This window comes from Cnephaeus nilssonii (genome assembly GCF_951640355.1).
Source record: "Cnephaeus nilssonii genome assembly, chromosome: 3".
NCBI lineage: Eukaryota > Metazoa > Chordata > Mammalia > Chiroptera > Vespertilionidae > Cnephaeus > Cnephaeus nilssonii.
In genome coordinates, this window is record NC_137074.1 from 37,764,224 (window position 1) to 37,836,312 (window position 72,089).

The 72,089-nt window shown below is 41.1% G+C and overlaps 1 protein-coding gene across 2 annotated transcripts; it reads right to left on the reverse strand.

The window, feature by feature from the left end:
* Window positions 1–19,208: 19,208 nt before the first annotated feature.
* Window positions 19,209–57,856, reverse strand: ZMAT3 (zinc finger matrin-type 3). Of its 2 annotated transcripts, none has more exons than XM_079761964.1 (6): window positions 57,627–57,856; window positions 52,418–52,744; window positions 32,079–32,198; window positions 28,918–29,084; window positions 28,696–28,796; window positions 19,209–26,534 (listed from the first exon to the last, which is right to left on the reverse strand). In XM_079761964.1, the coding sequence occupies exons 2-6, from the start codon at window positions 52,685–52,687 to the stop codon at window positions 26,323–26,325; spliced, it is 870 nt and encodes a 289-aa protein (XP_079618090.1). In that variant the 5' UTR covers window positions 52,688–52,744; window positions 57,627–57,856; the 3' UTR covers window positions 19,209–26,322. The 2 variants fall into 2 exon arrangements, with proteins under 2 accessions (XP_079618090.1, XP_079618091.1); XM_079761965.1 differs by having other exon boundaries at window positions 19,209–26,531; window positions 57,627–57,855.
* Window positions 57,857–72,089: the final 14,233 nt, after the last annotated feature.

The following is a 72,089-nucleotide window of genomic DNA, read 5'->3' on the forward strand; positions in this document are numbered from 1 at the left end:
TGGGGTCAAGTTTCAGATGTTAATAAAACAATGAACACCAGGCTTTTTTTTTTTTTTTTAACACCAGGCTTTTACTGTACAATCTATATATATAAAAGCCCAGCAACCAAATGGTGGAATGACCAGAACAACTAAATGACTGGTTGCTATGACGCACATTGCGATGGCCAACTGGCCTGATCCAGGCCCCAATTGCCACCCCCCCCCAACCTCCCACAGCCCCTCCCTCTGGCCAGCCCTGCCCCCTATCTGGGAGGGGGGGATTGGGGATGGGGCCAACTGCCTGTGGCCCCTCCCCCCCTCCAGCCAACCTTCCAGTGTCCCTCTCTCTGAGGTGACTCCCCCGATAGGCCTCAATCGCTGGCCAGGCCAAGGTACCCCACCCATCCACAAATTCATGCACCAGATCTCTAGTAACCATTATAAAAAGTCCAGAGGTCAACTCAGGGGCTAACTTTTCCCACCCCATCCATCCAACAGCCCCCCAATGCCAGCCTCCCCAATCCCCATGCTTCCAAACTCAATTTGCTCTCACTAAACTCATTCTTTCATAAAATTAAATTAAGCACTACTAGGTTAAAGAATTTAGGAGACTGAAAAAGAAATAAAATACAGCTTACTGTTTTTAAAGTGTTCATACTTATAGAGTAAAACTACCCACACACAAAGCTATAAAACATAAAAAACAACCCTGACCGGTTTGGCCCAGTGGATAGAGCTTCGACCTATGGACTGAAGGGGTCTTGGGTTCGATTCCGTTCAAGGGCATGTACCTTGGTTGCGGGCACATCCCCAGTGGGGGGTGTGCAGGAGGCAGCTGATCGATGTTTCTCTCTCATCGATGTTTCTGGCTCTCTATCCCTCTCCCTTCCTCTCTGTAGAAAATCAATAAAATATATATTTTTTTAAAAACACATATTCAGGAGCAGAGCAATATAAGGGTCCCATGTATTTTTGGACCAATGCAAGCTTTAGACCAAGCAAGACTGAGAGAAATGAACAGTGAGCTAAAAGTTCAGACACTGGACTATGATCCTGAACACTGACACTCACCACCTGTGTAACCCTGGACAGGACCCTGCTTCACAGTGAGCGAAGTGGCTTGATTAGATCAAACGTTCCCTTGAGTCTGCAACTAAAACTTAATGCAAAGAATGCCCAAGACTTTCCAAAGGCTTGTTGCTGTACTCCTTAATGTTTGTGGTTTAAATTATTAGGTGAATCCTGAGATGTCCGGTTCAGTGGTGTTGATGGCAATAAGCTTTGTCTAAGTTATTACAAACTGAGTCTTTAACCAGGAACAGAATATAGAATGCAAATTAGTATCAGGTAGAATTAAACATGGAACTTCCTAGGGTTTTAATCTAAGAAAAAGGAGAGGTGATATGTTTAAAACTATAAACCTCTCTAGAAAACTACACAAATACTTGTGTTCATAAATTTTTAGAAGATTCACAGATGCTTAGAAAGATTGAATTTTAAGAAAAACTGTGATCTGAACATGAGAAATAAGGGGGGTTTACCCATTGAGAACTACCTAGCCAGTTGAGGGGAAGTGCTTCCATGTTGTACTTTGCTTAAAATCTACATGCAATATTTCCGACAGTCACTTTATAATAAATAAAGCTTAATGTAGCTAGTTACTCTGAGATCTCTTGAAAAATAGAAGACAAATACAGCATTTCAGTCCTATTTAAGCTTTTGAAAACACTAAGAGAATTTTTTCATTCATGCATTCCGAAAAAGGAAACGCTGCTCATTTTCATTCAAAGACCAACTTCCTTTTCATTCTTTAAAAAAATAAAAACATAGGAAACATAAGGCATGACGAGATGCCCTCTTCTGGTTCTAAACAGTTAGTGCAGGGTTCTTTCAATCATAGCCATTTGGGGACTTCATATTAAACTGTGAATACAGCAGGATTTTAAAATCCTAAAGCACTTCTATTGACCTCCAGCGACGGGAATATCTCCTTACCCAGCAGAAGTTGCTCTTTGCCAATTAAAAAGTCCTCATTCCTCTCTCTGTATAATAGCACACCCTGTCCCTGGCTGAGAAGAAAATAAATTAACCTTGGGCTGGCGGCTGCTTTTCGCCTGATTTCCCTGGGCGAGTGAATGAGCTCACCAAATGTACGATGTGTCCAAATTTCCTTGTTGCTCAATTTTATATTTGTTGCCCAGAAGCCTTGAGCATGATTCCAAATGGCTAATGTGTTAATACTTACACCAGGGCTTGAATCCAGTTGCTGAAAACAAACCAGTAAGATAATAGTAAACCCCAAAGGGTGGCCCAAACTTCCTGTTCTTTGTTGACAGAATTTTGGTGTGCAACTGGCAAACTTGGACAAATTATGCAAAGGGACAAAAGTAAAAGGACAGTTCTGAGATCCAAACTGAGGTGCTGGAGCAGGGTTGTTTCAGTGGAACTACCCCTGGGACGCTGCCAGTTGCATCTGGGCAGGAAGGAAATGCAAATTAAAAGGGAAAATTAGGCCATTTTGGAGCAAAGCAATTTTTCAGCAAAAGCTCAGTGCTAACACTAAAGAATAAAGGAGGTATTCTTTAGTTGTGAATTGGATTGATTGATTCTTTTCCTTGGTGATTCTAAACTCCTTCTTGTCCTCTTCCCCGCAGTGACTGAGGTGCATTGATAAGGGCCCCTTACTTCTGCAGGGCCAGTTCTCCTCTTTGTTACTTCACACCAACTCTCTTCATCTCATCCCACTACAGAAACGGATTCTGTCCTTATGGAAGACTTATAACCTTTAATGAAATTAAAGCTAACTGCTTTCTTTCTTTTCTTTTCTTTTCTTTTTCCTTTTAATCATCTCCCAAACTAAACACAGAACTGTAATCTAGAAAATTAAACTTTGGAATCAGAAATGACTTCCAGACACCTTAGCCATGAGATCCAGAAATACCTGCTTCAGTTACATCATCAAGTGGTTGTTAGGGTTAAAGATTATATATGAAAATGCACTTTATTATCTATTGGCTCATTTAATTCCTACAACTTTATAAAGATTTTATCCCTATTTTACAGATATGAAAACTGAGGCAGAGAAATTAACTCACTTGCCTATGGTCTCCCAGGTACTAAGTGAGATCATATTCTGGTTCCAGTTCTCACACTCTACATCTGTTAGCAGTGATGGGGGCTCTCAGTTCTTGACTTCGTATAGGAAAGGTTTCACAATACGAGTCCAGGTAATTTTGAGAGTATGTTTATTAAAGCTGGGAACAGTGAAACGAAGGAAGGGCTGAAGATAGAAGAGGCAAGATCATAGCAGCAGGAGTGAGCCTAGGCGGAGCTGCCTGGGCCCTTTAGAAAGAAAGTCAAGGAGGCAGAAGAAATGAGCCAGCCGGGCTGCTTGGACTCAGGAAACAAGTTACAAAGGCAGTAGAAGGCCCCTTGGAGCTTAGGAGAAAGAAAGCAAAAGATATATGCCTAAGAAAAGAAGGGGGACAGGCACAGACATGCTGGAGAGAGAAAGAGAGATAGAGACAGAGAGAGAGAGAGAGAGAGAGAGAGAGAGAGAGAGAGAGAGAGAGAGAGAGAGAAACAAGCTGTGTCCTTTGCCTTAAGTTTTTTATCTCTTTTCTAAAGGCAGAAATTTTAGGGGAGGGGGTGTGAGGGGAGGATCACATTAGAATATACATCAGCTTTCAGGGTCATGGTCTGTACTGATTGTTTGGCACTAGGGTAGGGGGTCATTAGCCATTGCATCTAGTCCTGATGTTAGCATGGTGACCTTTCATCTGGCTTTGCTGCTTTCTGCACCTGTAGCAGAAACACAACCGAGGCCTAGATGTTATCTCTAGTTTGACCAAAACTCTGTCCTTGTGGACAACAGACCCGAGGCTTTGCTCCTAAGCTTATTTGGTGCTGATCAGAACCTGGCTGTTCTGAGGGCTTAATGCTTAAGGGAGTGGTCATGCAAGTGAGGAGGCGGCAGGTGAGTCAGGTTGCACCTTGGTGGGGCCAGTTTGAATCAGCTATCTGTCTGTTTCCCCATTGCACTCGCCAAGGAGTTTTCCTGGCTTCTTACTATCCCGCCTCACATCTACACACACCACCTTGCATATGGATGTAAAGTGGTGTTAGTCACTCATTTATTCATCTGCTGTTTATTGACCATCTACCACTTGCCACAAACCCTTAGAATATGAGCAAAAAATTATCCAATCATATTGATATTTTTCTTACTTTTCATTTTTAATCTTTTCACTTCATAGGAAATAAAGAGAACAGGATATAGGGAGAAGAAAAAAGGAAGGCTCTGAATCCATCATTGAGACCCTCTTCCAAAGAGTCACATAGAACCTTAAGATGCTACAATTCAGATGAGAGAAGCCCTCTGTGGCATAGACTCAGTGATCATTGACAAAAGGAGTTGGAGTAGAGGAGGCAGTGATGCCTAGGGAAAGGCTGCAAAAACACAAACAAGCCTGGCTGGCTTGGCTCAGTGGTTGAGCATCAACCTACGAACCAAGAGTTCACAGTTTGATTCCCAGTCCGGGCCCTGGCTGCCAGCACCAATTTTCCTCCGGCACCTGGGACCCAGGCCCCTTCGCTCCGGCTGTAGCAGAGAAGCCAAGCCTCTTCAGTCTTCAGTCTTCAGTCTTCAGTCTTCAGTCTTCAGTCTTCAATCTTCACTTGGGCCAGAGCCTTCAGTCTTTGCCCCACGCCTGCATATGCAAATTAACCCACCATCTTTGTTGGATTAATTTACATACTCACTCCTGATTGGCTGGTGGGGTGTCGGGGAGGTATGGTCAATTTGCATATTTTCCTTTTATTAGTGTGGATACACACACACACACACATACACACACACACACACACACTAGAGCACTAGAGGCCCGGTGCACAAAATTCATGCACAGGGGAGTGGGGGGCAGGGGAGAGAGTCCCTCAGCCCAGCCTGCACCCTCTGCAATCTGGGACTCCTCAGGGGATGTCCAACTGCCTCTCACAATCTGGGATCACTGGCTCCTAACCACTCTCCTGCCTGACTGCTTGATTGCCCCTAACCCCTCTACCTGCCTGCCTTCCTGAAGGCCCCTAACCACCTCTGCCTGCCTGCCTGATCATCCCTAACTGCTCCCCTGCTGGCCTGATTGCCTCTGCCTCACCCAGGACCCAGGATTCCCTCCTCTGGCCGGTTGCAGGCACCCAGAACCCAGGCTTCCCTCCCTCTGGCCGGCCGCAGGCACCCAGGACCCGGGCCGACTTCGTCCGGGCCGGCCGCAGCCACAGGAGACCATGGGTAGGCAGCTTTGCCTAGGCCACAGCCGCAGGTGCTGGCGCCCGAGACCATGAGGCAGGCAGCTTGTCCATCTCCCGGGCTGCAGCCACAGGCACTGGTGCTGGGACCGTGGGGCGGGCAGCTTGTCCCTCTCCTGGGCCGCAGCCACAGGCACTGACACCTGAGACCGTGGGGCATGCAGCTTGTCCCTCTCCCAGGCCGCAGGTGCAGCTGCTGGTGCCTGGGACCATGGGGCGGGTGGCTTGTCCCTCTCCTGAGCCACTGCCTGGCTGGTCCCCATTCCTCTCTCCCCAGTGTTGAGTGTCTGAGCCATTGTGGCATGATGGTGTGACAACTATTTGCATATTAGCTCTTTATTATATAGGAGATATCCTATCTAATAAAAGAGTAATATGCAAATTGGCCATCACTCCAACACACAAGATGGCTGCCCCCATGTGGTCAAAGATGGCTGCTCCCATGTGGACACAAGATGGCTGCCACAAGATGGCCAGCAGAGGAGGGTAGTTGGGAGGGACCAGGCCTGCAAGGGAGGGCAGTTGGGGGCAATCAAGCCTGCAGGGGAGGGCAGTTAGGGGTGACCAGGCCAGCAGAGGAGAGCAGTTGGGAAGTACCAGGCCTGCAGGGAAGTGCAGTTAGGGGTGACCTGGCCTGCAGGGGAGGGCAGTTAGGGGCAAACAGGCAGGCAGGGGAGCAGTTAGGCGTTAATCAGGCTGGCAGGGGAGTGATTAGGGGGTGATCATGCTGGCAGGCAGAAGCAGTTAGGGGCAATCAGGAAGGAAGGCAGGCGAGCAGTTGGGAGCAAGCAGTCCTAGATTGTGAGATGGATGTCCCAGATTAGAGAAGGTACAGGCTGGGCAGAGGGACACCCCCAACCCGTGCCCCATGCACGAATTTCGTGCACTGGGCCTGTAGTATAGATAGATATAGATAGATAGATAGATATAGATATAGATATAGATATAGATATAGATATAGATATAGATATAGATATAGATATATTTATAGATATAGATATAGATAGATTTATAGATATAGATATAGATATAGATATAGATATAGATATAGATATAGAGATAGAGATAGAGATAGAGATAGAGATAGAGATAGAGATAGAGATAGATATATTTTTTTAAGCACAAATAAGCTACGTCAGGATTTTAGCTCAATGAACAGCAGAATCACTGAGAGCAAACCCCAGAGCCCTAGACACCTAATCCTTAGCCTTCCTCACTAGGCTGCTGTAAGATCCAAGGAGACAACCTCTGTGAACACACTTGCTGGAAGTGAAGTGCTCTGTAATGTTAGACGTCATGACAAGGTGACTTGGAGTGAGTGAGCCTTGGCTTCAACAGGGACTAAAATGGATAGCATTACACAGGAGACATAGATATAGTATTTAATTTTAACAGTAGGGACAGGGCAATTCAAGTCCTAGAATTTACTTATAATTATCTAAAAAAAATCATTATTAGAAAAAGGATAATTAATAGTTTTAACACTAATATGGCTTTGTCTTCCAAAGCAATCTTCTCCAAGAACTTCAAATAAGTTTAGTTTCATTACTTATTCACCTTCCCCTATAGTAAGCAGTCATTATTATTATTTACCCTACTTTTAAGAAAGAAAAAATTTAAATGAAACAAGAATAAGTGATACTGTGATGATCTACACTAATAAAAGAGAAAGATGCAAATTGACCATACCTTCACGATACCCACCAGCCAATCAGGAGTGAGTATGCAAATTAACCCAATAAAGATAGTGGGTTAATTTGCATACTCGGGTGTTGGGCACTGCCCCAGCCACTCAGGGCCTGTGGTCAGCATGGGAAGGTGGCTCCTGGCCAGCGTGAAGGCAGTGCCAGCAGCCAGGGGAAGGAAGGCCCATTCTTGCACAAATCTTCGTGCATCGGGCCTCTAGTGTAATATAATAAGAAATACATATTTGACCTTCATTCGTGGTTCCTGGCACAGAGCTCCTTAAACCCTTGTAATTTTCTGAGTGACAGGTTGAGAGAAATGTTTTTTTGTTATTTATAATAAGCCTCTTCTAACCATATCTGAGTTTATGTTAGTGAGCTGACTCTTTTTTTTTTTAATATATTTTTATTTACTTCAGAGAGGAAGGGAGAGGGAGAGAGAGATAGAAACATCAATGATGAGAGAGAATCGTTGATCGGCTGCCTCCTGCACAACCCACACTGGGGATCAAGCCCACAACTCAGGAATGTGCCCTGATCGGGAATCAAACTGTGATCTCCTGAATCATGGGTCAATGCTCAACCACTGAGCCATATCAGCCAAGCAATGAGCTGACTCTTCATGGGGTCCTGAAAAACTTCAGAATGGGGGCTGGTTGCCATAGGAACCAACCTAGTGATTAGAAGGTTGGAAATTTCAGCCTCCACCCCAACCTACAAGGAGGAAATAGGGGCTGGAAATTGAGTTAATGACCAATGTCCAGTGATTTCATCAGTCATGCTGGCATAATGAAACCTCCATTAAAAAAGAAAAAAAAACTGAACGGGGTTACAAGAACTTTCTGGTGGTGAATGTATCCGTGTGCTGGGTAAGTGGCATACCCCAAACTCCATGGGGGCAGAAGCTCCTGCACTCAGGACCCCTCCAGACCTCACCCATGTACCTCTTCCTCTGGCTGTTCATTTGCTTCCTTTATAATATCCTTCATAATAAAATGGTAATAATAAGTAATGTTTTCCTGAGTCCTGTGAGCTGTTAGAGCACATTATCAAATATCAGACCTAAAAAGGGGCTCAGGGAACCTGCAATTAGTAGTGAAGTCAGACCGAAGTATGGGTTACCTGCACTACTTGCAATTGCCATCTGAAGTGGGGGCAGTCTTGTGAGACTGAGCTCTTACTGCTGGGCTCTCTAACTCTGGATAGTTATTGTCAGAATTGAATTAAATTGTAGGACAGCTAGTTCGTGTTCACAGAGAATTGGAGAGACCCCCACATTAGGTGCCAGAATTGTTGGTAGTGAAAACAGATAATAGCAGAAACATTTGGGCGTTTTTACACAAAGCCACAGCATATCACCTGCCAGGAAAACGATTCCTCTATCAGGGACCACGCATACATTCTTCCCCCTGGAAGTATCAATTCCTTTTTTTTTATATTTTTATTGATTTCAGAAAGGAAGGGAGAGGGAAAGAGTTAGAAACAGCAATGATGAGAGTGAATCATTGATCAGCTGCCTCCTGCATGTCCCCTATTGGGGGATCGAGCCCACAACCTGGGCATGTACCCTTGACTGGAATCGAACCCGGGACCCTTCAGTCCTCAGGCCAACACGCTATCCACTGAGCCGAACCAGCCAGGGCAGTATCAATTCCTTTTTGAAGATGCTAGCTAAATATGTACTCTGTCCTCTCTCACAATCTGGCCTTCTGATAAATATTAACAGTATTAACCTAAAAAAGTGCAACTTCCTTCTCTTGCCATACCCTTAGCCGCATGCATCTTCTAGGACCCCTAGAAAGAGGATCGTGGGGCCTGTAGTTATCAATCAGTTCCCTAAAAGAAACACTACACACACACGCGCGCGCGCGCACACACACACACACACACACACACACAAATGTGTGAGTATATTAACCAGTACACCATCCTAAGCTTGGACTTGCTAGCTTGCTGGTAAGCTTCATAGACATAGATGGATACGAATTTCACTAAGTTCACAGTAGTCAGCCAAGCAGTCCAAGGGTAGTCCCAGGGACCTGAGTTCAGACATTTGCTCCAAACAACAAATTCAAAATCATCTCGGCAAAGTGAAAGAGTAGGCAGTAGTACCTACAGACATTTTTCAAAGGTAAAAGGGGAAGGGGGAAGGTATGTGTGAATACAAAAGAGAGAAGAAAGATGAGGCTTCCTTGTCAGGGCCGCTTTCCTGCACAGCAGGGCTGCCCTGGGTAATGGAAGGCATCGATCACCCTGTGGCACCTGGAAACCTCTCACATTCGGCTTTGGATAGACCACTGGGGTCCAGGAGGAGGCCCGACGTATGCAGAGGGATTTAGGCCTCATCTGGAAAAGCACTCCCTAACAGAAAGCAGTTAACACACTGGTTACCGTGGCTTAACAAGGAAAGATGTAAATTCTGAAGATTTTTGGAACATGTCTTCTTCTAAAGGCAGAGAACTAGGTGACGTAGCATGAGTGATGCTTAGAGTCTTAGAGATATGGACCCTTGTTCCATTCACCAAGCTCTTATACCCTTTGACTGAAAACGTCCAGTGTGTCCAGAAAGTTACAATCAGGGCAGGCTTATGTTTTTAAATACTAAATTTAAAGGAATTTTTTTTTTAATTTTCACATTGGGCTGAAATCTGCCGCCATATCACTCACATTTACTGACCATAAGAATTCTGGAGTGGTGAGAATGAGTCCCCATGACAGGTCTTGGAAAATGAAGACAGTCATCAGTTCTTCTCCATGCCTGCTCTTCTCCAAAGTGAGGCATATTTGTCAACTAATTCTTGGTCCACATTTCTCAGGGATTGCCCCACAGGGAAGGAACACCTTCTTCACACTTAGATTTGCACGTGTATCAGAAAGGTTAGTGAATTCCTTCATACATCCCACCCTACAGAGAGACTGTGGGGCAGAAAGCAAGACTTAGAGTTAACAGTAGCCCCCAGGGGTCCAATACAGAGAAATCATTGCAAGGTGGAGCTCATTCCCCATCCAAAGAGTGCAGCCCGACTCATTTCATCTAATTTATACAGAGATGCTGGCCCAAGTGGCCAGAAATCCAAAATAGTATGTCAGTCTCTCAACCCTGTTCTCTTAGTAACTGATTCTACCTTTTCAAACACACTGTGGGGCCAGACCCTGCCAGACAAATTCAGATCTAGGCTGCTAGTTTGTGGCCTCTGCTTGCAGGAGGCTTTGATTTAATTCTATGACAATAGGATTTAAATGTTTGGCCACGGGGAACTAGTAAAAGTTTTTAAGCCAAAGAATGTTATGGGCAGATTTTACTTGGAAGTATGCCCCTTCTGCTAATGCTTGGCTTTTCCTCTTCCACTCGCCCATCAGCCCATGAATTCCAAAGTGGCAACCACCTGCATGCAATCAGGTAGTTATGGGGCAGCATACAGATCTCTCTTCAAATCCAGCACAGGCCACAGTTTTTCTAACTGGTAGTGACTTTGCAAAGTCCTTGAGCCCAGAGATGAATTCCTGTTTGCCTCGCCAGCTACCAAGTGACAAAGTGGTGATCACATGCAAGGCAACATGAAGCTGCTCATTCTCTCTCCTCGGTCCACTAGCAAACCTGGCAGGAGGGCATGTTGATGAAATGGATAATGGCATTAGGCAGCAGTCATCCTGTGGGTGCCCATCTGCAGAGCACAGTGTCTATTTCCTAAGGCCCTTGCTGATAACACGAACCCACTGGCTGGGTCCTGTCCTGCCAACAACCAGAGAGAATTCCTAGGGAACAAAATTGATCCTCCTGCGTAAGTGGGGAAAGGGAACAGAGGAAGAACAGTATCACATTCAGCAAATGAAAATGCCGCTGGCTGCAGACTGTGCCAGCCGCTGGCACTAGAAGAAAAGGGAGCCCTAATGAAAAATTGAGGCACATTTCTCCTCCCCAGGAGAGATGTTGTCCTTCCAGTTTTATCTGTCCAAAACTGGACATACATAACTAAGGTGTCACTGCCTGCCTTTTAAATATAATTCTGATAGAGCAGTGAACTCTATGACTTTGGTCATTTGTTTTAATTCTCGAGTGTATTTTTAAGCTGTATCCTAGGTGAACTGATTCATAGCTCATGTAGCACAAGAAAGAATTTGGCAAATCTGGCAGAGAGATGAGGAAATACAATTAAATAAAAAACACTATAATAGATATTCAAAGTAAAGAGAATAGAGGCTCTGGCTGGGTTATTCAGTTGGTTAAAACGTCATCCTGATACACCAAGGTTGTAGGTTCAATCCTTGGTCAGGGCAAATATAAGAATCAATCAAAGATGTAAAGATGGCAGCATAGGTAAATGCCTGTACTCACTGCCTCCCACAACCACATCAAAATTACAACTAAAATACAGAACAACCATCATCCAGAACTGCCGGAAAGCTGGCTGAACGCAAGTCCTACAACTAGAGAAGTAAAGAAGAAAGCACACTGAGACTGTTAGGAGGTGCAGAGGCACAGAATGGGCTGGGCTGGCACCCACGTGGACTGCTTTTTGAATCGGGAGGGAGATTGCCTCTGTGGAGGCCGCCTGGAGGAGCAAGGGGTCCCAGCCCCACACCAGACCCCCAGCCCAGGGTCCCAGAGCTGGGAAAAGAAGTCCCTACATGGGCAGTAAGAACTACGGGCTGTAAAAACCAGTGTGGACTGGGGGTCTGTGACACAGAGGCTGCTGGAGACCTGGCTGTTCCTCTTAAGAGTGGTCAGACCATACCAGATTACAACTCTACGCATCCATAAGTGACACACTCAAGGGACAGACTCAGTGAGCACCAAAGCCCCACTGAAGCAAGTCCTACTCCATAGGGGTGTCTCCTACACAGCAGCTCTCCCACTGTAGTTGCAGCTGGTCCTCACAGCCAATTGGCCTGGAGGTCAATTCCTCCCAGTGACACCAACAGCAATCAAGTCTCAACTAAAACAAGCTCAGGTGACTGGGGAGGCTGAGCCACTGGGCCCTATAGAACATCTACTACACAAGGCCATCCTATCAACTCAAGGAGACATAGAACCCTCTAGAAACCTTCAAAAAAATTTGAAAAGGACCAGTCAGAAATTAAGCATACACTGACTGAAAGAAAGAATAATATACAGGGATTCAACAGTGGAGTAGAGGATTCTGAGAATCAGATCAATGATTTGAAATATGAGGAAGCAACAAACACCCAACCAAAAGAACAAAAAGAAAAAAGAATCCAAAAATATGAAGATAGTGTAAGGAGCCTCTGGAACAACTTCAAGCATTTACATTGTGGGGGTGCCAGAAGAAGAGAGAGAGCAATTAATTAAAAATGTATATGAAAAAATAATGACAGAAAACTTCCCTAACCTGGTGAAGGAAATAGACATACAAGTCCAGGAAGCACAGAGAGTTCCAAACAAGATGAACCCAAAGAGGCCCATACCAAGACACATCATAATTAAAATGCACAAGGTTAAAGACAAACAGATAATCTTAAAAGCAGCAAGAGAAAAACAGTTAGTTATCTACAAGGGAGCTCCCATAAGACTATCAGCTGATTTCTCAACAGAGACTTTGCAGGCCAAAAGGGATTGGCAAGAAATATTCAAAGCAATGAATAGCAAGGACCTACAACCAAGATTACTCTACCTAGCAAAGCTATCATTTAGAATTGAAGGATAGATAAAGACCTTCACAGACCAGGAAAAGCTAGGAGAGTTCATCACCACCAAACCAGTATTACATGAAATGTTAAAAGGTGGGGAGGAGGAGGAGGGAAGGAGGGGGGGAGGGGGAGGGGGAGAATATGAACAACAAAATGGCAACAAATACATACCTATCAACAATTGAATCTAAAAATCAAAATAAATAAGAAATCTAATGGACAGAATAAACTGGTGGATAGAATAGAATCAGAGGCATGGAAATAGAACACACTGACGATCCTCAGGGGGGCAGGGAGGGGCATTAAATGTGAATGTTGGTATGCTTGAAGTTGTCCCAGAGGCTCCTTACACTATCCTCATATTTTTAGATTCTTTTCTTTTTGCTGTTCTGGTTGGGTGTTTTTTGCTTCCTTATATTCCAAATTGCTGATTTGATTCTCAGCTCTACTATTGATTCCCTGTAAATTATTTTTCATTTCAGTTACTGTATCCTTCATTTCTGACTATTTCTTTTTTGTTGTTTCCATGTCCTATTTTATGCTATTGAAGTTCTAAGTTCACTGAGCATTCCTACAAGCAATGTTTTGAATTCTGCATCTAATAGATTGCTTGTCTCCATTTTGTTTAGTTCTCTTTTTTTTGGAATTTTGTTCTGTTCTTTCATTTGAGACATGTTTGTCTCATTTTGGCAACCTCCCTGTGTTTGTTTCTATGTATTGGGTAGAGCTGCTACATCTCCTAGGCTTGATAGAGTGGCCTAATGTAGTAAATATCCTGCAGGCTCCAGTGGCACAGCCTCCCTGATCACCCAGGCTGGGTACTCCAGGTGCCTCCCACCCTGTGTAGGCTGTGCATACCCTCCTGTTGTAGTTGAGCCTTTATTGTTGTTGGCATGTCAGTGGGATCAGTTGCAATGACTGGCTGCAACTATTGACCACCAAACACCAACCACCATGGAGGATCAGCTGTGCATAGACCAACCCCTCAGAGCAGGACTTACTTCAGCAGGACTCTGGTGCCCGCTGAGTCTGCCCCTTGAGTGTGTCACTTATAGAGGTGGTTTTGTGGTGATGCTTCCACGTGGTCTGAAGCTGTCCACTGGGTGCGCTGGCTCTGGGGCCTCCCCGGGAGGCGCCTGGGAAGTTAATAAAGTGCTTTAAGATTACCTAACATCGTTAATGCCTTACAAGTGTTTGTTAAGTAAATTAACCTCAATGGACTAAGAACTTAAACTAGGACAAAATATTTGCTCAAGTGTTTTGATAATTTACTGAATTAGAGGTTGCCACCATAGTATCTACCTGCCTGCTCTAGCCTCTTGTGGGAAGAACTCAGGCATAAATTCGTTGTTTGTAACTTCCCAGGCACTACTGCTAAGTTTGAGAACAACTGCTCAACCCTTAAGATGCTTATGAATCACCTGGGAATCTTGCATAAAGATAGGTTCTAACTCTGTAGGTCTGCAGTGGGGCCTGCGATGCTGCATTTCTAAAGAGCTCGAAGGTAGCAGGGATCTAGTCTGTAAAGTTTATGGAGATATGTTTTTTAAAATTCACTGTAGTATTGTTTGTAACAAGAACATGTTGAAAAACCACCTAAATGTCCATCAACAAAAGAATGAATGAACTGTGCTATATTCAGACAGTGGAACACTATACAGCATTTAAAATGAACAAATTAGGGCTACATGTATGATCATAGGTAAATCTCAAGAACAATGTTGAGAAAAAATAAAAATAGAAATATTTATATATTATCATGACATTTACTTTAATTTTGAAAACATAAACAACATTACTATCTACTGTTTATGGATACAGATAGCATTAATATAATAATATACATGGAACTAATAAATATCAAATTTTAAATTGTGGGATTATCTGTCAAGGTCTGAGATTGGAACTGGGGAGGGGTGCACAGTGGGCTTCAGCTGAATTGGTAATGTTTTATTTTTCTCTAAAATATCAGAATAATATAGAGCAAAATGTTAGGATTTGATAGTGCTGGGGAGCTCAGTGATTATATGTCTGCTTAATTATCCTCTATACTTTGTAAATATGAAATACTTCATAATTTTTAAAGTTTTTAATTTCTGTACACCCATGTTCATAGTAGAATTATTCACTATAGCCCAAGGTGGAAGCAACCCAAATGTCCATTGACAAGAATGGATAAACAAAATGTAGCATATACATACAATGGACTACAACCTAAAAAGAAAGGAAATTCTGACACATGCTGCAATATGAATAAACTTTGAGGTCATTATTCTAAGTGAAATAAGGCAGTCACAAAAGATAAACATTGTAAGATTCTACTTATATGAGGTACCTAGTGTAGTCAAATTCACAGAGGTGAAAAGTATAATGGTGGTTGCTAGGGGCTAGGGTAGGGAGGAATGGGGCATTATTATTTAATAAGTTACAGAGTTTCTATTGGGAAGATGAAACAAGTCCTGGAGATGGAGGGTGGTGATAGTTGCACACCAATTTGAATATACTTAATGCCACTAAAGTGTAGAGGTAAAAATGATACATTTTGTTATGTATATTTTATCATAATACTAGTGGCCCCGTGCATGGATTCATGCACATTGAAAGGAAATTAATTAGAAGAAATAGTTTAGTATCGTTATTTGCCCTTTATCTATAATAGAAGTGTCAACCAAATTCACGATCAACAATGACAGATCAAAACACGAGTGCAAATGGTGCCAGCAAGAGCTTTATATGTATCGCATATGCACGAGTCAACTTAGCCTTATATATATATATATATATCAGAGGCCTGGTGCATGAAATTTGTGCACGGGGGGCGGGGGGGGGGCCTCAGCCCACCCTGCACCCTCTCCAATCTGGGACCCCTCGAGGGATATCTGACTGCCCGTTTAGGCCAAGTTGGACATCCCTCTCACAATCCAGGACTACTGGCTCCAAACCGCTAGGCTGCCTGCCTGCCTGATTACCCCTAACCGCTTTTGTCTGCCAGCCTGTTCACTCCCTAACCACTCTCCTGCCAGGCTGACCGACGCCTAACTGCTCCCCTGCCAGCCCGATTGCCCCTAACTGCCCTCCCCTGCAGGCCTGGTCACCCCCAACTACCCTCCCCTGCAGGCCTGGTCACCCCCCAACTGCCCTCCCGTGCAGGCCTGGTCATCCCCAACTGCCCTCCCCTGCAGGCCTGGTCACTTCCAACTGCCCTCCCCTGCAGGCCTGGTCACCCCCAACTGCCCTCCCCTGCAGGCCTGGTCACTTCCAACTGCCCTCCCCTGCTGGCCTGGTCGCCCCTACCTGTTCTCCCTTGCTGGCCTGGTCACCCCCAACTGCCCTCCCCTGCAGGCCTGGTCCCCCCCAACTGCCCTCCCCTGCAGGCCTGGTCACCCCTAACTGCCCTACCCTGCAGGCCTGATTGCCCCCAACTGTCCTCCCTTGCAGGCCTGGTCCCTCCCAACTGCCCATAATGAGTTTGCCGACCACTGACCTAGACTCTCGATTCCAATAATTACAGGCTGTTGTTGTTTCTTGTGATTTAGCCCCTATCCCAGCGGTCGGCAAACTCATTAGTCAACAGAGCGGCAAACCGCGGCTCACGAGCCACAGTTTGCTGACCACTGGCTCAGGCACACAACTTGCTTTATAGCCAGGTGCAAACATTTTACACTTTAACCAAATGTTTGTGAAGCGTTTTCCCATGCCGACCACGGGCCTGGGCTGAAGAAACTCCAAGGAGGCTAGTGGCTAGGGAGAAGAAGCTGGGCATTGTTACGTGATGTCATTACCCAGCACCCACAGCGACCATTTCCGGGATATATATATCCATAGAGGACTAATAAAAGAAGTTTTGAAAACCATACAAGGGAATACCTCACAGTCAAAAAGAATGAGACAGATCTGCATGTGCTTGTATAGAATGTTTGCCAAGGCACACTGGTCACTGGGGGAAAGGTTTATATGGAATGCTACATTCATATTGCATAGAATATCTCTGAAAAAAAAACACACACCTAAGCAACTGGTAACTGCATACTTTGAAAGAAGAAAATGGGAGATGAGTTCAGGAGTGGATTTAGAAATTACTTATTTTAAAAAATCAACTATATATTTTTTAAAAGGTCAATTCTCTAAATTATCCACACTACTGAGAGGGATAAAAAGAAATAACTGGAATTCACACCCAATTCTAAGTAACTGGACTTCAGAGAGGTTAAGTGACATGCTCAAGAGCAGACAGGTGACAGAACTAGGGCCAGTTATGGTAGTATATGCTTTTTCTAAGTGTTTAAAATATTTAATAAAAGACTTAAAATGTCTCTTTTTATGCTGCCAACTTGTTTGTTAAAGCAGAAACCATTATGTTCTTCCCCAAAAGAAATTATGTTTGGGAGAACTTCAGTATTTTATAGTTTAGTTTTTATATTGGCAGCAGGATTTGCACATCTGGTAAAATTTGCCCCTGTATATAATTTTCAAAATGTTCAACAATCTTCTATGATGAAAGATTTTTCTAGTCCTTTCCTTCCAGTTTGGGGCTTTCATTGACCGTTGTTTTATTTTAGTTTCTATGTTTGCTGTTGTTCACATATCCGAACATGTATAGATAATGGATTTCTTTTTTAAAGCAAAAATAGATATTTTTAAAACATCACAAAAAAATCTTACACACAGACACCGGGGCGGTGGGGGCTTGCCCGGGTTGGAAATGGTTGGGGGGCGGGGGTGTCAAGCGGGTAAAAAGGAGACATATGTAAAACTTTGGACAATAAATAAATTTTAAAAAATACAGATTTAAAAAAATCTTACACACATATGCATAAAGTATACATACATATACATATATTGCATCTTGATTCCCAATTCACCACTTCTCTCTCTCGGCACACTTCAGCAGCTGAAACTGTAAAAGAATAAACTCCGTGATACCTCCTAAACACATGATGTCTGCTCTTGCTTTATTTAAAGACGAAAACTCATCTCCTCCACTATATGGTTTTTAGCCAAAGATCCTACTTCAAAGGTAGTGTACCAACCACATTCAAACTGCTAGCTGTAAGATTCAGAGCGTCCACAGGGTGGCACTAGATACCTTTGCTCAAAGTCCATAACCTAGTAAGCTGTTTCTAGAAAACAGGGACTGAGAAGAGCCTCTGGCATCAGCAAAGATTAAAACTGAAGCTAACATTAAAGACATCTTGTTCCTTTCTGGAGAGATGACTGCCAGTCAAAACACATTTAAAGTTCTAATTATATTTAAAGACATCCAATGCCAAGCAGACGTGACATAGACTGCCTGTGGTGATTGCTTCCAATGGCCAATTTACTCTGCTCCTTTGGACATGCTTCGTCACAAGTATTTGACATCTTAAAACATGTTTACATATACTCCCTCCTAATACGCACACCTCAACCTCTCTATCTCATCCTTCTCTCTCACACATGCACATGCATAAATACACAATGGAGTGCACTTTCAGGTGATTTTTTTTTTGTTAAGGACTCATAATTACATCCCTATTCAATAATATTTACATTTCACAATAGTTGCCTGCCTTCATCTTTTTGTAAATTCCCAATTTTCAACAGTTTATGAGTATCCCACAAATAAGCATAAAATAGGGTGGGCTACGCCTCAACTCAAGATGATAAAAATTTTAAAAGTCATCACAAAAGTATCTATTTCTTATCTCTCTACAATCATGTATCAATTTACAATGGATTGGGAGAGTTTACTGCTAGTCTTTTACAGACAGGCAATTTTAAAGGATAATACCCAGTGCTTGGTCTTGAATAGATTTTCAGGGAACGGATAAGCCTCAGAAAAGCCTGAGGGGGGAAAAAAAAAGCTGAAAAGCTCTACTGGTTTAAGACTTTTTTTTCTTTAATGCCCATTATTATGACTTTCTTTTAAGCTAAAAATCTCTTGGAGATGATTTAATAAAATGTGCTGATGCCTTGAGTATTTTAAAACAGACTCAATGTGATCTATTCAGTTCATTCAGAAACATTTTTTGTGTGTGCAGACAAGAATGTTTCCCACGACAGTAAGTGTATGTGTCTCGCATCCCGATTAAACAAGCCATAACAGCACCTTCTGGGCCTATAATCTACTCTTTAAATTGAGCATTTAAGGTCAAAAGTACATTGCATACAATAAAACAGAGTGCTTAATGACCATACCCCAATAATATATTGTACTTTAAAGCTAATTATAAGAGTAATTTATATGTGAACTACCCAAACTATTAATGGGTGTATGCCTGTTAATGTGCTTATTATCTAGAAGCAGCTGTTATGATCCTGCTAAGCTTAACTTTACTCCGAATTTGAAGGGAAGATAAATTTTAAAATGTATCAATAAAATTAAGAGCTCACTCCAACCTCAGGCTGACTCTAGTGAGGGGGGAAGGAGAGGTAGTATGGGCAGCTAGGTCAATTCCACTGCAAGCCCAAAAGCTGACAAGACTCCACAAGAGTTCAAGTCCATGGCAGATTAGGTGCAGACTGACTAACGGTGAACCCACAGCCATCGCACATCAGCTGGCAATGCACCTTTTTCCTTGATCTCCAACTCATAACCAAACAATCTGCAGACAAGACTCAGAAAGTGTTTTATTCAATTGAACACAAAATGCCTGTTATAATAACGTCAAGCCTTTATCAGAAATCAGTACATGGTGAGGATACACAGCCAGAACGAGCCATCAACATCAGCAGTGTAAATTTTAAGTAACTTTTTTGATTTCTATATTCAATGTGCAGAAGAACATAAAACCAAAAGAGCAATTTCAATTTCACAATTCACAGTTGATTGGTTTTAATCCCATGACACTTTTGTCATTTCTGTAGCCCCAGAACAGAAGCAGATTTCCAACACGTGGACTGGCACTTGGCACCAACAGCACACACCATGTTAATCCCCTGTAGGACACTGAGAAATAATTTTAGGGAGCAATCCCAATTTCACACAGTTTTGGCTGGCTTTTATTTTATTTTATTTTTTTAGCTATGGCCTTTACTAGAGACATTGTTCTAGTGAAATAGCAAAAACTGTTTTAAAAGCTTGCCATGCCATTAAATGAAGGGCTTTAATGTCACCCTTGCTTTTCCATGATTTTATTCTCTAATTTAGAACAATAGCTGCACTAAAATGCAACCTTAACAGTGAAAGCAAAGTCATTTTTGCTTCTGGATCTAGAGCATACAGCCAAGAGAGGCAATGTGTATTGTCCTAGCAGATACATGGAATGCGTTAGAGCAGTCTGACATACTCTAGTAAGGCATTTCAAAGCAGACACACCATACCCAAATTAAATTATTATGGGCAGCTGAGCATACCACAAGGTAAACACCAATTTACACAGCATCAACATGAAATTCTTATAAAATGACACACGAATTTACAAAACCACAGGAAGGAGCTCAAGTACCAAAAGAAGGCAAACAATGATCAGCCCCTCTAAAAGAGTTTTGTTCCTGTAAATGCCAGATTTGCAGAGTAGAAATAAACTTTCTATGTTCTTTGCCCTAGGATATTATCATTCCTTCTGACATATGGGGTTACTTTTCCTTAAAAAAATAGATCATGTAGAGAATATACATATAACCAGTGATATAGAACATTTGTTTTCACTAGTGAGGGGGTCACTTAAGCACTTACATAGAAAGAGTTATGAATGAATCATGAAAGTCATTGAAATGCAAAAATAAATCCAATAAAACCTGCATTCCTTAGTATTCAACAGTAAAGTTCTATTTTCAGCAACTTCATTGGCTTAACGGGGAACTATGACATGAAAAGATCTTTAAGTTCAAAAAGATACGAAATGCCTAAAAAGGAAAAGTCTAATTAGTAAAGATTCATAATTTCATTTGAAGGGCCCCAAAGAAAATGTTATTTTAGAAGCCATGAATCTTATCAAAATAGCACAAGTGTAAGATTCAAGAACATTGAAGTTTCTGACATAATTCTGACATATTCATTGCATCTTCAGGCCCTGGAGCAAGTCATTTAAATTCTTTGCCCACCAAATAAAGTGGCATAATAAAGGCATATGTAAAAAAAAAAAAAAAAAAAAAAAAAAAGGTTTTCCAGACAGTACTAGAGTAAAGCTAAAGATGGGTACTAAGGCTCACAATTTCAATAACTCCTTGTACAGTACAGTCATTTTCAATCCTGCTAATTATGGCTGGAGGAAGCATGGGCAAGTACCATTCTCAGGGAGCTCAAAGGCTTTAGATAAATGAGTGGTTTTAACTTTCTAAACTACTTAATCTGCTCGCCTAGAGTTATTTAAAACAACTAATCATCTATGGGTTTGGCTCTATACTTCCTGGTAGAACAGGTGAAAGTAGTGACGGAAACGTGCTAAGATGAGAAAAGCAGCAGCAGGTTGAAATGAGGTATACGCTGATTTAATAAACCCCAATCAGCAACTTACAATTTTTTAAAGAAGCTGCATAGTTCAGCAACATACATCATAACAACAGGGATAAGGGAGAAATTCTTGTCATGAAACTTTAAGACATATGACAACTAAGCATTTAAAATGACCAACTCGAGGAAACTTCAGTTTGAAAGTTGTCTTCCCTCACTCTAAACACATACAAAACAGAACCTGGAAGGCTCAAGTCCACACAAGAAAAACTGTTATGTTAACCGGCTCAGGTTATCAACTTCATGAGTTCAAGAAACATATGATCTAAACTTATGATTGAGATGCTGCTTTTTAAAAGCTATTGATATTTAAACAAATATTAAATTTTAGTTAATGACACCTATGCTGAAGTGTTTAAGGAAAAAGCATTGTCTGAAATTTACATTGAAGTGTATATTTAATATAAACTATGGAATGGTGGATGAAAAGAGGGTTGGACAGATATGTGGTAATACAAATATAGTAAAATATTGATTGCAGAATCTAGTGGTGGGTATATTGTAAAACTTTTTGATATGTGTTTGAAAATTTTCATAATAAAATGTTAAATTTCTACAATAAATTTTAGTGGTGTGTTTTAAAGACTCAAAGTACTCAGCAATTTGGAATTTTAAAAGTTATCTGACGTAGGAAAATTTTTGCTTTAAGAGTTCTCAGACCTGATTTGGGGAGATGCTTTTTTTAACGTAGAGACAAAGGAACATAATTAATACCTATTGCGCATGACAATCTCTTCCCACACTTATTTGTAATACATAATTCTCTTCTCTCTACAGAAGACACAGTTTGAAAAAGAACACTGGAATGAAGTTCTTCTCAAAGTCAATGTCAAGCTCTTCCCAACCCACCACACCACCATTCACTAAATATAAATGTAATACAGATAAAGGTGAAAAATAATCTGTGACTTTTGCCAGTCTAGGACAGCTGAATTCATTTTCAGTGTGAATGGTTCCTGATCAACACTAATAATGGTTTTATTCAATATCAAATTGAGATAGCATTAAGAGAAAACAAATATGTAGAACATAAAATTCACACAGACCTTTGCCATTCCAAGCTTCTGTGTGTAATGAACTGTGATTAATGGCAATAATTATATCATCTCTTCTCTCTGTGAAATGCTAAAACTTGCTAAAGGCACTCATATTCTGGGCTTAACAAAGACAGGGTCACATAGGACTATAAGCCAGTATTTTTTTGTTGTTATTTTTGGTAGCTACCCAGAAAGGGGGGTTACAAATGATCCTCCCATTCGTAATGGGAAGAAAAAGTCAAAAGAGCTATCAGAACAAATACATATGGGAAGCTATTTACACAGATATTTGTCCATTTTGTTAGACTGATAACTCACAATAGTAGGGATCCACTGCCAAAAATAAATATAAAAGCAAAACAAAACAAAAAACACTATTATGTATGAAACTCCTTAATAGTGATTTGACTGGTGCTAAAAAAAAAAAAAATCTTGGTAAGGTAGAATATTTTTAAACATCTCTTCAACATTAAACTTTGCCTACACTAACAAAACTTTTCTCTAATTTATAAAGTAGCTCTAATGTCCTTATATGCCTCACCAAGTTCTTTACCGAGTATTTCCAGCTCAAGTTCTGATACTGAAGAAACAAAATAGATTAGGTTCCAAACCCACCTTTCCTAGGCTGCTGTGTGGAGAATACTATGCAGGCTGATTACATGTCTCCCATGACATGAGCAAACTCCTTTTACATAGATCACTGGACAGTCCTCAAACTGTCTATTGCTCATTGTTCCAGTCAATTCAGGAGTGAAGGGATCATAAATCCCACAGCTAATCCTTAAACTCTATCTACAGAGGAAGATATATATATATACACACACACACACATATATATATATATATGTGTGTGTGTGTGTGTTCAAAGTGTAGCTGGGTAGCTACAGCAAGTGTATCACTGCCATAGAATAGCTCTGCAAAATAAGGTGGAAGATCTCGTGCTTCCTTTAGCTGCTCAAGTCAGAGGGACATAAGGATGATCTCAGCCATGATTCTTCACTCACTCTCAAGGTTTCAAAAACCGAATTGGTTTTCTAAGTGCACCAACTCATTAGAAGGGGAGATAGTGAGGAGTTGGAGGAGAAACTTTTTCAAAATGGGTGGTATACAAAAAGAGAATTCAGTGCAAGAGGAGGCAGGCAGACAAAAGTGATAAACAACATGCACATATTTACAAGTTGCAGTATGTGATATACAAAGACAAGACCAACAACGTATTTTCTGTTCAATGTGGAGTCAAAAGGATTACATGGCACACTCAGTTTTATAGCTTCACTTTTTTGGGGGGGGGGGGGAAAAACACTTCGAAGGCATATGCAATCCAATCTTTTAATTGGGACATGGAATTTTTCCTTTACAACTTCTTGCCCTCAATATGTTAGCAGTTTCTGTCATCTTCTCACATTGATTTTGAATGACAACTTACACAAAGATATTCACAGAGAAGATAGACTTGGAAGCCATAAGTTCTTGCAGGTGATTACTGAAATCTACTTAATTTAATTGACTCCAGATGTTCCGGCATTTGGGCCTCAGTCCGTCCTTGTATACAGCATAAAAAAGACACTAACATGATTCCTGGGGAACACAGGGTGCAAAGTCAAAAGCATGTTACAGAGCAAATGAAGTCAACAGAGATCACAAGTCATGGACTGCAGTAGTAACAACAAGCTTTCCGACAGGGAAAAATACTGTCTATGAGGAATGCGCGGATATGAGAAACTGCACCATGCAGAAATGTCTTTATTCAGGCATTTCCTTTCTGACAGCCTCACCCTTTGTCTCATCTATGCAACACGGACCATTGCAAAGTATCGAGCCCAGAACACAACCCACTGTCACAGAGATGTGTAGGGGCTTTTTAGGGGGATGTGTATGTAACCTCTATAAATGATCACAGAAGTTATTTATCAACTTCCTAGAGTTTAGAAATTAAGGAGCAAACCAAGTTATTGTAGGCAATATGGTATCTAAAGTGTCATATAAAACAAACACATAGCTCTTTTTTAGTGCAAAGAAATATAGCAAGTAAGAAATAACACTATAAGTCTTTTTTTCTTTCAAAGAAAATGCGTTTATGCATTCCTAACATCCATTAAGGGCACTGGGAGACTGGCAACCTGAACACGAAAGACCAGGAAAAAACATCAAGGCCTTAAATCCACTGCTTTTTGTATATATAATGAAATTATTAGGTGGGGCGAGTGAGGAAAACCCTTCCTTTAATTTTATTTGCAAAGGACAACTGAAAGTGGATGAATGTCACTTTTACAAAATGCAAATTCTCATCCACAATCTTTTACTGTTATCTGAAATAAGAATTCAATGAAATCTTCTCTATGGTATCACATAAAAGCATATACCTATAATTTTACACGTGTCTATATGTATATAAATACACATACAGAGAGAAGGGAAAATGGGATTTTTAAATAATCATAGAACCAAGTGGCCAGCACTGTAATATTAAAATCTACCAAAAAATTATACTTAGCAGCAAAAGGAATAATGTACTGACCAATAAAATAAGTTCTAAATTGCCCTAAACTAATCAACTGTATTTTATAAATTACTGCACAAAGGATTATTTTACTAAGAGTCACAGCTCTAAAGAGAATCTGAACTGAACATTATCCTTCTGTTTCTGGGAGAGAAAAATTAAATAATTTTACTTTTCAAAAACCATCACTTCAACAGAAGAGTGACTTGATACTGTACCAGAGGTTAATCACAAAACTGAATTTTAAATATGGGTCTAGAGCATTCAACATTGTTTAGAAGTATTAAAAAAAGGAATGATTATAATTTTCCTTCTCCCCATCTCTTTGCATATAGAATTCTCAAGGGAAAACGGGAGTTTGGTATTTTTTAATAAGCAATCAAGTATGAATTGACCATAGTGCAAAAATACTGCTCAACATAAACTTCTTTGTGGCCTTTCAAAAGAAGTGTGGATGAGCACCAGCCTTATCCATGTAAATATAGTAAGTAGATAAAATACAGTTAATGAAAGTTCATAGAGTACTCCATCACTTAATCTAGACATACACTAGAGCTTTAAAAAAATATAAAACTAATAATACTGATGTAATTATCAGATAAAAAGTAATCTATAATGTATTTCTATTATCTTCAAGGAAGCTGAATTAGAAAGAATGAAATCAAAGTTCATGTATTTTTCTACTTGAAATGATGATAATAAAATTTAATCAACTTTTTAAAAATTCCTCTCTATCTATGAAACAGTATTTTTCAGGACAGCCAACTAACAACACACAGATGAATGTAAGTAAAATATAAGGATCAGTTTATCTACAAAGTCTGCCAAACCAAATACCCAGAGATCTAAATTTATGACTGAGGCCATCATATAAGTAACAAGTTATTATCAATGAAGTAACTCTAAATTGAAAAATCAAACACATCTTTACATTTCCTAAAACCAGCTGAAAAATATTTTTTAAAAAAAATATCGTATCTATCTTAAATTCATTGGATATTCAAATGTGGGGCTTAGAAATCCCACAACATAGATGGGGCATGAAAATGACCTTACGAGACAAGCTAATTCAACCGGGGTGGCGAGGGATGGGGAAAGGTAGCATTCAAACATGTGAAAACCATAACTGGAAATGAAGTTACACTGTTTGGAAGTCCACAAGGACGTCGGAGGTGTCTGAATCCAAGAACCTTCATCGCAATCATGGGAAGACATGATAAGAGGAAAAGAGGAAGAATGTCCTGGGAAAGACCCTAATGCAGTTTATAATAGCATGTCCTACCGACAAGATACTGAGTTGAGGTGAGGTTCCAAAGGAGCCTTGGGAAAGTGGAATCTCTGCTTTACCGTGATCTGAAGAACTCAATAAAATCCTTTACTTAACAGTACACAAAATTGCAAAAGAAGATGAGATTTTTAAATAGTTAAAGCTCTAAGTGGTCAGGCTTCTTACTGACCAGAACTTGGTCAGATAAAAATTTATTTTTCATGGGGTAGGGAGGTCACATGCTCTAAGTGACGCAACACATCTGACCTGAAAAGGCATCATGACCTAAGAAGCACGCTCTTGTCCTTCGCCAGTGTTGACATCTCACGGTACCACTGCAGTTACGTGGATTAACATTAAGCAGAGGAATGTACTTATACCAAAAGGACCACAAAGCAGGGCATGTTGACAGAAGGCAATTAACAGGCAGGACAAGCTGCTCTATCTGAACACAACGATCCCTACACATAGCCCAGATTCTCCATCTCATTCCTGTACCGCTGTTCAGACACCTTGCTTTTATGCTGCTTGCTCTCTAAATGATGCCGGAATTCCACCTCTTCGCCAGCCCCAACATTGCACATCGAGCAGTAAAACTGGCCACTTGGGGTGACGCACATGGCCAGGTCACGCGGGATTCTCTGCCGAGAGCGGCGATTGAAGTACGGACCTGCTAAAGCAAGAGACAAAAGTAATTAGTTCACTTCAAAACAGTCACTAAGTGAATGGCAACAGCTGGATCAACCATCACTATAATTTGTATTTTTAGTTAAAATTATAAAATTCACAGATTCCCAGCTTATAATGAATGTGAAGTTAATGGATTTTTTAAATTACAATTTCATACAGGTTCATCTAAAAGATAATATGATTCTTCCAACTCTTGTCAAAAAGGTTACTGTAGAGCCAAACCCAAACTCTAAATGACGATGTCTCTTAAAAAGTAGATAATTTTAAAAGTGATTTAATTTCCCAGCATTATATGGTTTAATAATTATGCCAACTCTTTAACCCAAAAATTCTATTTCTAAGAATTATCCTAAGAAAATATTAAGAATTTTTGCATAGATTTATCAGTGAAGATATTATCAGTATTTATAAAAAGCGTCTTTGGGAGGATGTGGGAAAAGGAGAGTTCCAAAAATGCAATTTTAAAAATTACTGTAAAGACTGCCATGGTTAACCATGCTGTCACTAAAAGTAATGAAAATATTTTAATTACATGAAAATGTGATTATAGTATGCTATTAAGTGAAATAAGAGTATCACAAAATATAATCGCATTTGTATTTTAAAGAAGTATTATGTAGAAAGAGTGGAATGACATATGTAAAAATGTTGGTGGAATTATTAATCATTTTCTTTTATTCTTTTTACATAACTGACCTCTTAGATTGGACCAACAGCTTATTGATTTTATGCTTTCCTTTTCTACTATAATAAATAGTTGGGGCTTTTCTCAACATATTGCTTTCACTTCATTCTACAAATTTAACGTATTTTTATTGATATTTGGTTCTAATAATTTGTAATACTCTATATAATTTCTTCTCTGGCCTATGAGTTATTTAGAAGTGTTTTTAAATTTCCAAACAACTGAAAATTCTGGGTGATTTTTAAAAATAGTTTTGTTACTGACATCTCACTTAATTGTTCTCTGGTCAGAGAACAGTCTAAACTACCTCTGATCTAAAGTTTATTTCACCTAACATTAATATAGCTATCTCAGCTTCCTTCATTTTAGCTAATTTTTTCATCCAATTTTATAACCTCTGTCTTTTAACTGAGAATTTAGTAAATTTACATTTATCACAATTACTGATATACGTTTAGGCTTTTTACAACTATATTACATTGCTGTTTCTATATGTCTCTATTTTCTATGCTTCTCTTACCTTTCCAGTTAACTGTTTTTGTTTGTTTGTTTTACTATTCGCATGAATAACCTACGCTGGTATGTGTTTGCATTGGAGGCCGGGGCAGAGGGAGGATGAGGGACTACTCAGTCCTACTCTCCCTCCTGAAGATAATCAGAAAATGCAGAGAACATCCCTATAAACTAGTTGTTCTGAACTGAAGGTGTATACCGAGGAAGCATTTTCAAAGCACATGTATGTCTGGGTCCTACTCCCAATGTACTGACTGAAAATCTCTGAGTCCTGGCGCAGGCATGTGCATTTTATAACAACTCCCCAGGCAATTCTAATTCACTACCCTGGTTAAGCACCACTGCTATAATGCTTTTAATTTTCCCCAATATATACGGATTTAGCACAGTGCAACCTTAAACCAAATAGCTCATTTTTATAAGGGATTTTATATTCCTCAGATGGAAAACACCAGAAGAAATATAAAGAAACCATAATAAAAGATCTTAAAACATAAACTATAGTTTAAAATAAAAATAAATAATATACTTAATAGAAAGTAAATAAATAAATGAGACCTAAAATAAACACCAGCTTGAAAAGCCACTAGACCGCCGAAACTGATTTGGCTCAGAGGATAGAGCGTCGGCCTGCGGACTGAAAGGTCCCAGGTTCGATTCCGGTCAAGGGCATGTACCTTGGTTGCGGGCACATCCCCAATAGGGGGTGTGCAAGAGGCAGCTGATCGATATTTCTCTCTCATCGATGTTTCTAACTCTCTATTCCCTCTCTCTTCCTCTCTGTAAAAAAATCAATAAAATATTTAAAAAAAGAAAAGCCACTAGACCAATTCAAGCAAAGCAGCTTACCCCAAATTCTCAGGGCTATCAATTACCACTAAAAGAAATAAAAATAAAGGAGACCATTTGCAGCAGTAGCCAAGGTATGTGGAAATTCACTGGATACCTGAATTATTCTGTACTGTATACATATTTCTCCTATTAGGCATCATTTTATATTCATTCCCTTCTTTCCGGGCCCGCCGTTGACCGGCCTCTGAGGATTCCCTGGAGAAAAGAAATTTTAAAAGCGTGAGACTTCTAAACAGGGATCCATTTCAACTCTTTCTCTCTGCAGACACTCAGTCTCACACAACACTTTGGCCTCAGAGAAAACGGCAATACCTACGAGAATGAGTTACTCTGAGCTTCCGCCAGCCGCAGTCTCTTGGCATGATTCTTCCCTTGATAGTGAGCCTGAGCCACAGCTGGAGAACTAAAGGAGGCATCACAGAGCTTACAGTAATCATTCTCTGTGGCCAGGATCACTCGGCCTCCCGGCTTAAAGGAGCCCATCTGACATCAAAGACAGAAGAAACAAGGTTAAAAAGAAAAATCTGGAGCTTATTTCCTTCTCCTCCTCCAAATTCCTTCTAAGGCTAGGAGACACTTAATCATGATTTTGCAGGAAAATCACCAATGTACCAAAATCATGAATGGCTCATTGCTATCTCCAAAGAGAAATTAAAAAAAAAAAAAAACTTAAAACCCAGCATGGAAGATTGAAGGTAGTGTAGGTAAAGGCTAAAATCATATTATCAGAAAAGTCATGTAAGCCCAGAATCCATCCATAAGCATCTACTGATCACCTACAGTTTACAGGGCTTGCTACCTAATGCAGAGCCACAGGTATATACATTTTTTTTAAATGAGCCCCTGCTCACAGAGTCTACAAATTAGCTACAAATACAATATAATTAGGGGAAAATAATCAGCAGACCCAGCCAACTGTATTCAGGTTGGAAAACAATGAGTTAAGGGAAGTCTAATACAGTGCCTGAAAGATAGTATGCACTTAATAAATGTTATTGGGCTAATAAAAAACGACAAACTAGATTCTGTCTGGAGGAGAATCCTACCTAATAATAGACAAATATGCAAATTGACCGTACCTTCGCTATGCCCGCGATTGGCCAGGAGGCGCGGGGGGGCGGGACTCGGGGGGGCTGGGGGGGCTGATTGGGCCGGCGGGATGCTGAGCTCGTGTCGCCAGCGGCGGCTCGAGCTCAGCGTCTGCGCCATGGCTGTGCTGCAGCACAGAAGGGGCCTCTGGGGCAGCGAGCTCACGTCCCCGCAGACCATCAAAAGCGGGGGAGCTGGGTGCCTGTCCGCTCAGGCACCAGGCCTTTCAGAAGCCTCCGGTGGGGTGGAGGCTTCTGAAAGGCCTGGTGCACCAGCGGACAGGCACCCAGCTCCCCCGTGATCAAAAGCGAAAGTGTGTAGGGGACCCTACACGTGCATGATTCAATCATGCACTGGGCCTCTAGTAAAATATATAAGAGTCTGGAAAGCATATCACATCAGGTCCAGCTGAAAGAAATAGCACTGTTTCACCTGGACGGGAAGACTTTCTGGACACAGGAGAGCTGTCTTCAAACACCACAAAGAGCTGTGCTCTGAAAGAAAGCTATGGCCGGCTGTTTGCCCAAAAGGGCGGAGCTGGCTGAAAACAGTCCCAGCAGGGAGCAGCCCTCCAGTTCTAGAGCAGTCTTCAGGACTCAGTACTGTGATGACGACACTGCCAGAGATCATTCTGGGAACTTTCCTGTCCTCTGATTCTATGTCTAACACATCTCATTTACCCCCGCAAATTCTTGAGGATGGAGGAATAGCTGGTATTGCTATCCATACATTAAGTACTGGACAGCTGACATTCAGAAAAGCAAAATTATACCGTGATGAGTAGAGGTCTAAGACCAAAAAAATTCTTGCCCCACCACATGTAACACCTTGGACAAGTTACTTAGCTTACCTGTGCTTCTAATAAACTTCCAGGTAAGACAGAGGTTGCTGGCCCATGGGTTACTCTCAGAGTAATAAGGCCAATACTGCTAAGTTACTGCAAGCATTCCATGAAGTCAGGACCCAGGACAAGAATGAGGCAAGCAGGCACTTGCCATGGGCACAAAATTTAAGAGAGCATCAAAAAAAAAAACCAGCAATCAAAATAAATAATATTTTAATGGAATATTTTTACAAATGCAAAAAAATCAATGAGGAACAAAATATCAAAATGTTAAAAAATGACAGGATCAGTAACTGCCATGCCAAGCCATAGTGCAGCCTGAGGCAAAAGGAAAATCAGTAATACTTACCCTAAGTTTTCTAACCTTTCATTCACCATTGAATTTTTTACATTAATTTTGAATTTTGAAAATAGTTATCTAGGCCCTGGTCGGTGTTTTAAGTGGTTAGAGCGTTGGCTCATGCAATAAAGGGTCACAGGTTCGATTGCTGGTCAAAGGCATCTATCTGGGCTGCAAGTTCGATCCCCAGCCCTGATTGAGGCGTGTGTAGGAGGCAATCAATCAATGTGTCTCTCTCACATAAATGTTTCTCTCTTTCTCTCTTCTCTCTCTCTCTCTCTCTCTCTCTCTCTCTCTCTCTCTCTCTCTCTTTCTCTCCCCCCTCCCACCTCCTACCATCCTCCTTCCCTCCCTTCCACTCTTTCTAAAAATCAATGGGAAAAATATCTTTGGGTGAGGATTAACAATAGCAAAAAAATAAATAAATAGTTATCTGGACTACTAAGTTTTTAGTCTCCCTCTTAAACTTTATGCCCAAATGTAATGCATCCCTCTCCCCAGCCTAGTCCCAGCCCTGAATGAAACAAAGCATGAAAAGTGCTTAACAGAGTACCTGGCATAGTAAGTACTCAATTAGACTTATTATTTATGACCACTATTGTTCTAAGGACAAATAATACTTCAAGACAGATTAAGGAGTAGAATCCATATGTCAGAGGCTGTTAAAGAACAAGAATACCTTGCTTGAAACACCTGCTCTACCTTTCAAAGAGTAAACAGAACTCTGCTTTCAACCCGAAAGTGTTTATACAGGTTCTCTGGCCAGAAGTTTAAAAAAAAAAAAGAAGAAGAAGAAGGGGGAGGGGAGGGTACGCAATCTCAAGAAACTAATCTCAATAGAAGGCAAAATATACAGTAAATGGGATTAACTGCAATAAAGATATAAACGTTTAAACAATCTCTTGTTCTATTCAGGGTTTGTTGGTTTTATTCTAGCTTAGACTAGACACAGGGTCATTTAAGCTCGGACTTTGAGAAATGCATAGGGAAAGACTCATGAAACAATATTTGTTTCATCATTTCATGTATCACAACCAAAGCATGAGAAATCTCAAGGCTCATGGATTTTGGCATGCATTAAATCCAGCCCTGGAGTTCAAGGAGTCAAAAGCACCCAGTGGGACCTTTCAGGGGTATTTGCCTAATTGTACCATGATGGACAAATTTGTGCATAGGACAGCTTCCACCCTGCCACATGTCTTACCTGCGGAGGGACTGGAACAGCTGGAGAAGCCACAGGTTCTACCACATTGCTCATTCGGGCAGGAGGAGGACAGCTGTTTGCTGCATAGTAATTTCTGAGTTTCTTACCATGATTTTTACCCTAGAAGTAAAGTGAAATGGGTAACCACCATGGTGAAAATTTGTCAAACGGAATTAATATATTCACTTAAAAAAAAGAAAAAAGAAAAAAAAACCACAAACAGCACTAACTACATTTTATTCTTTCAGATATGCCACACTAGGGTAAACAGACCACTACTAGATTTGATTACTTGATTTTAAAGTAAATGTCTATTCTTTGGTTCTAACAGGATGATTACATTTATCTGGGAACGATAAAGGGACAAAGCCAAAAGAAATTAATTTCCTATATATTTCTAGAAAAGTATTACATTTTACAGTGATCTGTGTCCTTCCCAAACTTGTTGCCTTTCCTACACCACTGCCTGAATATAAATTTCACTAGTGACCGGGTGCACGAAATTCGTGCACATTAAAAGGGAATTAATTAGAGGAAATATTTTAATATTGCTATCTGCCCTTTCTCTATAATAGAAGTGTCAGAGATGGAAGAAAATTAGTAAAATGTGTATGAAAATCTTCCTCCTGTCAGAGTCTGGGGCACGCCATGGGAACCAGAGTCAAGTCCCCGCCCACCACGTGCGCCTCAAAATCATGCGAGACCCAGACCCGGCTGGCCCTACCCCCATTGGGCTAGATCCAGACCCAGCCGGCCCCACCCCCATCAGGCCAGGGTGGGGGGCACGCCTTGAGGTCCCCTGTCAAGCCCCGTGGGCAGGGGGCATAGCTTGAGGTCCCCCGTCAAGCCCCGCATGGTGGGGGACATGGCCTCAGGTCCCCTGTCAAGCCCCACCAGGCAGAGGGCACAGCCTCAGGTCCCTTACCCTGGCCCAACACCACGCAGCCTCAAGCCCCTGCTGATTGTTCGTTAAGGCTCATTACGGGAACTCGGCCTCCGCTGTGGGCGCAGCCATCTTGTGTTACGAGATCCCTGCCTCCGCTGTGGGCGCAGCCATCTTGTGTTACGGGATCCATGCCTCTGCTGTGGGCGCAGCCATCTTGTGTTACGGGATCCCTGCCTCCGCTGTGGGCACAGCCATCTTGTTACAGCGTGATGGTCAATTTGCATATTCCCTCTTTATTAGATTAGCTAGGATAATACTCTGATCTAATCTACTTTGTAAGTCTGTGACCAAATGGGTAATCCAATTATTTTTACAAACATAGCTCTTACAGAGTAGCTTTTTACTTTGAGCATTAGATCATTTGCTGCTCACAAAAATCCTGTGAGAGGAACTTGTTAATGTTATCCACATAGGACAGCTGAAGAGCCATGATCCAGAGAGTGTGGGGGACCTGCCACCAGCACCCAACATTCAGCAGGGCCACGCAGTGCAGCAGAGCTTGAGGCAGGCCTTCTGAGTCCAAAGCAAGGCCCTGGTTCACCACAGCATGATGGCTGCAGGATGCACTGTGAACCTCTATTAAAATGGATTTGTTTCTCTCATTGTGTTTCCTCTAAGTTATTATTCACCTGACTATACTCCTGGAACTGCTGCAAACTGGGGGGATGGGTCAGTGATCTAAAAGCATCCTAAATGAGGAGGGGAAAGTGTATTACTCTTTAAACTACTTTGTAAAAATTAAACTTGTAGGCATTTATTTACCATCTATTATGTGCTAAGCCTTAGAAGGAATTAGGGTTAGCACACACTCTAGAGGAGGTGACAGATACATATGCAGTTCATTAAAGTGATGCGCTAAGTTCTACCTTCTGACCACTCACCATGGTCACCGTGACCTCCATGGGGTCAAACCCAGTGGTCATACCTGTGCCTTCATCATATTCTAACTCTAAGCAGCATGACACAATTGACACTCTCTCCTTCTATTGTCTTCTATGACTCCCTCTCACACCCCTACCTCTCATTCTCTAAATGCTATGGTGTCCAAAGCCCTACCCTCAGTTCTCTTCTCTATCTACACTCAAACTCTCAGTTATTTTACCCAGTCTCAAAGCTTTAAAATATAATGAATAAGTTGCTGACTCCCAAAATTATCTATCCCCATCCCTGTTATAAACTCAATATCTCTGTTCCGCCAAATATCATATATTGAAATCTAATCCCAATGTGATTGTATTAGGAAGTGACTGGGTCTTCAGGGTGGAGCCTAATTAGTGCCCCTTTATGAAGAGGCCAGAAGTACCCCTCACCCTGCACCTCCCATGTGAGAATAGAAGCCGCGATCTGCAATCTGGAAGAGGGTCCTCACCAGAACCCAACTGTGCTGCACCCTGACCTCAGACTTCCAGCCTCCACAACCTCGAGAAATAAACATTCACTGTTTAAGCCACCCGGTCTCTGGTGATTTGTTATAGCAGCCCCAACAAACAAAGGCAAACCTTGACCTTCAGAGCCACCTATCCAAATGACTTCCTGCCATTTATACTTTGTGGTCTTAAGAGGCATGTCCAACTTAAAATACCTAAAAATAACTTCTGATTCCTCCCTCACAGAACTCCCTCACCACTGCCACCACCACTAGTCATCCACATGTCAGTAAATGGCACTCAAGAAAGGCCAGGGATCCTTTTCTTGATTCCCTCCCTCCTTAAAACCAACACGTCTAATCCCCCAGCCAGTCCTCTCTGCCTACCTTCAAAATATATCCTAAGTCATCCCACTTCTTCCCATGGGCACTACAAACACCACAGTAATCCAAGCTACCAACATTTTCTACCTGCAGCGAGAACTCCTTCCTGGTTTCTGCTCTCACTCTGTCCTCCTAATTCTCCTCATTCCAGCTGGATCATGCCACTCTCTCACACAGAATCTTCCGATGGTTTCCCACTACACTGAAAATCGACACATCTTACCCATAAGGCCCCACATGATCGGACCCTGCCCACTTCTCAGATTTTATTTCATACAGCACCCCTTCCCCCAGCTCATTATACTCCTGCCTCACTGGCCTTCCTTCTCTTCCTTAAACATACCAAATTCATTCTCGCTCCAGAGCCTTTGTACTTGCTGTTCCTTCTGCTTAGAATGGTCTTCTTTCAGATCACTGCAGGGCTGGCTCCTTCTCATCTCTCAGGTCTCAAGTCAAGCAGCATCTAACTCAATCTGAAGTTAATGCCCATCCCCATCTACTCTCCGCCCACCCCCCACCCCCACCCCCGCCTACATACGCACTCTCTCTCCATCACATTACCATATTATGTGTCTAAATAATATTGTTTACTTGTTTTCTCTCTTTTCTACTCTTTAGAATGTAGACTCCTTGGAAAATAAGAACACTGTCTGTCTCATTTCCTGTTCTAGCCCAATGTCTATAACAGTTTCTAGCATATAGTAGGCAGTAAGTAAATATTTGCTGGATCAATGAGTCAAGAAGTATAATAGAGATAACAAAGAAGGAAGAACAGAGAAGGAATTTCTTACTTCCTCCTGAAGATGTCAGGTATGACCTCCTTGAGAAAGCAACAGGTAAGTCATCTTTTAAAAGGAACACAAGTTTACCAGGCAGCTAAGGAGTGAGGAGGAAGGAAACTGAACAAAGAAAATGGTCTGAGCAAAGGTCCAGCCTGCTGGAGAGATGCTCTTCAAGATCCTTTAGAGAAGAGGTAGGAGCTGAGATACAAGGAATGGGGAGTGAGGGGTGAGGGGGGGGGGGTGCTAATCCTTAGTGGTTCTGGCCATGACACAGAACTTGGACTTTAGAGGCAGCAGGGGACCACTGAAGAACTTTAAGCAAAGTAGTGGCATGACTGGATTGCATTTGATAAAGATTATCCTGGGATCAGCATAGGGATAAATTAGAGTGAATTGGAGCCAGAAGCTGGGAATATAGAGAAGAGACCAAAGACAAATCCCCAGGACACTAAAACATAGAATGCAGTAGAGAATGAGGATGCGGAAAATGAGAGGAGACAGCCTGGCCTATGAAGTAAGATGAAAATCAAACAAGTGTGGTATCATGGACGCTTAAAACAAGTTGATTCAAAAGAAGAGTGTAGTTAAATACATTATAACGCAAGAACTCTACTTCCAGATATTATCAAACGGAAACCACATCAAAGGAGATTTTTATAACAATGTTCCTAGAAGGACTGTTTGTAACAACTGAACAGTGAAAACAAATTAAGTGTCTGTCTACAACATAATGGATAAATTATAGTCTATTCAGACAATGGAATACTATATACACAGTGAAAAATAAACACTCTGGGGTCATTCATGCATGGCAACATGAATGATTCTCATAACAAAATGTTGAGTAAAAAGAGTAAGTTGCAGAAAAAGATACTTAAGAATAATCTTTTGATTTTTTTTTAATATTTCTTTATTGATTTCAGAGAGGAAGGGAGAAGGAGCGAGAGATAGAAACATCAATGATGACACAGAATCACTGATCGGCTGTCTCCTGCACACCCTCCACTGGGGATTGAGCCCGCAACCCAGGCATGTGCCCTTGGCCAGAATCGAACCTGGGACCCTTCAGTCTGCAGGCTGATGCTCTATCCACTGAGCCAAGCCAGCTAGGGCAAGAATAATCTTTTTAAAATGGAGGTTAAAAACATTTAAAAAAACACTACATAAAAAAAAAAAAGAAAAGAAAATATAATAAAAAAAATAAAAATAAAACACTACATATTATATAGGAAAACACATGTAGCAAAACTACAAAACAAGTTGTGGGAACAAGAAATATCAATTCAGTATAGTGGCTACATCTGGGAGCATAGGAAGGAATTGGGGGTGGGGGGTGGGGGGGTGGGGAGGTGCTCTTCAAATGATTTGATGATTTTCATTCTTTTAACTAGAAGGCAAATACACATGAACGTTATATAAAGTTAGTGCTCTTTTATGCCTGAAGGACTTCATAATAATTTAAAACAATAATGAAAACAAGAGTGGTTCACCAGGTCGAATGCTACTGTGGGATCAAAACACAGAAGTTAATGAGTTAATGCTTGGATTTGAAAAGACAGAGACCAAGAGTAAACTTGGTAAGAACCATTTCAGTAGCGCAGTGGGGGATGAAAGGCATATGAGTGGCTTAAGGAGACAATGGGAGGTGTGAAACTGAAGACAACCAGCATAGGCAACTTTTTAGAAGAATTCTACTATGACATGGAACAGAGAAACAGAGTATAGAGTTAGAGCGAGAAACGGATCAGTGAAAGATTTTCTTAAAGATGGGTTGTCTTTTCATTTTCTTGCATGTATCTGTCCAATTTTCCCAACACCATTTACTGAAGAGACTATCTTGACTCCATTGTATGTTCTTGCCTCCTTTGGCAAATATTAATTGAGCATAGTGGTTTGGGTCAATATCTGGATTCTCTATTCTATTCCATTGGTCTATATGTCTGTTCTTGTGCCAGTACCAGGCAGTTTTGAGAACAGTGGCTTTGCAATACTGCTTGATATCTGGTATTGAGATCCCTCCTACTTTGTTCTTCTTTCTCAGGATTGCTGCAGCTATACGGGGTATTATTTTATTCCAGATGAATTTTTGGAGAGTTCGTTCTAGGTCTGTGAAATATGCCGTTGGTATTTTAATGGGAAGTGCATTGAATCTATAGATTGCTTTGGGTAGTATGGACATTTTAATGATGTTGATTCTACCAATCCATGAACATGGTTCTTCCATCTATTTATGTCTTCCTCTATCTCTTTTTTCAGTGTCCTGTAGTTTTCCGTATATAGGTCTTTTACCTCCTTAGTTAAGTTTATTCCTAGGTATCTTACTTTTTTTGGTGCAATGGTAAATGGGATCATTTTTTTAATCTCTCTTTCTGTAAGTTCACTATTGGTGTATAGATTTCTTGGCGTTAATTTTGTATCCTGCTACATTGCCGAATTCATTTATTAAGTCTAATAGTTTTTTGATGAAGTCTTTAGGGTTTTCTATGTACAGTATCATGTCATCTGCAAATAAGGGCAGTTTTACGTCTTCTTTTCCAATTTGGATGCCTTTTATTTCTTCTTCTTATCTGATCGCAATGGCTAGCACTTCCAGTACTATGTCAAACAGGAGTGGTGATAGGGGGCATCCCTGTCTCGTTCCTGTTCTTACGTGAAATGGTTTTAGTTTTTGCCCATTGAGTATGATGTTGGTTGTAGGTTTGTCATATAAGGCTTTTATTATGTTGAGGCATTATTCCTCCATTCCCATTTTGCTGAGGGTCTTTATCAAGAAAGGGTGTTGGATTTTTGTCAAATACTTTTTCTGTATCATTTGATATGACTGTGATTTTTATCTCTCAATTTGTTTATGTGATGTATCATGTTACTTGATTTGCGGATATTGTACCATCCTTGCATCCCTGGAATAAATCCTACTTGGTCATGGTGCATGATCTTTCTGATGTAATGCTGGATTCAATTTGCTAGAATTGTGGTGAGGATTTTGGCATCTAAGTTCATGAGGGATATTGGCCTGTAATTCTCTTTCATTGTGTTGTCTTTATCTGGTTTTGGTATTAAGGGAATGCTGGCTTCATAGAATGAGCTTGGAAGTGTTCCTTCCTCTTAAATTTTTTGGAATAGTCTGAGGAGGATAGGTTTTAGTTCTTCTGTGAAGCTGTCTGGCCCTGGGCTTTTGTTTGCTGGAAGCTTTTTGATGACTGCTTCAATTTCCTCCATAGTTATCAGCCTATTGAGATTTTTAGATTCTTCCTGATTGAGTTTTGGAAGGTTGTATTTTTCTAGGAATATGTCCATTTCCTCTAGGTTGTCCAGTTTGTTGAAATAGAGTTGTTCATAGTATTTTTTAACAATACTTTGTATTTCTGTGGGGTCTGTTGTTATTTCACCTCTTTCATTTCTGATTTTGTTTGAGTCCTCTCTCTGCTTCTTGGTGAGCCTGGCTAGAGAGGTTCATCAATCTTGTTTGTCCTTTCAAAGAACCAGATCTTGGTTTCATTGATCTTTTGTATTGTGTTTGTTTGTTTTTGTTTTTGTTGTCTTTTTTGTTGTTGTTGTTGTTGTTGTTGTTTTGGTCTCTATGTCATTTATTTCTGTTCTGATCTTTATTACCTCCTTCCTTCTGCTCACTCTGGGCTTTTCTTGTTGCTCTCTTTCTAATTCTTTACATTGTAGAGTTGGATAATTTATTACCATTTTTTCTTGTTTTTTGAGGTAGGCCTGTAGAGCTATGAACTTCCCTCTCAGGACTGCTTTCACTGTGTCCCATAGATTTTGGATTGTTGTGTTTTTATTGTTATTCGTTTCCAGGATGTTTTTAATTTCTTCTTTGATCTCTTTGGTAACCCAATCATTGTTTAATAGTATGCTATTCAGCTTCCAAGTGTTTGAATTTTTTTGTTTTTGTTGTAGTTTATTTCTAATATGCCATTGTGGTCTAAGAAGATGCTTGATATGATTTTAATCTTCTTGAATTTGGAGAGACTGTGCCTGTGACCATATATGTGGTCTATCTTTGAAAATGTCCCATGTGCACTTGAGAAGAATGAATAGTCTGTGGCTTTGGGGTGAAATGTTCTGAAGATGTCAATTAAGTCCATCTGATCTAGTGAATCATTTAGGATTGCTGTTTCTTTGCTGATTTTACAGATCCAGAGACAGAGAAGCATCGATCAGACCGTCAAACCTCAGAAGGAAGGTAGGGGAGGGTGGGGGTAAGAAGGAGAGATCAACCAAAGAATTTGTATGCATGCATACAAGCCTAACCAATGGACACAGACACCAGGAAGGTGAGGGCATGAGTGGGGGGGTAGAAGGGCAATAGGGGGATAAGGACACATATGTAATACCTTAATCAATAAAGAGAGAGAGAAAAAAAATGGGTTGTCTTTAGCCTACTTTGCATGACAACAAGAGGAAGTCAGAAAAAAACCCACAGATGATGCAGAAGCTAAAGCATGGCTGCAGGAGCACAATCCATGAAAAGGCAGAAGATGAGATGCACAGTACTAAGGAAGGGGTCAACTTTAGATAGTATCAGTTATTTTATTTTCAAAGTAGTATCCACAGTACCATTCTAGACAATATTGCATCCATAACATTATGATAATAATAGCAACTACAAATTGTTGAGCACTTATGTGAATTATAGTGTTCTAAACAATTCATAAATATTCTCCTAACCTTCGTGAAATCTTGATTAATTTGGTATTATTATTATTCCCATTTTACATATGAGGAAACTAAGCTCAGAGAGTTAAAAACTTGCCCAAGAGCTTCCAGATAAGTGGGCTGCCTAGATTTGCATCTCGCCACATATCCTCTATAAAGAATGACAAGAAAAACAAAACTACACAGAAATCATGTCCTCAACATAAGTGGACACCACAGAATGTTCAGACTTCAAAATAACTGTAGGTAAAAAAGAAAAAACATCAAATCCAGTGAGCAATCACTTGTGCTCCTTCCATAAGTCTCCACAGTTAAGCAAGAACAATCTGACAAAAACTGCAAGAAAGAGAGAAGAGGGCGCTAGCAGAACAAAATGGGTTTATAACTACCACCAGAAAAAGTAAAGCCCTAGAGTTTGTAGATACGAAAGCATGACCCAGACATTGACTACAGGAAAGGAGCTTTGATGTACACATGATCTGAAGTGGCCAAGTAGCTCTGGAGGAGAAAGGGGCAAAAGGAAGGGAGTGGCAGATACCCTTTGGCTACTGGGAGGTAAGGGGGAAAAGAAACAAAACAGGAAAACCTAGCATCCTGCAAAACAAAAAGAACAAAACAAAAATCAGAGGACATACAAACCCTCCCCTGAACACACACACACACACACACACACACACACACACACACATACACACACACAAATTAAGTTATTAAAGAACTGGATTTGCTGCAGTGATAAAATGAGATTTCCAATGAATTAAGGATCTTATAAGCCACCCAAAATCTACAAAATGAACACATGAAAACTAATCAAGTCTATATAAAATTACTAAAAAAAAAATCAACACATCTGAGCGAATGAACCCCCCCCCAAAAAAAACAAACAAACATGAAATAGAAGAAAACACTCCAAATTGAATTAAATATATTCTAACAAAAATTTGGGGATATTAAAAATCACTTTGAATCAGATAGTCAAAACGTACAAAGAAAAATGGGCAAAACATAGTGAAAATTAAAAGAAGAGTAATTAAACTCAGGGAGAGGGATAAGATAATCATATCAAAAAATAAGGAATAAACACAAGCACCAGAGGAGAGTAAACATAGATGAAAATGTAATAACAGTCATAGAAGAAAAACAAAAAAGAATCAGAAAAATAAAAATGATATAAAGAAAAAATTTAAAGGGTCAGAGGGGACACAATGGAAATATAAGACAAGTAAAGAAGGAATAAATTATGTAAAACTGGTGTCTCTGAAGAAGTAAAACAAAACAATCAAGCAGAACTAATATTTTAAAACATAACTGTCCAAATTTGTCTAAAATTGTACAAAAAGCTTGCCAGATATCTGGTTAGTAGGTTTGTTTTTCACAGGGATATTGATATGTATTGAGGGAGGGAGAGAGAGAGAGAGGGCAGGAGAGAGGAAGGGAGGGTGCCTGAGAATGTTTTGTGGATAAACCCAGATTTCTCACTATCAAAGAAGGTAAACGTTAAGAAAAGATGGAAAGTTAGAATAGCATCAGTCAATAAATGCTAAAATCACTGAGTAAAAATATGATGAGAAATAAGACATCCACATAGTCTCGAAGTATCTCCCCATATGATACTTATTAAGCACAAGACAAATAAATGGTAACCTTACAAAGGAGAACCCTGGCAGGCACTCTGTCACCCAGTGACCAAAGTCAACAGCACCAGTGATACAAAATATCACATATGTCCCTCCGGATATGATGCATTGGGAAGGACACAATAAATATAACTTCGGTGGTATTTTGGGGGGAAAAACACACACATAACCTAAACTTAATCTTAAGAAAACTCAGAACATAAAAAGGAAAGAAAAACCAAGCCTGTCCTGATTAAAGGAGATATAACAACTACATGCAAAATTTCATCCTGGTTTGGATCCCTGGACATCAGTAGGTAACTGGTAAAATGTAAATAGTCTGCAGATTACATAATATTGTTATCAGTGTTAATTTCCTGATTTTGATAATTGCATACTAACATTTGGGGAATTGGAACGAGGTGCCTGCAAGAATTTTTTGTAGTGCCCTGGCTGGTTTGGCTCAGTGGATAGAGCATCGGCCTGCGGACTGGAGGGTCCCGGGTTCAATTCCAGTCAAGAGCATATGCCCAGGTTGCGGGCTTCATCCCCACTGGGGGGCATGCAGGAGGCAGCCAATCAATGATTCTCATCATTGATGTTTCTGTCTCTATCTCCCTCTCCCTTCCTCTCTGAAATCAATAAAAATATATATTTTTAAAAAATGTTTTTGTACTATTTTTGGAACTAGTTTATAAAAGTTATTCAAACTAAAAAGCCAATAAAACAAAACTTGCCCAAAGCCACAAGTAGATGGCAGAGCTGGGGACAATCTGGTTCCAGAGTCCATGCCATCATGCTCCACCTGATCCCAGGACAACTCAACTGTATTAGGATTATCTCAGGTACCAGAACTGTTCTCAATGTCTTACACATACTAACTCATTATCGTCATCATCTTTTCATGAGGCATAGAGAAGTTAAGAGATATTTCCAATATTATACATGTAGTAAGTAGTAAGACTACAATCTGACCCCCAAGCCCATGATTTCATGTTCTTAACTAATATCCTATAAAACAGATGCTAGAAAATGTAATAATAAGAAATCAAGAGATTCTTTAATATTAAAGATAAGATTGTCCAAATTTTTAAAAAATCAATACAGGGTTAGAATTCTAGAATACCTCTCAGAAAATTTAAAAAAAGAAATCAAGGAAGGATAAAAGAGAGAAGAGATAATCAATATAAAGAATCCACCCTGCTATTCCAAGATAGGCCTAATAGAATTACCTGGGAAAAGAGATAAAATATAGAGAAGAATATTATTGGATAAACAGTATGAAAGAAAATTCCCCAGAGCTCAAGAGAAAGGAGGAGTACGCAAACTGACAGGATCTACTAGTTCTAAGCAGGACAAATGAAAGAAGATCCAGACCTAGTCGCATCCATCACTGTGAAATTCCAGGTAACAAGGATAAAAAGGAGAGACTAAAAGCTTCCAGGAAGAAGAAAAGAAGAGAAGAGAAGAGAAGAGAAGAGAAGAGAAGAGAAGAGAAGAGAAGAGAAGAGAAGAGAAGAGAGCCCAAAATTAAAGTAGGTCAACCACAAATCTATCAAATATGAAGGCACAATGCAAACATTTTCAGATATACAAGGGCTCAGAAAAATTTATTTCCCAGGTACTCCCTCACTTTATTTTTAAAGCAATGTGTTGTAATACATTTACATTTATTCTTTCTTCCTCTGTAATGTGAAGATGTACTCAAACAAAATCAGATTTTTTTAAAAACACACACATGTATATTTAGAAAATAGTAGCCCAAGTGAGAGAGCAAGGAAGACAAGTCAAAAATTGAGAGCCGTGCAGCAAACCCAGAGAGCAACCAACTGAAAATGGAGCAAGTAGAAAGACTGATAATAAAAGGGCATTCCACACAACAGACAGTGTGATTGAGAGTCTGAAGGGGAAAATAAGGATATGGTAATGATACATTATGTAAGAACAAAAAGGGAAAAAAAGAAAGGCAATGACAAACTCTAGGCAACACAGAAAGCTACACAATTAAGTCATATTCCAAATGTGAAACAACTAGTCCAAATAAGAACAGGAAATCGGTGGGTTTCATGACGACAAATGAAAGGGATTGTAAGCAATAAAAAGAAAGATTATAAAGCTAGTAAATGGTTTTTTAAAAAGGCATAAGATTCAACTACTCTGTCTGTGGTCTGGCCACTCTCTGTCTCACCGCTTCACTAATAAACTCTCCTTCACTTCAAACTCTAAAAAAAAGGCATAAGATTCTTCTCCCTATTTTTTAAAAAGTATCAGAAACTCAAGGAAAAAAAAAAAGACTATTTCCAAATTATAATCCACATAGGAAGTAAACTAAAATAGATTTTGAGCAACTGGTGCCATTCAAGAAAGGGTTATCCATCTGAACATCTCTTTTGAGGAGCATGAAATTGACAAGAAAAAAATTCTACGGTGGCCTAATTTAAATTACAGCAGGTCCGTGGGTGGAAAGAAGAGAGGAAAGGCTAATCAGTTAATAGCTGCAGGCCAAAACCCACACAAGATGACTTCCATTTCTGAGTGTATGTTGAAAATTAGAATTAACACCCTGGTGGCTATTTCCACAATTATTTAAAGAGGACAGCCAGGCACCACCCACCACTAGGTACCCTCCGCTTCTTGCTTACATGTGAACTTTACAGACTTGCCTACCACCAATCCAAAAAGAGCAAACACGTCTTCCTTATGGTCTATGTACTTACCCCAGAACTAGCCCACTTCACCTTCTCTCGCCCCCTTTATCTACAGCCAGCGTAAATTCAACTTACATTTTCCTTCCCCAAATTCATTGTGCGAAACAGCCCCTTCAAACCCAGGATGGTGGTCACACTGTCTTTCTTCTCCATCTAGCACTGCTACAAGTGGTGTAGACTGCTTACCCCAGCACCTGTTCCTTTTCCTGGCTAGTGTGTGGCTCAAGCTTTTGACTGTGAACATTTTCATTTAACAGAACCGTAACATTGGAAACACAGAGAAGGAAACGGCTTCATAGTGAACAGTATCTCCCTACTGATATTAATGCAAAAGTTGAATGTGGATGTTCAACAATTGGAATCAACCTGCCAACAGAGCAAGAAAAATTTGATTATCAAATGAACAAAAATGTGATCAACCTTGACAGTGTCAAACTAACACTACAGTCAACCCAAGATGGGAGGTAGAAAGGAGACTAGGGAAGAAAAGGTAGGAGATGGGTGAGAAAGGGGAAGGACATGATTACAGCTTTTCATTAGAAGTGCTTTGATCTACAGGTGTTATTTTGAGTGAAATAAGAATTGTAAAAAGGCAAATTACCAGTGGCAAATGCTACGAAGAGGTCAAGTGAAAAAGAGCTAGTTTTGGCTAGAAAGGGCCATTTCATTAGAACACTGGAATGGAAACCGGAGTGCAAGTGGGCTGGGGAATGAAAGGGAAATGAAGACCCACAGAGGACAATTACACCCAGCAGAACTCTAAGGATGGGAGGGAAGAAGAGGAAGGAAGCTAACAAGAGAGACTAAAAGGAAAGGGAAGGTTGCTGTTGCTATTTTATGTATATGGAAAAAAAGCTTAAGCCTGCTTTTAATTTGATCAAGGTGGAAAAGTGATAACAGGTGGTGAAATACAGAGTACAGGGCACATAATCACCCTTGTCTGGAAGAAAGGATAACTATTATTTAGAAATAAGAAACGAGGTAGGGGTGGACTGGGATGGCAGGCAGGAAGCTGGTGAGACCAGCTAACAGCAGGATCAGAGAGAGCTTCTGTCCCCGAATGAGGTATATTTTGACCATCTCAGTCCTCTGCAAGTTCATTTGGAAAACAATCAGATAGGAGAAATTTTAAAACATAAAAATTAGCTGAGATTAAAGTTGCAGAGCATGCCACCCAAACCTGAGTGATCAATGTTAAAATGTATGTGCCAAAATCAGTACTTTAAATTTGGGGGTAACATCTAATTACACTCTCTGAATTACGAATTATGATCACTACACTCAGCATCATAATGCTAGAATTACTTTTTTAACTGTGTTCTTTCTAATTAACCTAATATGATAGGTCATTTGGCTACCAAATATTACGAATAGAAGTTGATGTTTATGACAAATTTTAGAAATGTACTTTGAGTAACTAGTACTTTTTGAAATGAATATGCAAATTAGCAGATAAATTGGCTGACTTTCTTTCAGACTGTGGATGCCTTAGCAAAATTTACCCATGCTTTTTGCTTCCTTAAAATTTTTGTTAATGACCTTCCAGTCTAAAGTGGTTCTTTGTCGATGTATTTATGCTGCTGAAAGCGTTGTGTTACTCCATGCCAGACCTGCCTTAAGTAATCTGGAGCCTATAGATTTTAATATAATAAAGACATGTTTTTCCTCCAAAGATTTTATTTCAAATCAAGATATAACTAAAGCCATAATTTTGGGACTGCGAAAATAGGTAACCTTATTAAAAAGAAAAGGACAGCTCAGGGTATTTTGAAGCAGAATGACCGGTTTAAGAAGTTCTGGAAATAAAAATAAATCTGTGGCAATGACAGATACACATGGGTACTGCTAAGGCGGCCCCAGCTGGGGAACACCAGCATGCCAGGGAAAGTTTCCATTGTTCCTGGAACATGATACAATCCGGACTTCAGTGTAACACTGTTCAAACCAGACTGCGGAGTGTTTACAATACCCTGGGCAATTTGAAACTTTGTGATTTCAACAGTGGCATCAACTCACTAGAATGTTTTGGGTAATGTGATCACAGTGATTTAGCACATCCCAAATCGCAGTGATGTATTCCTAGCTACCACCACTGACCCCCTTTATCTCACACATAACTGAAATAATGAATTGCAGTCTTGGAACAACTCTATATTAAAAATTACAAAGAAGGTTTTTAAAGTGGAAATAAAACTTTACTTTCATCATCTCATCAACCCACCTTCTTCTATTAGTCTACAACCATTGCCATTCTGCCTATTCCAGAATAAGCCTTACTCATTGGTCTTACTCTTGCCTTTGGTAGCCTTTCTTAATCACTGCCTGTTTTGTGTGTGTTTTTTCAGTTGATTTTCTTATTTTTAAATTACAGTTGACATTTTATATTAATTTAATATAAAATATATATTAATTTCAGCCAAAACCGGTTTGGCTCAGTGGATAGAGCGTCGGCCTGCGGACTAAAAGGTCCCAGGTTCAATTCCGGTCAAGGGTATGTACCTTGGTTGCGGGCACATCCCCAGTGGGGAGTGTGCAGAAGGCAGCTGATCGATGTTTCTCTCCCATCGATGTTTCTAACTCTCTCTCCCTCTCCCTTCCTCTCTGTAAAAAATCAATAAAATATATATTTAAAAAATAAATAAAATATATATTAATTTCAGGTGTACAACATAGTGGTTAGACATTTATATACCTTAAAAAGTGATCCCCCAGATAAATCTTATACTCACCTGACACCATGTATAGTTATTACAATATTACTATGTTCTCTATGCTGTACTTAACATCCCCATGACTATTTTGTAACTTCCAATTTGTACTTCTTAATCCCTTCACCTTTATCACCCAGCTCCCCAACCCTGCCCACCCATCTGGCAACCATAAGCTTGTTCTCTGTATCTATGAGTTTGTTTTTGTCTTGTTTGTTTTTTTAGATTCCACATATAAATGAAATCATACAGTACTTGTCTTTCTCTGCCTGACTTATTTCCCTTAACCTTTATCTTCTAGGTCCATCTATGTTGTCACAAATAGTAAGACTTCATTCTTTTTCATGGCTAAGTAATATTCCATATACCACATCTTCTTTATCCATTTGTCTTTTGACTGGAACATTTAATCCATTTATATATAAAGAAATTATAAATAGGTATGTAGTTACTGCCATTTTTTGTTTTAATTGTGTGGGTTTTTTTTATTGATTTTACAGAGAGAGGAAGGGAGAGGGATAGAGAGATAGAAACATCAATGAGAGAGAAATTTGATCGGCTGCCTCATATCTGACCCCTACTAAGGATCAAGCCTGCAACCCGGGCATGTGCCCTGACCAGGAATCCAATCAGGGACCTCTTGGTTCATAGGTCGATGCTCAACACTGAGCAACACCAGCCAGGCTGTTTTAATTGTTTTTGAGGTTCTTTGATATTCCTCTCTTATTATCTTACACTCTTCTTTTGTATGTTGATGACTTTCAGTAGTATTGTATTTGGATTCCTTCCTCTTTATTCCTTGTATATCTCTTTTTTTTTTTTAATATATTTTATTGATTTTTTACAGAGAGGAAGGGAGAGGAATAGAGAGTTAGAAACATCGATCAGCTGCCTCCTGCACATCCCCTACTGGGGATATGCCCACAACCAAGGTACATGCCCTTGACCGGAATCGAACCTGGGACCCTTTAGTCTACAGGCCGACGCTCTATCCACTGAGCCAAACCGGTTAGGGCCCTTGTATATCTCTTGTAGATGTTTGCTTTGTGGTTACCATGTGATTCATATGTACCATGCTATGCTTATAGCAGTTTATTTTAAGTTGATGGTTGTTCAATTCAAATACATTCCATAATCACTACCATATTTACTTACTCCATATTTATGTTTTTGTCATTATTTTTTACTTCTTTTGTGTATATGTTTTGAGTATCCTTTAATTTACTATTTTAATTACACATTATCTTCCTACATTTTTTACCTTTTAACTTTTGCACTAGCTTTAGTGTTGGTTGATCAAGTGCTTTTTATTATGTGTGTGCCTTTGTTAGTGAGAATTCTTTTTTCTTTGTGATATTTTCTCATTCATATTTTTTTCTGATTCTTAAAAGAACTAATTAGAAGTGAAGAATAAGCCAAAACTGGTTTGGCTCAGTGGATAGAGCGTCGGCCTGCAGACTGAAAGGTCCCAGGTTCGATTCCGGTCAAGGGCATGTACATTGGTTGCGGGCACATCCCCGGTAGGGGGTGTGCAGGAGGCAGCTGGTCGATGTTTCTCTCTCATCGATGTTTCTAGCTCTCTCTCCCTCTCCCTTCCTCTCTGTAAAAAATCAATAAAATATATTTAAAAAAAAAAAAAGAAGTGAAGAATACAACTGAAATGAAGTATACATTAGATGGAATCAACAGCCAATTAGAAGGCGCAGAGGATCAAAAGAAAAAGAAGTGAAGAATACAACTGAAATGAAGTATACATTAGATGGAATCAACAGCCAATTAGAAGGCGCAGAGGATCAAAAAAAAAAGAAGTGAAGAATACAACTGAAATGAAGTATACATTAGATGGAATCAACAGCCAATTAGAAGGCGCAGAGGATCAAATCAGTAATTTGGAAGGCAAGATAGCAGAAATCATCCAATAAGAAGAGCAAAAAGAAAGAAGAATCCAAAAAATGAAGATACTTTAAGTGACTTCTGGGACACCATCAAATATAACAACATTCAAATCAAAGGGGTACCAGAAGGAGAAGAGAGACAACAAGGAACTGAAATCCTATTTTTAAAAATAATAGGACAGAAAACTTCCCTGACTTGGTAAAGGAAATAGACACAGAAGTCCAAGAAGCATAGAGTGTCCCAAACAAGAAACTCAAAGAGGTCCACACCAAGACACACTATAAATAAAATGTCAAAGTTTAAAGACAAAGGAGAATCCTAAAGCAGCAAAAGGAAAAGCAGTTAGTTATCTACACGAGAGCTCTCATGAGACTGTCAACTGATTTCTCTGCAGCAACTTTACAGAACAGAAGGGATTGGCACAAAATATTCAAAGTGATGAAAAGCAATGACCTACAACCAAAATTACTTTTCCCACCAAAGCTATCATTTAGAATCAAATGACAGATAAAGAGCTTCCCAGACAAAAAAAAGCTGAAGGAGTTCATCACCACCAAACCAGTATTACAAGAAATGTTAAATGGGACCTTTAAAAATCACTGCCAGTTTGTCGTGCCCTTTGTGTAGCCTTTGACGCATCTTTCCAGCTAACATTTCTATGTTTTCCTTCTACGTTTATTCACCCGTGCTCTGTTTATTATTCTGATTCTCTTTGATCCACATTCTCTCATCTTGAGCATTTTTGTCTTGTTGAAATCCAGATCTCACTTCTAAGATTAGCTTTCTTCTCTGCTCTCCTAATGAAATTGCTCTGTACTTTTATATATTAACTGCTTGCCTTGTTTCTCTGTAAAAAAAATATTTCCCTCTTTAAGAAATACCAATAATATTGGTTTCTTTCAAATCTTTGCTTCTACGCTTAGAAACATGCTAGTATTACACCCAAACTTTTCATTTTCTATTAAATTCTACTTTCTTAAGACCCACTTGCTACTTCTTTACTCTATATTTACTCTAGTTCTTGGCTGCTTAAATTGTCCCCTATGATAGTCTGTCCTTTCTCTTCCAACTTTTCCACTTAATAATTCTGATTATTGAGAAATTTACCAAATTTTACTTCCTTTTTCTTATATTTTCTAATTTATGTACTCACTGTATGACTGACAGAGCTGCAATTACATATAATCACTAATGTTGTCAACTAAAAAGTTCAGAGCACAATACACAAATATAGACTAAATTTAAAAAAACTAAATAAATGCTGATTCTGTTTATCAACTTTAAACCTTATAATTCAATGACCCTGCTCAAACTGAACTCTCTCTATGCATAACCAGAAGCATCCATCACTATCTATAGCGATACAAAATGATATTAGGAGGGGGATAAAGGCAGGAGGTATAGGTATAATCCATGCACACATATTAAATTACACATTGCCCAAGAGTTTTCCCTCATAAAAGTGAACAAGTCTTCTTTAAAGACTTGGGTTTTGCTTCCAAGTTAATGATTTAGTAGGGACTTTTACAGCTAAAAATCAAAAGTTTAAAACCCAGGTTTGATTTTTCAAAGTAAGTCTTAGGCTATAAAACTGAACATTCCCCCAGAATGAACGAAGAGGAAAACTAACACTGAGTTTTAGGTTTTAGATGGATCATCCTAACAGACTCCACTTGAATGATAAAACAGGCAAAGGAAGACCCTGTATCAAATCAAGGTGGTGGGAAGTGGTACACAGAGGGAATGAGAGCAGGGATTGGGGCAAAGGGAAAAAATCCTATATAATAAAACCCTAATATGCAAATCAACTGAAAGGTGGAACAACTGGTTGCTATGACGCACACTGACCACCAGGGGGAAGACGCTCAACGCAGGAGCTGCCCCCAGTGGTCAGTGCGCTCCCACAGGGTGACCGCCGCTCAGCCAGAAGCCGGGCTCACAGCTGGTGAGTGCAGCGGCAGTGGCGGGAACCTCTCCCACTTCTGCGGCAGCGCTAAGGACCCCTCAGAGGACATCCCCTGAGGGGTCCCGGACTGCGAGAGGGTGCAGGCCAGGCTGAGGGACCCGCCCTCAGTGCATGAATGTTGTGCACCAGGCCTGCAGTATAATAATAAAACCAGAAGATGCCTTTTTGAACCAATGATGACATGTGCCAAGATCTGAGAAATCTAATTAACTCAACTCTGCACCAGTGGGAAAAACAAACCCAAACAAAGAGAACTCCAGGGAAGTAACATATTATCCCAGAGAAAACAACACACCATCAAAATAGTGATGCAGTCACAAGGTGATACAATCATCAGTCTTTAGGATCAAAACAAAACAAAGGCTTACAGGCAGAGTAAAAAAAACTTGAAGTTGGAAAAAGTTACAGTGGCACAATAGAAAAAAATGCCTGTGTAAGTCATCTTTCTACCATATGGACTTATTACTGCAAACATTCATGGAGAGAACAAATAGTCAAATCAGTGATGACCCAGAAGACATCTTTCCATTCAGTGGCATTTGGCCTCAATTGCCTCAGGTCTCTTTTCTCCAACAAAGGAAATTGTATTATTTAAACAGGTAACAATCTAGAATAGAAAGAGATATTGTACCCTCCCTTTCTAGCCTAAATTTAATTTTCTATTTGTCCTTTAAAACCGTCTTTTCCACTAGCTATGCTACATGGAGGTGAAAGCTTTAAATCTTAGAAATGATTATCAGTTCACGCTGACAGGCTAAAGGAAATCAGAGTATGCTCCTTACCAATGAAGGGTAAGGCTCAAGACTCAAACGTCATTTTATTCTCACTACAGAAGATACCTATGTTGTCCTCAGCAGTGACAGGATTTATAAGAAGAGTCAGAGGTTAAAAAGGAAAAGCGGAAGATTCGCAGAGATAAGCTTGAACCAATGCAAATTGTACTAGCTGGGAGAGAATATTTATAAGACGAATTCTTCCAAGCAAGTTTGACACCAAACTGAGTTTGGTACATCATGTAACAAATATCTGTTCTCCCTGGGATCACAGGTTTGTTTACCAACATAGACGGCATGGTGCACATTTGCTTACGACAGGCAAGCCATCAAACACCACACAGCTACGTATAGGAGGCTTAAGATCCCATTTTATGAAAAAAACAATGCTTTCTTTCAAAGTAGGAACGTTATACTTTTAGTCAAACTTAGTTGTTCACTAAGCCATCTTGATCAACTCTGAAATGGGCACAGCCCTAAGATGCTCGCCCACTAAACGCCTGATTTTCTTTTCTTCCCTTACCTGATAATGAGCCTGGGCTTGCTGCGCTGAGTTCAAGGTGACATTGCAGAGTTTGCAGTAAAGGGGCTTACACAGATCCTCCAGGGTAGAGTCCTGCTCCCCTGCCTTGGGTAACTCTTCTTCCCCGGCCAGAGGTAAGGCAGCCTCCTGCACAAAAGGCCGCTGCGGTGGATGCTGCAAGGTTCCTGGAGACCTGGCGGCCACTGACATAGGAGGAGAGGATGAGGGCCGTTTAGGCAGAGGGAGCCCGGCGTGTTGCAAGAGGATCATTGGGTAGAAAAGCCTTGGGCATAATCCAATGTGCGCGGAGAAGTTACGTCTTCACATCTGCATCAAAAGAAAAAGCATACTCACTTAAAAAAAAGAGCACTATGACATGTAAAGGACCACACCACCTGCCCCCTTCCTCTCCTTCTCTAACCCTTCTCGGCGTTACCCCTAACTGCCTCATCCAGCAGACTTCCCTTCTGTTAATCCCCATTGACACGACGCTCCTCCACGGAACACAGGTTTACAGATTTGTCTTTGTTTTGCTTGGCACAGCTCCAACTGCGGTCCCTCTGGCCCTTGAACATTAATAGCATTGCATCCATGACTAATTAAATCTAAACATCACATGGCTGATATGGACATCAAAGGTCACCTAGTCCAGACCCCTTCCCTCAGGCACACTTACCCTTAAACACTCTTGATAATCACGCACAGACAAAATTCCACCAGCTAAGAACCTGAGCAAATGTCTACTTTCCATCCAAACTGGTCTTTCATCCAAATTACATATATATATAAAAAAAAATAATGAAATAAAGAGTCCTTAAAGCACCTCTAGAACTAGCTAAAATACCAAGGAACTCTAGGAATAACTCGGAGTTACCATGTGACAAAAATAAATAAAAGTGTACCTTCTGGGGGAAAAAGTGTACCTTCTGATCAACTATTAATACTTAAAGGGTTGAGCCAATGACTCCTCGCAGCAGAGGCTGCAGACAGCCTGTAGGGCATGCAGCCACAGATATGCTCTGCTTGGAATATACACTGTTTCGTTTTGCTTTCATTTTTTAAATTGAATTAGTCATCAACATTTTAAAAAAAAATCAAGATACTCATGGCTTCTCTCTCTCTCTTTTTTCTTTCTCTTTTTCTTTTTTTTTTTTTTTTTTTTTTTTGAGAGGAAGGGAGAGGGAGAGAGAAACATTGATGTGAGAGAGGAACATCGATGGGTTGCCTCCCAACGCACCCCAACAAAGATTAAACCCACAACCTGCCTGTGTGCCCTGACTGGGAATCCAACCCGCCACCCTTCGGTGCACAAGACGACGCTCCAACCAACTGTGAGCCACACTGGCTAGGGCAGTGGCTTCTCTTGATAAAAGGACAATTTGGCAACACTTGGCACATGGTCCTACCTGGGCAACAACAGCTACTAGTGCTGAAAGTACAGTGTCCCTGGCAGCCACGCCTGCCTTCTCCAGGCCACCTCAGCCCCCACTGAGCCTGCTGCCTATACTCATGTTACTTGCCTGCCCCTGGAGGCCCTTGAATTTAGACCTCACTTCATATAGCCTTACCCTACATTCATAAGTCCCCTCTGAGAATGTTTTCTCTCCCCCTATCGGTAAATTACCTGCATAAAATAATGTATCAAGTAAAGGTGCAATAAAGTAATGGAACACACTACCACAGCCCCAATATAATTCCGGTTCCCCGGTCTTTCAGTTATTGCTTTTCCCCTTCTTATTAAATAACTGATAGTCTCTATTCTGTTTCCCTCAGCAAAGGCTCAATATGTTCCAATCCCTCTTCAAATTTATCCATGATTTCTCTTGCCTCCTACCCAGATGGCATCTTCTAATCCTGAGTATCTCAAAATAACCTACAGTACACACTTTGAGTTTCCATGATTCTAATCCAAATTAAAAATCTTTATTTCAAAATTCACTATTCCTTCCACTCTCTATTATTAAAAATCTCTTTTCTTGGTCAATAGAATATGGCTATTTTAAACTGCTGAAATTTGCCAGCTACTATAGAAGTGTGTACATTTTATGATAATGACAGATCTATGAAAATTAACTAAGTTTTGAAAAGTTAAAAGTCTCTATTAGCATATTTAATAAGTATACACACGTGGAAACTGCAATCAAGTAAAAACCTTTTACTAAAGTCAGGGTCTTGAGGCAGCAAAGAATATCAATGCAATGGGGAAAGAATGTACTTAAGAGCAAAGTACATAAATTATTAGTCACTAGAGGCCTAGTGCACGAAATTCATGCACCGGGGGGTGGGGTGTCCCTCAGCCCAGCCTGCACCCTTTCCAATTCGGGAGCCATTGAGGGATGTCCAACTGCCCGTTTAGGCCCGATCCCTCACAATCCAGGATTGCTGGCTCCCAACTGCTCGCCTGCCTGCCTTCCTGATTGCCCCAACTGCTTCTGCCTGCCAGCCTGATCGACCTCTAACCACTCCCCTGCCAGCCTGATTGATGCCTAACTGCTCCCCTACCAGCCCGATTGCCCCTAACTGCCTTCCCCTGCAGGCCTGGTCCCCCCCCAACTGCTCTCCCCTGCAGGACTGGGTCCCCCCCAACTGCCCTTCCCTGCAGGCCCGGTCGCCCCCAACTTCCCTCCTCTGCCGACCTGGTCACCCCTAACTGCCCTCCCCTGCAGGCTTGATCACCCCCAACTGCCCTCCCTTGCAGGCCTGGTCCCTCCCAACTACCCTCCCCTGCTGGCCAACTTGTGGCAGCCATCTTGTGTGTTGGAGTGATGGTCAATTTGCATATTACTCTTTTATTAGATAGGATTATTAGATAGGATAGAGGCCTGGTGCACAGGTGGGGGCCAGCTGGTTTGCCCTGAAGGGTGTCCCGGATCAGGGTGGGGGTTCCCTTGGGACGTGGGGTGGACTGGGAGAGGGGCCTGTGGGAGTTTGCAGGCCGGCCATGCCCCCCGGTGACCCAAGCGGAGGCCCTGGTATCTGGGATTTATTTATCTTCTATAATTGAAACTTTGTAGCCTTGAGTGGAGGCCTAGGCCGGCCAGGGTGTGCGGAAAGTTTGGCTTCCTCCATCGCCGGGGGCAACTCAAGCCTCCTGCTCTCTCCAGCTCCGTGGCTGCCGCCATTTTTGTTGGGATTTATTTATCTTCTATAATTGAAACTTTGTAGCCTTGAGTGGAGGCCTAGGCCTGCCAGGGTGTGTGGAAAGTTTGGCTTCTTCCATTGCCAGGGAAACCCAAGCCTCCTGCTCGCTCTGTGGCCGCAGCCATCTTGGTTGGGTTAATTTGCATACTCGCTCATGATTGGCTGGTGGGCATGGCTTATGGATGTAGCAGAGTGATGGTTAATTTGCATATTACTCTTTTATTAGATAGGATAGTATTTAACAATATTTCTCATTAATCATAACATTTAGAAAAACAATGATGTTATTTTATTCTTAAGCAGAAATATGCTGTCCATATCTCTAGGAACATAAAGAAAAGCAATACAGCCCTGGCTGGTTTGGCTCAATGAATAGAGTGTCAGCCCACAGACTGAAGGGTCCCGGGTTGGATTCTGGTCAAGGGCATGTAACTCGGTTGCAAGCTCAATCCCCAGCCCCCACCTGGGTGCCTACAGGAGGCAACCAATCAATGTTTTTCTCACATCGGTGTTTCTCTCAGTCTCTCCCCCTCCCTTCCATTCTCTCTAAAAATAATCAATGGAAAAATATCCTCAGGTAAGGATTACCAGTACAGAGACACAGTAATACCAAATTGCCATAAACAAGTTCCCAGTTCAGAAGAGAAATGGTGAAGGAGGGTGTCAAAACATCTGGATAAAGGAAATCAGCAATATAAACAGAAAAGCAAATGCTATAAATTGTTTAGACATGTCTGGACTTGTTTTATGGACACTCACTCCCACTTGAGGAAATTTGGGCACATGTCTCCTAGTGCTGCCTAACAGATTTCTATCAAAGGCCCTTCTCAAAGCACAGAGGTACAAGAGACCCGTTTCCAGCGCTGATAAAAATCTCCCGAGTTAAATGCTCACCAAATATAGACTTACCCCGTTATCACATTTTATCTTTATAATGTTCAAAGAATAGCTATTATTTAACCAAAATTATTTTTGTAGTAGTCAACAATCAAAATGATAATGTCAACTTCCAAACAGAATGCATGACAGTTACATCAAGTGTTACTACATTGGCAAACAGAAATTAACATAAAGTATAAATCTAAAAGAAATAAAAGCATGCCTTCGGTGAAAGCATGAATGGTGGATTATAGAGAGACCAAAGCTACTGCATTCTATTAAAAGAAACCAACTTGGTGGCTGATGTAAATAAAATATTCCTCAGATCACAAAAGCCATCCAATGTGATGCTTAAGGTGGCATAAATGAAGGGTTTATGGCAGTTAATGTCCCGCTTTGGAAGGGGGTATGGAGACAATAAAGAAAAATCAAAGCTTCCGGGTGGACCCAGGTTAAAGAAAGGGAATGAATGATCATATAACAGTTTTCATGACTGGACTGGGGCCTACTCTCCACGGACTGTTTCAAAGCCAATCATTTTCTTGTTTCGAGAAAGCTACGGAGGAAAGACCACCGTGTAAAGGAACAGGTTCCTGAAACCTCAGCAACCTAGGAAAGTCTCTAATTGGGAATCCTGGACCTGCGGAAAAGGCGGTGAGCATTATTTGGAGGTCAGCAGAACGCAGCCGGGACTGGGAGAAAAACAGAAAAATAACCAGCGGAGGCAAGGTGCATCCTATTAGGAAGACTCAAAGGAACGCAAGAATCTGGGAGAGAAGAGGCCTTGGTGAACGGGCGAGCCTCCGCCAGTCTCAGCAGTGACGGTGCCTAATCCTAGGGCCCCATTTGCACATTTGAGTCAAAGCTACATACGCTTCAGCATCGCCCACCTATACCTTCCATCCCTACCGCGCATGCAGGCACCCGAGCGCGCACACACGCACCTCAATCCCGTCAAGGATGCCATCACGAAAGATGGAATCCCGGTCTCCCACGAGGCGGGGGCCGGCGCGAGAGCCAGGCGGCTGCACGCCCCGCTCCTCCAAACAGAGCACGTGAGAGGCTCAAAAACAACCCAAATAAATAAAAGCAGCGCACGCCCCTCACGTGGCGGGCAGGTGGAAAGCCCGCAGCCCCCAGGAGCCCGAGTCCCCCGGCTCCTGGGGTCGTCCGGATTGCCCGCACTCACCGGAACCTCCGGGACGCGCCGAGAGTCTGGGCGCCGCGTCCGCCCGGGTCGCCCGCCGCCGTCCCCGCTGCGCGCCCGGCCGGCCAGGCTCAACCCCGCCTCCCGCCGCACAACTTTCTCAGCTGGCCCCGCCGAGCCCTCTCCGCGGCTGAGGGCTGACTCAAAAGTCAGTCCAACCGGACCCACAGGGAAACAGCTGCAGGAAGTGACTGCGGAACCGGGAGGCGGCGGAGGAGGAGACTGAAGGCGCCGGCCCGGCGTCGCCACTGCGCATGTGCCCGGCGGAGCAAGGCGGCCGCGGCTCCAGACACCGAGGTGCACGGGGTGGGAGGTGGACCGGTGCACCCAGGAGCACTGGGCGGGAGTGGGGAACAAAGGCGGGAGCCAGGAGGGAGCCATGCCCCACCGTCGATCATCTTAGACCCTGGAAAGTTGATTCCGATCCGAAGCCGGGGCACAGCTTTTGCACCATTCATCTACTGTCATTGAGATGCTAAGCGCTTTCATTCCAGCTGCGCCCTCAGTCTGTGGGCTGCGGGCTAAAGAGGCTGAGTGGAGCTGCCAAAGGTCCAGGACCCTTTAAACTACAACAACAGAACCTTTAAACTGCACCCCTCCCCAGGATGGAGGAAGAAGAGCGTGGCTGCGGACTCAGGGGTCTCAGTCACACAAGAGCGCGCACACACACACACATACACTTGCCCGATCCCCTTACACTAGCATGGGCAAGAAATAGGAAGACTTTCTCCTGAGCCCTGGAGCCTGGTCTGCAAGACAGGAAAAATCAGTAAGAGACTGGCTAACGCTAGCATGTCACACGTTCTCATAGTCAACTTTGACGCCTTCAGGATTGATACTGAGATAGAAGCGGAGGAAATTCTAGCTCTAAAATTCTAATAATTTGTAAATGCTCCCATAGGAAGATTTGCTGGGGGGAGGGGGTTTATTGTGGTAAAATGTAATTCATCATTATCATTTTACGTGTATAGTTCAGTGTCAGTATGTTTACTTCGTTGTGTGCTTATTTTTTTAATCACTAGTAAAAATGTCAAGGAGATCTAAGTATAGCAAGATAGACCCTAGTAATAGGCAAACTGCAGGAAATGAAGGCTGTTTCTTTGTACGACTTCCCACAAACCAGATTGACTTTTCCAGAAATGACTTCATAAACACAGTGATTGTTTAGCAACCATACACACCCAGCTAGTGTCCACAGGCCATTTGGGGAGAGTAACCCATCGTGCCTAAGTAAAAAACAAAATTTTTCTCAATTGATTCTCCAACTGTTTATATATACAGACTTTAGTATCAAAATTAAAAATGGCCACATTGTTTCTTTAAAAAATAAATGCTGCCCATCTGGCATGACTCAGTGGTTGAGCACCGACCTATGAACCAGGTGGTCACGGTGTGATTTCCAGTGGGAATATGCCTGGTTGCTGGCTCAGTCCCCAGAGGGGCGTGTTGGAGGCAAACGATCAATGATTTGCTCTCATCGTTGATGTTTCTATCTCTCTCTCTCTCCCTCTCTGTTCCTCTCTAAAATCAATAAAAACATATTTTTTTAAAAATAAATGCTGTTGAAATCTACTCTCCCACCCTTTTTCTGCATGGTCTTTAGCCACTTCACAGTCCACACACTTTAACCACGACCACAAATGGGCTTGCCTTTCCAACCTGACCTCCCACCTGTCTCTTAGACATTGAACAAAACAGTCACATTTACTTACGGGGCTCCATCCATGCCAGTCACTCACCTGCCTCTGTGAGTTAGATCCATCTGCAGCAAAAGGCTTTGTCCCCATCCCTGCATTTCCAAATCCCACCTATCCTCCTAGATGATGACTCATCTGCCCTATAAACTCCTGGACTGTAGGAAGGATACATGTCTTGGAGTTTTCAAATTTTATGTTTCATTGTTTTATGCCATTTTGTATGTTAGTATAAAGATCTGAAATATTCACTGAGGCACCCCACCCTATAGCTCTGCACACACACATACACATTTCCATGTCCTCTACCCCTAGTCTTTCCTCCTCCCAGAGAGCTAGGGCATGGCCTTCCCTGCCTCAGGGAGAAAGAAGAATGCAGTTCTCAGAGGTTTGTTTAGTAGACATATGTAGCTCATGGCAGTGACAGCAGTCTCTAAGTCAGACATTTTGGTTTGGAATAGCTGACTTCATGAGTTTAGCTCCTAAAGAGCTGAAAGAAAAAAAGAAAGTAGACCACAAACAATGTATTAGTCGGTTTTGCTGTAAAAGTAAACAACTCTGAAATCTTATGGCCATGAAAGTTTATTTCTTGCTTGGATTCCATGCTCTGGGGCAGCTCGTGGGTCTTCTTATTCCAGGTCGCAGACTGAAGAAGCAGACGCTGTATGTGACTTGACAATTCTCCTGGCAGATGGGAAGAGCCAGAGAACTGTGGGAAATGTGAGGACTCCAAACTGCTTCTCCAATGGGTCATGGCATGCCCACTCAAATCCCATTCACCAAAGCCTTTCATATGGTCAAACCCCAAGTCAATGGAGAACTCTACTGCCTCTGTCGGCAAATCACATGGCAGTGAGCATGGATTATAATGTTTTTTCAGGGTGCTGATGGCGGTGGTGGGGTTAAATGTAAAACAATAATGTAGTCTGCCACAAACACAGGGGGACCAATTTTCTCACTCTAGAGGTATTGGCGTGTATCGCCAAGAAGAGCCTTGTACCACCCCCCACCCCCAGTCCATGGGATTAGCTTCTTTTGAAAGAAGCTATGGAGATAGAAATTTTAGAACCCCAGATGTGTTTTAAGATCTGAAGACAGAGTCCAGCTAATGAGACCCATGCACCAAGAGGACAAGGTTTGATTCTTGGTCAGGGCACATGCCCGGGTTTCGGGCTCCATCTCCAGTAGGGGATGTGCAGGAGGCAACTGATAGATGTTTTTCTCTCTCATCCATGTTTCTATCTCTCTCTCCCTCTCCCTTCCTCTCTACAAATCAATAAAAATAAAAGATCTGAAGACAGAGATCTAAGCTCTATCCCTAGGGTGACTAGGGAATCAGAAAAGCAACCAAGGTCCTAAGGTTTCTCTCTAATAAGCTAACATAGAGTAGAATGTTTACATAAAGTATTTGGGCATGAAGAGCCAGTGGAATATGCCGAAACCCATCCAAGATTTAATATTTATGGCATTAAAGACCATTCAAAGGGGCTGAGAGAGGACTGTAGAGGGTTGAAGGGCCTAGACATCAGAATAAGGAAGGACAGAGTTGAGTACATAGATCAGTGATCCAAACACAATGGAAACATGAACGCTAACTTCCGAGGCCAAAGCCAAGGGTGTTTGCATCTGAGAACCGGATATCTCCCCTGCACCTGCCTCCCCACCTCACCCTACCCTAATCCCACCCTAAAGGATTTAGAGGCTACCCTCTGAAGAACAGGGGGAGTCATGACAAAGTGATTATATTTAAATCAGAATTGATTTGGGGACAGGAGAGATTTGTGGGTAACAGAAGTGCATGTGGAATTGGCTAAATTAAGTTTTCTGTCCTTGGGAAAAATAGGATCTCCACATTCAGACTTATTTCAGTTATTTTTTAAAATATTTTATGACTTGATATGGCATACATAACTAGAATATTTGTACCATCATGTTTGATCAAATAAATGGATGAATGAATAAATGAATGAATGAGGTATTTCTGTTTCCTCTCCCTTTATAGTAGGGATTATAGTGTCTGACAGTTTTACTTCATGGAAATGTTGTCTCTTTGGTATAACTAAGAGACAACATTATGTGGGAAACTGTGAATTTATCAGGAGGAAACTCTCATATTAAAACAAACTATTTTTTATTCTGCTAGATCCCATACTGAGAAAAATCAATGTTTTTTATTAGATTATTTATTTACTAAGATGATAGTTCTAACACATTTTTGGTGGCACACTTGAGCCTTTGGGTAATCTGGACCAGACATCTTTATGCTGTCCCCAAAATCAGATAAAAAAGGGAAGTACTCATCCATCTCCATGGACTGATACAATTTGCCAGGTCAGATCCCCTCTGGAATGTAAATTTCCATCATCCTTTGAGACACTATATTCTTTACTCTTATACACAGACCATGTCACATTACATCTTCCAGATCTACTTCTTTCTTTAAATAATCATTGTAGAGTGGCTGGAAAGAAAATACTATAAAAATTTAATACTGTAAATTCTCTCTCTCTCTCTCTCTCTCTCTCTCTCTCTCTCTCTCTCTCTGCTCTTCAACACAATCCTTTTACAATCAAAGCAATACAATACAACAAAAATCTCAAATTAAGCAAAATAACCTCTCAGGCATTTTAGTAACATTTTAACACTTTTTAACTTAAAAATAAAACATAGAGGAACAGTAGAAAGAGTGGCATGATTTTTTAACTTTTCTGAATTCCCTGATTTAAAAAAGTAGACAAAGTTACTAGCAAAACCAAAAGTCTATAGAAAGCTATTCCAATGAAGTACCCCCCACACCCCAAAATATAATTGATGATAGAGATAATCCACCAAGAGCTACAAGAGTTGTATAGCATCAGCAAGAAAAAGCAGAGAGGAGAAACCAAGATGGTGGCATAGGTAAACACCTATACTGCTGCCTCGCACACCAATTTCAAAACTGCAACTGGAAGACAGAGCGGACATCGTCCAGAAACACCGGAAAGCTGGTTGAGTGGAAACTCTACAACTAGAAGGAAAGAGAAAAGGACACTGAGACTCAGAGGAGCTGTGGAAGACAGAGGTGCAGAGACTCACGTGCGGAAAGAGTGGGCGGCTGAATAGGTGGCTGGCTTACTCACGGTGCGCGGAGAGGGTGGGCAGCAAGCGTGTGGCTAGCTTTCTCGTTCAGGAGGGAAACAAAACCTCCTGACTTCACTGAAATCCAGTTCTGGTACCCAGACTCATTCGAGGAGAAACTGGACTGTCTGGCAGCAGGCAAAACTCGAGAGCAGCCTTCTCTCAGAGGTGTGTGCAGCCATTGCCACGGGACACTGAGACACAGGGGCCTCTTAGGGCGGGGCTGACGGGAAACCAAGGCTGTCTGCTCCACCCTGAGACTCCTCCCCATCCAAGCTGAGCACAGAAGCTCTCCCAGTGAAGACACAGCTGATCCTCACAGCCAATTGGCCTGGAGGTCAACTCCCCCCAGTGATACTAACAACAATCTAGTCTTAACTACAACAAGACTGCACACACAGCCCACAAAGGGCACACCAAGAGTGTCCTCCTCAGGTAACTGGGATGGCTGAGCCACTGGGCCCTGCTAGGACACCTAGCACACAAAGCCACTCCATCAACTCAGGGAAGCAGCTAAAATGTGGAGACAAAGAGGCAGGTCACAAATGAAGGAAATGGAGGAAAGAAAATGAATGGACATAGAGTTCAAAACCATAGTTATAAGGTTTTTCAAGAATTTCCTAGAAAAGGCCAATAAATTTAACGAGACCCTCGAGGATATAAAAAAGGATCAACTAGAAATTTAGCATACACTGACTGAAATAAAAACTATTATACAGAGACCTAAAAGCAGACTAGAGGATCGCAAAAATCAAGTCAAAGATTTGGAATACAAAAAAGCAAAAAACACTCCTCCGGAAAAGCAAAAAGAAAAAAGAATCCAAAAATTTGAAGATATTGTAAGGAGCCTCTGGGACAACTTCAAGTGTACCAACATCAGAATTATGGGGGTACCAAAAGAAGAGAGAGAGCAAGATACTGAAAACCTATTTGAAGAAATAGTGACCGAAAACTTCCCCCACCTGGTGAAAGAAATAGACTTACAAGTCCAGGAAGCACAACAGAACCCCAAACAAAAGGAATCCAAAGAGGACCACACCAAGACACATCATAATTAAAATGCCAAGAGCAAAAGTCAAAGAGAGACTATTAAAAGCAGCAAGAGAAAAACAGTTAGTTACCTATAAGGGAGCACCCATACGATTGTCAGCTGATTTCTCAACAGAAACTATGCAGGCCAGACGGGAATGGCAAGAAATATTCAAAGTGATGAATAGCAAGAAACTATAACAAAGATTACTCTACCCAGCAAAGCTATCATTCAGAATTGAAGGTCAGATAAAGAGCTTCACATATAAGAAAAAGCTAAAGGAGTTCATCACCACCAAACCAGAATTATATGAAATGTTGAAAGGTATTCTTTAAGAAGAGGAAGAAGAACAAAAAGGTAAAGATAAAAATTATGAACAACAAATATGTATCTATCAACAAGTGAATCTAAAAATCAAGTGAATTAAAATCTGATGAACAGAATAAACTGGTGAATATAATAGAATCAGGGGCATAGAAAGGGAGTGGACTGACAATTCTCGGGGGAAAAGGGGTATGGGGAGTGTGGGAAGAGACTGGACAAAAATCGTACACCTATGGATGAGGACAGTGGGGGGGAGGTAAGGGCAGAGGGTAGGGTAGGAACCAGGTGGAGGGAAGCTATGGGGGGAAAAAAGAGGAACAATTGTAATAATCTGAACAATAAAGATTTATTAAATTTTAAAAAAAGAAAAAGAAAAAGCAGAGGAAAAACACAACAGGGCTTCATACAGACTGAGAAATACCCAACTAGCTGGCAGGGCCTCACTGGAAGGCTCAGTGGACCAATTTGAGAACAGAAGCGGAAACTGAGAGGAGCTTTGAACATTCCAAGAACAGATGCATGTATGGGTATGTGGTGAGTTCTGAATGGACTGGAAAAGTTAAGGGCCCATAAACTCTCAGAACTAACTAATCCTAACTCCATCCCCAAAAATAGTCTACATGCTATGAGTTAGAGAAGTAAGAAAGAGAAGATCGAGAATAGAAGAGAGCAAGGAGCCAGGAGATCTCAGAAAGAAGCCAGCACCTAGTGAGCACTACTTGAGAACAAGACAAGAGCGAACTCTAGAGTCTGAAGTTTGAAAGGTGTCCTGAACCACCCATCCTCCAGCTTCTAATCAAACCTATAGATTGAAAGAAATATGGAGGCAGAGAAACATGTTAAACTACACTTGCACTCAACAAAATTCAGGCTAGAGGACCAATGACCTCATTTCTCCAACAATTAAATTACACAGCAAAAGTGGGCAGGGGTGAAGGGGGAGTTTTTTTTAAGCCTTTAATATGCAGATTGACATTTCTTTCCAGGAAGAAGAAATCTCTGTAGAACCAGGAGTGGCCAGGGCTGGATACTCCAGTTCAACCAGTCAGGTAGACAGAGAGGGAATCCTCCCTTTCTCCACAATGTTGTTCTCTTCAGTTCTCAATGGGTTGGATGAGGTTTACCCACACTGGGGAAGGCATCTGCTTTACTCTGCCAATAATCAAATGCAATTCTCTTCTAGAAGCACCCTCACAGACACCTGAAATAATGTTTCACCAGATATGTGAGCATCTTGTGATCCAGCCAAGTTGATACATAAAATGAATAATCACACCATGTGAAATAATGAATGCTGTTTTAAGCTGCTAAATTTTGGGTAATCTGTTATGCAAAGATAAGTCTCCCCTTTTAAAATTCTTTAAACGAGATAGATAGATGATAGGTAGATAGATTACTTGGATAAAAATAAAAATATATCTCTCCTTACTCTTTTTTGACTCTTCTTTGCTGTTTATACTTCCTGATTAACTTTAGAATCACACTGTCAAATTCCCCAAGAAAAACTCCCATTGGGATTTTAATCTGAATTGCATCAAACCTATAAACTAATTTAGAGAGAAGTTAAAGTTGTACAATGTTCTCTTTCCAGCCACTCTACAATGATTCAAGACTTTTATGTTCTCCACTGAGATTTCATGATTATATTCATCATAGGTACAATATTTGATATATTATTAAAATAGGTAAATTATACTTTAGTGAATGAAAACTATTTTCTTTTAAATAATTATTGTTGCTATATAGAAAAATTGTCCTGGTCTTATATTGTATTCAAGCATTTAAAATAACTTTACTATCTGTTTGTACTATTACTAAAATGGTACACTCTTCCTTGTGGGCTGATTTATCAACACACAAGAGGGAAATGAATATGTTTAAGATGATGGCAATCATATATTCCTTTTCTGTAACCTGCAATTGTCAGATTATCCAATTTACTTCTTAATATCCGCAAACAATGGAAATAATTGTTTTCCTGAAAACTCCATATTCCTTTCCTTACCTAAAATCCTTTTCCTTCTCACAACCTGCACAACTTTTCTCCCAATTCTAAAAAACACTGTTTGTTGTTGTTGTTGTTTTAATATTATGTCTCCCTCATGCAGACCAGTTAGCTTCCAACTGTTTCTTTGCCATTGGCATCACTAACATGAATTCCATCTTCACACCCACTATAACAAAGAAAGCCAAACCGTACTTCTTCCTGACCCTTCCCCCTTGCGGTCACTATTCTATTTGGGAGAAATACCTATTCATTACGTATCTATATATTCTTATCTGCACCATTTTGAGTATGTGCTTATCAGTGTTATCCAATAATGGGAAGACTTATACATTTATTTAATGTTGAAAGGAAGTACACTCACTTGTAATAAGAGCCTGCTGTGTCAGACATTGCACCAGTGGCTTTCATACCCTATCCTATATAATAAAAGGCCAGTGGCCATAATGACCAGAACAACCAATCAACCAGTCACTATGAGGTGCATTGACCACCTCTCCATCCCTCCCCTCAGCCCGCAGGCTCCGATAGATCACCAGACGGCAAATGGTGAACCGGGGTCGGTGGCAGCGGCAAGGCGGGACTGGGGACTGGCAAGCAGGTGGAAGGCAGACCTCTTGGTTCCCCCCTCTCCTCTCCCCGAGCCTGCAGGCTCTAATTGCTGGATGGCGAACGGGGAACCTGGGCGGCAGCAGAGCGGGACTGGGGACTGGTGAGGGGGTGGAAGATGGCCCTGATCCCAGGCTAGGCCTAACGACCCTACCCATGCATGATTTCATGTACTGGGCCTCTAGTCTTATATAATCCTCACAGCAACTCCAATGAGGTATATTAATTTATCCATTTTACAGATGAAGAAAATCATTCTGAAATGTTAGATTATAATTTAAAGTTATTCAGTTTAGGTCTCTCTGACCCCACGGCCTTGGTTTCCACTCGGTCAGACTCTGTGTGCACAGATCACCTGGGCATCTCGCTAAAATGCAGACACTGTCTGAAATCAGGGCTGAGATGCTGCACTTCTAACAAGTCCCCAGAAGACACCAGAACTGCTAGTCTCTATGCCACTTTAAGTAACAAAGCAGATCACAGGATATCTAAGACAACATGACTTGTCAAAAGGAGTATAGGCTTTGGAATTTGCTCATCTGAACTCCAATTTGAATGCAGATACTTACTAGCTTTCTAACCCAGCATGGATTCTTTCTGAACCTGAGTTCTGTAGTCTGAAAAATGGAGAAAATAAGACCAGCTTATTAGAATTGTAAGGATAAAAAAGAATACATGTCCAGTACCTGACACATGTTAGAGGCTCAGTATTGATCGGCCTCTCCTTGGGAGCTTAGAATATTGCTCTAAACCTTATAGTCATTCAATATGTATATTTCTTTGGTGGCAATAACAGAAAGACAACTAAAAGTGATTTGGACAGAAGGCATGGAAGCATCTTAGTGATTGCCTAGTAGTCCAACTTTGGGAAAGGCAGCTGGGCTCCTGGAACCAAGAACTTAGATGCTACCCACAATCAATCTCTCTCTCTCTCTCTCTCTCTCTCTCTCTCTCTCTCTCTCTCTCTCTCTCTCTTTTCTCTCCTAGGGCAAATGGACTTCATTCTGTTTCACGGAAGTCTTGTTTCTCACAAATAGTGACACTTGGGTGCCAATAGTCTCCAAGCTTTGCAACTTAAGATTTCCACCATCACAAAAGACTGAATCTCGGGCTCTATCTTTCTGTACCAATTTTTAAAATCCTTGAGACACAATTTACTTGGACAATAGCAGCCAGATGTCCTGCCTGGATCTATTACCTTTGGTCAGAGAGGAAGGGACTCAGAGAAGGGGGAATTGCTGTGAAGTACTAGGTACTTCAGTGGGTCAATTACTACAATGAAAGGGAAGAACTGGTCCAGGAGTCAAGAAACCTAGATAGCTGTCCTGATTGTGGCACTCATTTCCTAAGTGACTGTGGATACGTAACTTAATATCTTTGGCCATCACCTTTATTTACATAATAAGATTAGATGATACCTGAGATCATATCCAAATATAAAATATTATGAACCTATAAATATATGATTAAAGTGTAGAATATCTTCAAGTTTAAATGTTAGATTTTTTTTTTAATTTATCAACTGGAATCATCTTCTATTAGTACTTTCCAAGCTATTGAAGATTGGACCATTCCAGGATTAGTGTTCTTTAACATCAATCAGTGTGGCTTTCCAGTTGAAAGGAGAGTGCCCTTGAAGTTGATGAAACTATTTGTGATTTGTTATAATCTCTCCCTGGACTTTACTGTCAATTTTTTTTCTTTTTAAACAATTCGACCCTCCCTCTGTTTAACAAAACACGGGCTTGGAAAACAACAACCACACATAATAAAAATATATGTTGGTTGCCAATTTTCAGTTGGCAAGGTATAAATAGAAAAAGTCCTGCTGACTAGCTTCCAAGAGGTTGCTGTTACTTTAGGGGAATCTATTGCCTCATTCATGGGTTCATTCATTTGACTAATATCAACTGAAGTCTGTATGTTTCAGACACTGGTCAAAGTGTTGGGGATACAGTAGAGAAAAGACAAACTATATCTCTGAGTTCTGGGTGCTTATGTGCTAAGTAAAAAGGAATAATAATAAATGTCTAATAAAGACATGGATAAGCCAAAACCGATTTGGCTCAGTGGATAGAGCGTCGGCCTGCGGACTCAAGGGTCCCGGGTTCGATTCCGGTCAAGGGCATGTACCTTGGTTGCGGGCACATCCCCAGTAGGGGGTGTGCAAGAGGCAGCTGATCGATGTTTCTCTCTCATCGATGTTTCTAACTCTCTATCCCTCTCTCTTCCTCTCTGTAAAAAATCAATAAAATATATTTTTTTAAAAAAGACATGGATAAAATATAAAAATTCTGGCATGCTCAATCTCTCCCTTCCTCTACCATTAGCCATGGTAATTTAGGCATTTCAACTTCATTGGTCATGGGCCATTGCCTTCTTCAAGCTTCTAAAAGTCACACTAACAATGAATTTGGGTCCTTGTCAGGATGTTAAATCTCAGTTCCCAAGAGAATAACCCAAAGTCAATCATTTCTTTCTTATCAAGTCTTAAATTTTAGCCACTTTGATCAAGATCCTTTCCTGCCAGGAACACAGACAATAGTGCAGTGAAGGCCTGGGGATGGGGAGTAGAGGGCGAATGGGAAGTGGGGGAGAGTCAATGGGGGATTGAGGGGACATCTGTAATACTTTCAATAATAAAGGTAATTTAAAGAGGAAAAAAAAAGAACCTTCCCTGTCTCCTGCTAGTACATGCAGCTCCTTTGGGGTATGGTGTCTTTCTTCTTATGACAAGTCCAGCATGTCCTTGATGGTGTATACCATGACTTTCTCTTAGTTACTGGCCCGGGAGCCAGGAGAAAAAGCAAGGGCAGATCCCGAGGGAGCCTCTGATGTCTTGCAGGGGAGAGCCCTCTGTAGTGTTCTCCCGCTGGGAAATAGGGGAACAGGAGCCGGGAGTGCTAGCTGTGACAGGGAGGGCCACCTCTGCAGGCTGAGGATTCAGAGGAGTCTGGGGATTCAAAATCTTTGGGGTTACCCATACAAATGTCTTCATCCCATGTGTGAGACACAGTCCTGACCTTGGCTTAGCAGTCCTGCCTTAGTTGAAGTCAATTTTCTTTGAAGCTCAATGACTCAAATTCTTAAGTCCCGAGATTGGTTTTCAGCAATTTCTGCTCTCTCATTGCAGGAAATAAAGACCTTTTGTAGTTACCAAAGAGGCTCTATGACCTTCACACTTGGTTTTCAAGTGTTTGTGAAATGCCCTCAACATTTAATTATCCCTCTGTAGAGTATCAATGCAACTTAATACCAGCTAGTCAATATCATGTCCTTGTATGCATTGTCTGCCCACCACCACCTTGGGAACATTCAAAAGCCTTGAGTTATTGTACCAGCCAACAACACGGGGGACAGTGTTAGTGACTTGGCTGCTATCTTGTGTTAGAAACTGCCTTTTGCCTCACTTACCACCTGGGGTAGGGCTGCCATTGCCAGACAAATGGTGAATGATCCAGTCCCCAATCTTCAGTGCTGGTGCCTTACTGCATCACTTCAGGTCCTTGAGTAAGCAGACACTAAGGTGGTATTAGGAGAGCAAGCGGTTCTTTGGAGGGTGATGTCTATGAAAGTCGGGAAAGCCACACTGACTGATGGTAAATGAAGCAAAATTGGGCAGAAGAAGCCTTCAAACAACAATGCAGTTCTGACCATCTGGCCAACCCAATGGAGAGCTCCAGAATAAAAACTGCCTATTAGGGCTCTCCCATCCTACTTTATGTTTGTTTGAATATAGAAACAACTAGAGGCCTGAAGCACAAAATTCATGCACGGGGGGCAGGGGGAGGGGCGGGGGCGGCGTCCCTCAGCCCACCCTGCACCCTCTCTAATCTGGGACCCCTCAAGGGATGTCCGACTGCCCGTTTAAGCCCGATCCCAGTAGGATCGGGCCTAAATGGGCAGTCGGACATCCCTCTCACAATCCAGGACTGCTGGCTCCCAACTGATGAAATGCTCTCAATAAAAAATGCAGTACTGGCTACAAATTCAGGAGATAAGCACAAAAAAACTCCCCTCCCCCCACCCTGCTCTACGTGTGATAGACTTCACCCCATTCATTAATTTTTTTCAGTTGCTATTCCCTTCAGTAAAATTCGCACACCTTGTTGAAAATACTTTTGTTTGTACTTTGCAAATAAATATGACTTCACAAATATTCTCAACATATAATAATAGTAAACAAAAATAAGTGAAAAGCTAGATCAATATTTGTTGTATTTGTTTGGATACATGTTTTGAGCATATGAAAATGTATCCTTTGATGATATAGTTCAAAAAAGATCAATTGTTGCCAAAACTGGTTTAGCTCAGTGGATAGAGCGTCAGCCTGCGGACTCAAGGGTCCCAGTTTCGATTCTGGTCAAGGGCATGTACCTTGGTTGCGGGCACATCCCCAGTAGGGGGTGTACAAGAGGCAGCTGATCGATGTTTCTCTCTCATCGATGTTTCTAACTCTCTATCTCTCTCCCTTCCTCTCTGTAAAAAAATCAATAAAATACATTCAAAAAAGATCAATTGTTTCATCTTAGATACTAATTTTTGAAGCAAAACATATTTTGGCCAAATTTACAGTACCAAATCTTCACCAAATTTTCTCCTATTTAGTAGCTTCATTGTCCACAGAATTCTAAAACTGATTTTAAAGGCAGCCTTAATTATTCATCTTTGTGCAAATTTTTAAGTGATTTTTCTTTATAATTTGGTGGTTGGTTTTTTAAAGCCACTGAAAGATGGGTATTTTTTAATGTAGTTACTCCGAGTTCACCCTCCTAAGTCATGCTAAAGTTTAAGCTATTTCGCACTGCTATAATAATAAGACTCATGCTTAGAAAAGCATCCATGGCAGAGACATTTACTGCTCACCAAATACACATATGTTCCTCCACATTTTCTTATGCAATTGCCCACGTGACTAGCTTTGGCTGGGAAAGAAAATAATGTACGTTATTTCTAACTCCAAGCTTTTAAGAGCCAGTAGGTGATCTTGCAATCTGGAAGCCATGTTTTGAGATGACAGTCACAATATGAAAGCAAACTAGATCCCTGAGTCCCTGTTTGGAACAGCACTGCCCTGAAGAGTTACTGGACCTACAGTCAACTGGTCAAATGAGACTGGTTGTACCATTTGAATGTTTCTTTGTTAACTAACAGTTGCCATTGTACAGTTTGTTACACATTGTACACTTTGTTAACTAACAGTAACCCTCATATACTGTATTTTGAGCTTAATTTGCTATCACATATAATCTAGCATCAAAGTACATTTTATATTTTTTGACCAACTACTGCTTCTTACTGCTGATTTTCACACTATGATTGAAATATTGCTAACTCTTTCTTTTTTTCTGCCAAAGAGGGGGTCTTCAGAGACAATGTCATTTGCTCATAACCTTTGACCATTTCAGTTATTTTCTTTATTTAAGGATGAATAGTTTACATATTCACAGGCTTTAAGCTTATCAATCAAAATTCTCATTTGCTACCACCAATGAGTGACCCTAATTAAAAATACAATTCTAGCCCTAGCCAGTTCGATTCAGTGGATTGAGCATTAGCCAGCAGACTGAAGGGTCCCAGGTTCAATTCCAGTCAAGGGCACAGGCCCAGGTTGTGGGCTCAATCCCCAGTGGCAGGTGTGCAGGAGGCAGCTGATCAATGATTCT

Coding starts and splice junctions, on each gene's coding strand:
- ZMAT3 (XM_079761964.1), bottom strand. CDS start 52,687: ATGATCCTCTTGCAACACGCCGGGCTCCCTCTGCCTAAACGGCCCTCA. Junction 28,797..28,917: donor GCTCAGAGTAACTCATTCTC/GTAGGTATTGCC, acceptor TCTTTTCTCCAG/GGAATCCTCAGAGGCCGGTC. Junction 26,535..28,695: donor TACAGTACAGAATAATTCAG/GTATCCAGTGAA, acceptor CTCTTGCTTTAG/CAGGTCCGTACTTCAATCGC.